Source organism: Lutra lutra, chromosome 1 (assembly GCF_902655055.1).
Source record: "Lutra lutra chromosome 1, mLutLut1.2, whole genome shotgun sequence".
NCBI lineage: Eukaryota > Metazoa > Chordata > Mammalia > Carnivora > Mustelidae > Lutra > Lutra lutra.
Genome location: NC_062278.1, coordinates 83,426,055 through 83,492,388, shown reverse-complemented (window position 1 = coordinate 83,492,388; position 66,334 = coordinate 83,426,055). Strand labels below are relative to the sequence as shown.

The window sequence follows — 66,334 nt, the reverse complement described above, 5'->3', positions numbered from 1 at the left end:
AGATGGTGCTGACAGTGAAGGGAGGGGAGGAAAGGCTGAGCCTGGTGATGCCAGTGATGCGGTGAAGTCCTTAGTCATAATAAGGTGACTAAAATGGCAATCCATGGAGGAAGAAGAGGATGTCATAGACTTAAGGCGTATCTGGAGCAGACATTCCATTTTGGAACTGTGCTATTGCTGGAGATATCAGAGAAGTATCCATAGCTTTACTGAGTATGGTATACAAAGTGAGTGTCAGGGAGCAAGAATTCCGGACCCCTCAAAAGTCCTTCTAGCTGGACTAAGAAACAAATTGACACAAGACAGATTACCAGGAGAAAATAGAATCCAATAGCATACATATGGGAATCCACATAGACATGGAAATTCCAAAGACCAGCACAATGGAGTATATATGTCTTTCAGAACTGAGGAGAAGGGGGCAGGAGTCCGGGATTTCAGAGGAAAGAAACGCACTTCACAGGGCAATATGAAGTGTGGGTGTTCGGTCATTAGATGTTCGCCCTTCCATGCAGATGGGGAACTCAGATAAAATTTGCTTCTGTTACTAACCCTTATTCTAGGAAAAAGCACCAATTTAGATTCTTCTGGGTGGTTAAGGGAAGGACAAAAGTTTCTCTTGAGCCCACATGATCTCAAGTGCCTTCAGAACAAAATAAGAGGTTTATGCCAAAGTGGTACCTTCTGGGGTGACTGTCCTGAACAATAGGCAAAAGAGGATCTCCAGCAGGCAGCGTGCTACACTGGCCTCTTTAGTATTTATAGCGTTAGAGATGCATAGCAGAGTCATGATTGCAAAATGTAGTGTCCTACAAATTTGTAATTCTTTTTTGTTGTTCTTGCCATCTAAGGAAATCTATTGTCATCTTGGTCATTATTGACCATCTTCATGCAAGCATAATCACTCATCATTATATTATGCTAAATATTTCTAGTTTGATAAAATATAGAATGGTGTTCTACATGGCTGAACTTTTGCAGAGGCATATTATGGTCTTTATTTTGCTGTAATATGCCTTTTCCTTTGGTCACTGAGTAGGTGTCATTATGGCAGGTGGTATGTTTTTATGTTTTTCAGTTAATACTTCTAATTGAGATTCTGGAGTGCTGTTAATGCTAATTCCTATCTCGTCGGTGCCTGAAATATTAATTCACTGGAAGTTTTTCCACCCATTCTAGATCTGTGCCTCTTAGATTGTTTTAGTCTAAGCTTTCCTATTCTGGATTGTAAGTAATTTAAGCTCTTGCTTAAGGAAGCCATGACACCTCTCAATTGATCCAGAGGTGGTTGGGTTATAGGGTAAGGGGAAGTTCCATATTATGTCTTGTTTCTTAGCCCATTCTTGTATTAGCTTTCTTGTGAAGTAGGTGCCCTGATCTGATTTTACGATGGTTGGAAAACCAGAGCAAGCAATCCAGATTTCTAAGGCTTGGATTGTGAATTTTTGATCATTTCTCCTGCAAAGATAGGGTAATCGTCTTCCTATGTGCCTACCGTGGCCATGCAAATAGTTTATTCTCTGATTTAGGCCATGTAATTACTTTGTGTCATTTTTTTTCATACTTTGTATCATTTGGAAAGATTATCTTTGATCTCACACAGATGACTCATTAATGTAATAAGGAATGAATAAATAAGCTTCAAAATGTTGATATTTCTCACATTTCCTAATTTCAAACTGAGGCTATTCAGTAGTTATATACATGTTTCTCTTCTCCAACAGCATTCTTGTGCCATGTATGCCAACATGACTATTTGGTGATGTCCCCATGCAGTGATCCTCTCAGTTGGTATATCTGTGAGTCTGTGTTTTATGTTTCATTGTCCTTTTTTTTTTTTTTTTTAAAGATTTTATTTATTTGACAGAGAGAGATCACAAGCAGGCAGAGAGGCAGGCAGAGAGAGAGGAGGAAGCAGGCTCCCTGCTGAGCGGAGAGCCCAATGAGGGGCTCGATCCCAGGACCCTGAGATCATGACCTGAGCCGAAGGCAGCGGCTTAACCCACTGAGCCACCCAGGCGCTCCTCATTGTCCTTCTTGTTTAGATATGCTACCTGGTTATTAATATTTGTTACTTCAGAGTTGTCCTTCTGATGCGCGGAGACCTCTATAGAGATGTCATCCAGGGCTATTTTCTGCCATATACACATACACACACACACACACACACTTATATCATTATGATTTTCCTTAACAGACTGCTCAGTTACCAATTTTATGGCAACAAATTCAGTCTATTGTCCTGATTACCTTCAGCCTGATTTTGATAGACCATTCTTAGTTCTCAAGGCCACAACTGCCAGCATACTCTGAAGGATGGCAGGGAGCCTGATGCATCTGAAACCAGACATCATTGACTGCTGTGGACCAGGGTGGTCCCTATTGTCCAACTGCTCCAGCTGATGCCTTGAAATCCAGCATGTCCACTATTGGCATTGTTGACGTTCTTTTCAGTTAATACAGAGGTCAACCTTTCATCTGCATGCTCCACTCCAATATGTACTATCTTAGGATCTCATGCTCATGACTACTTGTCATTTGTCAGGGGTCTACTTTACCTACCCCAGAAAGTGGTTGGAGTTTAAGTATAATTGGTTTATTTTCTGTCAGTGGTTCTGTATTTCATAGGGCCTCACAGAATGTTTAGATGAGACTTTCAATTGGTTGGTATATATTCCCAGACGGTGGGAACTCCATAGGGTAAAGCCCAGTCAGGTGAAACTTGGGGTTCGGTGGTGGTTCAGTCCACAGCGCTGCTGCTGCAAACTCTCCCGGGTATAGGCACTCTGGTTTATATTCAAAGTCATTAGCTGGTCCCAATGTGTAGACATTCTGACAGCATTTTTCAAAGAAATAAAGGCTGTGTCTTGAGTCTCTATCCATCTAAACTCCCTGCTTTTCCTCTTTATTTCATAAATGTGTTTCAGTATTATCCCCATAGGTGGTATGGCATGTAGCCAATATCCAAATAGTTCCTATCAGTTTGAGCTGCTGCTTTTGTGGTAGGAGTTGATACACAATCTATATTGTTCATGACTGGGTGTGGTATTTTTATGCCTTCAGAGGACCACATTTTGCCTAAAACTTTTACTGTAGCCTGGGGTCTTTGGACCTTACCTGGGTCAGTTTTCCATTTTCTGAGTGGAAGGGATTCAGTTCACTCTATTTTGGCCCTGGTTATCGCCATAAATAAGGATGCCCTCAATCTACAGGAGATACTGGGTTTTGTGTGTGTTTTCATCAAAGGTCTGGATGTCTCGTGTTGGAAGGTTGTGGGCCATTCCTGGACTGCTAAGGTATCCTTGTGGCAGCCCAGCAAACTGATCTCCTCTGTCTTCCCATGGAAATGCAGTCATGGGTTGGCTGTCCTCATCCATTGGGATAGCCAAGAACATGCCACCTAAGTCTCTCACCATGTCATAGTGTCTGGATTCAGTGTGCTATTGGTTATGATAATGCCTATATGCCAGAGTGCTCCCTGAGTTTGTGGAGAGTGTTTCAGGCCCCATCATCTACTGTGAAACGATATGGCCTGTCTGGCTTTTTAGCAGTCCAGATTGGGTTAGTATGTAGTAGGCACATGAATTTGTTCCCCTCAGAGTTCTGAAGGTTTTCCTGATTTTGAGTATGTTCTGTTACATAGAGTATAATCTATTACATCCATGCCAAGAATGTCTTCTGTATTGGGAAACTAAGTCATTTAACCTCCATGGGTAGTCTGTTATCTCATGTTAGGAATCTGCATATCCATGTAGCTGGGTTTTATTTTCCTCCTAATGCTTCCATTGGTCCCTTTAAGTTTTTTTTTTTTTTGTAGATTAGTGGACTAGCCTTGTATCATTGTTATGAACCCTCTATCTAACAACATCATAGTCTATGTAGTATTTTTATTTACAAAGGGGTTTCTAGTGATAGGGCCAACATAACCTATGCACCACTGCCTCCATAGGCTAGGAGGGCTTGGGGGTGTGTTCTACTATAGTTATCAGTGACTCCTCTGGTAAGGGGATTAGATTTTATAAAGGGGTTGGTATTGACAGTTACTGGGTTAATGGGTCTATTGTGTTCCATGTGGCCTGCCTTACCAGAGCTAAACTGAGTGAACTGGCTGAAGGACCTGTCAGTAAGAGACATCTGGGAGCCTTAGCAGGTACAGAAGCCTAGGAACCCTACAAACAGGCCTGTGGTTCAAGTAATCAAGTATTAAATACATCATTTCCATAGAGAGAAAAGGAAAATACTGGTTAATAATCAGAGCAAATCACAAATCAGTTTCTCAGTTCTGAGGGTAGCCACTTGAGAAGATTTCTAAAAGTTCATTTCAAAGCACCCTTAGATAGAGTGAAGCCACAGAGTCACAATCAGATTTTTCTGGTTTGCAGATTACGTGCTTCTGGTGATCTTTGTACTGGCTGCTATGTGGTTACTTGTAGGTTATCCATACATAAACTGTTGTGATTTCTCTGGTCCCATGAAGTCATTCATATTCAGTTTTCAGCGCTTCAAAAAAAGGGGCAATTTTATTTTTCAGTGATTTCAAGTCAAAGGAATGGGAGAGATTATCAGAAATGTTACTTTGGAAAGATGTAACCTCAAAACAGATGTTTGAGGAAACTAGAAGGAATCAGGATCTAGTTTACAGGAAGAAAACAAAACCTCAAAGACAAGTAACAGAACCAGAATCTAATATCTACAAGTTCACATAGTTTCAGTTAAGACAATTTTTCTCTCTATAATTACTCCCATTTCTATCAATTATAACCAGAGTAAGACAGTTTGTTTCGGTAAGCTTGATTACATGCATAAGTGCAAGGAGAATAGTGATTGATCATGTAGGCTCTTTTAAATCTGCTTTGCTGGAACTTTTCATAAGGTAGCAGAGACTGAATTTTTAATAGCCTCTAGAGCCTAAGAAATAAGGCCATCATGCTTTGCCTGCAATACCTACTGACTTGAGTTACTTCCTTTCTTATCAGGGTCCCCAAAATATCCTGAGGTTCTTGCACCTGCCTGAAAGTGGCCTTCTTTACTTAACCTGGCAAGGATGTTGAAAACCCTGTCATCAAGGTATCGCACTGACATTTTCAAAGCATGTTGTTGGCTCCATAAAGCTAACCTTAGTTCCTTAAAGCTGTCTGATCTGAGCCTCTCCAGCTCTCTCTTAAATAGGACATTCCAGTCAAAACCTTAGTAATAAAACCAGTGTTCCCAACTATGTCCTAAGGAAGACAGATTATAGTTGAACATAAATAAATATATTTCCATGAGTATGTAAGACTACTCACTGAGAGTTTCCAATTCCTGGGGGAATCAGATAGGCAGAAGATAAATGTTTCAGTTTTGCTTACAAAGGTATAATTTACCAAATTGCTGAGGAAAGGTTTTCCTACATCTGGAAAAAAAAAAAAAAAAGTTAAAAAAAATTTAAAAAGCAAAAAGTATTTGAAATACTTTTCAAACAAAAAGTCAGAAAAATTGTAATTCTCCATTTATTCAGTCCCATTTGTAATTAACTTCTGTTGATCTCGATCTTCTGTTTTACGAAGCTATAAATTTCTCTCCATTAGAGTTCTCTAAATTCTTACACTCAGTTCAGTGGTATGGTCTTAACTTATTAGAGGCATGTAGTCTAGAGATTCATCAGTCTTTTCCTGAATCTCCTTGAACATGAAGCACTTTTGCAAAAGCATCAAGGTAAAACAATATCTGTAAGTGACAAAAATGACAAAAAGACTTAGAAATGGTAATCAGAAAAGATCTGATTACAACTGGGTTATTTCTGTGATGCTCAGCACATCAGGATAACTCAGATTGTAGAACATAGAATTATCTATTATATAATATACCCAGACATATTAGATTTCTAGGACTTTAATACAATTTCTAGAACACTTATTCTAATTATATTTATGGATATATAATCTAAGAAGGTTTAGCATCACTTATTTGACAGTGATTCCCATGTAATTTAACATACCAAATAAACATAATTAACATCTTTCTTTTATGAGGAGAACAAAGCTTTGAAATCTTCCAGGGCGGGGTGCCTGGGTGGCTCAGTCGGTTAAGCATCTGCCTTCAGCTCAGATCATAATCACAGGGTCCTGGGATCAAGACCGGTGCAGGCTCCCTGCTCAGTAGAAACCTGCTTCTCACTCTATCAAATAAATAAAATCTTCCAGAGACCCTCTGGGAAATTTCAAACTCGGAAAGACTTCATTTTAGAATTAAGACTTTTTATTAAACAGGATCACAGATCATTATAAAACAATACTTAGTTATCCATTTAACTAAAGTGGCAAAGACTTCACAGGCAAATACAGATACTTAGTTTTTCTTTTTTTTTTTTTTTTTTTTTTTTTAAAGATTTATTTATTTATTTATTTGACAGAGAGAAATCACAAGTAAGCAGAGAGGCAGGCAGAGAGAGAGGAGGAAGCAGGCTCCCCGCTGAGCAGAAAGCCCAATGTGGGGCTCGAACCCAGGACCTGGGATCATGACCTGAGCCGAAGGCAGCGGCCCAACCCACTGAGCCACCCAGGCGCCCCAATACTTAGTTTTTCTAAGTAATCAAAGACTTGAAGATAAAACAGACTTTTTCTAGATTGATTACATTCAAGTGAAACCTTTGTTTATAATTAAAAGCAGAATAATCATCTAAGAAAATGTTGGTCTTTTAATAGAAAAAAATGAATTTTTAAAATTTTGTACTAGCTTTTTACATTAAAATTCAAATAAATCATTTTAATCTTATCCAGCATGACCATACGTTAAAATTCATTTCAAAGATTTGTTGTTCACAAATGTTTTAAGACTTTTTCACATATAGATTTTTTGTTTTTTCCTCTTTATATGGTCTCAGTTCAAGATATCTTTATCAAAAACACATGTCCTGGGGCACCTGGGTGGCTTAGTGGGTTAAGCCTCTGCCTTCAGCTCAGGTCATGATCTCAGGGTCCTGGGATTGAGCCCCGCATCGGGCTCTCTGCTCGGCAGGGAGCCTGCTTCCTCCTCTCTCTGCCTGCCTCTCTGCCTACTTGTGATCTCTGTCTGTCAAATAAATAAATAAAATCTTAAAAAAAAAACCAACAACAACATAAGAGACAAAGAAGTACATTATATAATTGTAACCATTTCAACAAGAAGGTATAACAATTTTAGGAGTGCCTGGATGGCTCAGTCAGTTAGGTGGCTGACTCTTGAGATTTTGGCTCTAGTCATGATCTCAGGGTCCTGGGATCAAGCCCCACAGCAGGCTCTGTGTTCGGTGGGGAGTCTGCTTGAGGATTCTCTCTTTGCCTCCCCCGCATCCTCTCTAAAACAAATAAAATCTTCCCCAAAGGGGGAGTGGGGTAATAACCATTGTAAATATTTATGTATGCAACATGGAAGCACCCAAATACATAGAGCAGCTAATAACAAACACCAAGGAAGAAATCAATAGTAATGTAAAAATACTGTGGGTTTTAACACACACTTACATCAATGGACAGATCACCTAGACAGAAAATCAACAAGGGAACAGTTGCTTTGAATGACACATTTCCCGATGGATTAAACAAATATATGCAGAACATTCCACAACAACAGAGCAAAATCCACATGCTTTCTAAGTGAACACGGAAAATTCTCCAGAATAGATCACAGTAAGTCACAAAACAAATCTCAAGAAATTTGAAAAGATTGAAATCACAACATTCATCTTTTCTAACCACAATGCTATGAAACTAGAAAGCAGCCATGAGAAAAAATCTAGAAAAAGCACAAATACATGGAGATTAAATAACATGCTACTAAACAATAGATGGGTCAATAAAGAAATCAAATAAATAAAAAACATAGGTGCCTGGGTGACTCAGTCAGTTAACTGTCTGCCTTCGGCTCAGGTCATGATCCCAGGGTCCTGTGATCAAGCCCGGATTTGGGCTACCTCCTCAGCGGGGAGTCTGCTTTTCCCTCTGCCCCTCCCTACCACTCATGTTCTCTCTCCCTTGCAAAAATAAATAAAATCTTTTTAAAAATCTTAAAAAAAAAAGAAAAGAAAAGAAAAGAAAGAAAAAGACGTGAAAACAAATGAACATGAAGACACAATGGTCCAAAATTTTTGGGATGCATTAAAAGGTATTCTAAGAGGGGAGTTCATAGCAATAAAGGCCTACCTCAAGAAAAAAGAAAAACTCAAACAACCCAACTGTATACCTAAAGAAGCTAGAAAAAGAGGAAAAAACAAAGCCTAAAACTAGCAGAAGGAAGGAAATAATAGGGATTGAAATAGAAATAAATGAAATAGAGATTTAAGAAACAATACAACAGATCGATGAATCCAAAAGCTAGTTCTTTGAAAAGATCAACAAAATTGATAAACCTTTACCAACACTCATAAAAAAGAGAGAGAGAGGACTCAAAATGAAAAAGGGAAAAAAAAAAACACCTCAGAAATACAAAAGTATATAAGAGAATGTTATGGAAAATAATATGCTAATAAATTGGACATCCTAGAAGAAACAAATTCCTAGAAACACATAACCTCCCTAAACTGAATGAGGAAGAAATAGAGCATTTGAACAGACTGATTACTAGCAATGAAATCAAATCAGTAATCCAAAAATTCCCAATAAACAAAATTCCAGGATGAGGTAGCTTCGCAGGTGAATCCTACCAAACACCAAATTCTACCAAACATTTAAAGAAGATAATCAAACTCTTCCAGAATATAGAAGAGGAAGGGAAAGCTCCCAAATTCAAAACCAGATAAAGACACTACAAAAAAAGAAAACTACAGGCTAATATCTCTGATGAACATATATGGAAAATCCTCAACAAAATATTAGCAAACCAAATCCAACAATACATTTAAAAAATAAAATCATTCACCTGATCAAGTGAAATTTATTCCTGGGCTGCAAGGTAGTTCAGTATTTGCAAATTGAACAATGTGGTACATCATGTTAAGAAGAGGAAGGATAAATGATATTGATCATTTTAATAAATGCAGAGAATGCATTTGACAAGGCACAACATCCATCCATTAAAAAAAAAAAAACTCTTAACAAAGGTTTTGAGTGAAAATACCTCAAAATAATAAGGCCTATTTATGAAAAACTCACAGCAAACATCATTCTCAATGGTGAAACACTGAGAGCTTTTCCTCTAAGATCAGGATCAAGAAAAGAATGTCCACTTTCATCATTTTTATTTAACATAGTCCTGCAAATCCTAACCACAGCAATCAGACAAGAGGAAGGTATAAAAGGCATCAAATTAGTAAGGAAGAAGTAAAACTTTCATATTTGCAAATGACATGGTATTATATATAGAAAACCCTAAAGACTCCAAAAAACTACTAGAACTGATAAATCAATAAGTTTGCAGGGTGCAAAATCAATGTGCAGAAATCTGTTGCATTTCTACATGCCAATCATAAATGAGCAGAAGAAATTAAGAAAATAATTCCGTTTACAATTGCACCAGTACACACACACACACATTCATACACACACATACATACATACCTACCTAGGAATAAACTTAAACAAAAGGGTAAAAGACCTGTACTGTAAAAACTGTAAGACACTGATGAAAGAAATTAAAGATAACACAAACAAATGGAAAGATCTTCCATGCTCATGTTCTGAAAGAATATTACTAATATGTCCATACTACCCAAAACAATCTACAGATTTGATCTAATCCTTATGAAAATGCCAACTGCATTTTTCATAGAACTAGAACAAATAATCCTAAAATTTGTATGGAACCACAAAAGACCCCAAGTAGCTAAAACTGTCTTAAAAAAGAAAAAACTGGAAATTCAGAATTCTAGAATTCAAGTTATATTACAAAGCTGTAGTGATTAAAACACTCTGGTACTGGCATAAAAATAGACACATAGACCAATAGAACAGAATAGAAAACCCAGAAATAAAGCCAAAATTATATGGTCAATTAATCTTTGATAAAAGAGGCAAGAATATGCAAGGGGAAAAAGACAGCCTCTTCAACAAATGATGCTGGGAAAACTGGACAGCTATATGCAAAAGAATGAAATTGGACCACTTTCTTACAGCATACACAAAAATAAACTCACGATGGATTAAGGACCTACATGTGAGACCTGAAATCATAAAAATCCTAGAAGAGAGCACAGGCAGTAATATCTCTGTCATCAGCCATAACAGTGTCTTTCTAGAGAGGTCTCATGAGGTGAGGGAAACAAAAGCAAAAATAAACTACTGGGACTACCTCAAAATAAAAAGTTTCTGCACAGCAAAAGAAACGATCAACAAATCTAGAAGACAGCCTACTGAATGGGAGAAGATTTTTGCAAATGACATATCTGATAAAGGCTTAGTATCCAAAATATATAAAGAACTATACAACTCAACACCAAAAAAACAAACAATGCAATGAAAAAATGGGCAGAAGCCATAAACAGACACTTCTCTAAAGAAAACCTACAGATGGCAAACCAATACATAAACAGATGCTCAATATCACTCACCACTAGGGAAATGCAAATCAGAACTACAGTGAGATCTCACCTCACACCTGTCAGAATGGCTAAAATAAACAATAGGTTTTGGCAAGGATGTGGAGAAAAAGGATTGGAATATTAGTCATAAAAAAGAATGAAATCTGGCCATTTACAACAACATAGAGGGAGCTAGAGTATAATGCCAAGGGAAATAAGTCAAATGCCATATAATTTCACTCATATGTGGAATTTAAGAAATAAAACAAGCAAAGTGAAAAAAGGAGAGACAAATCAAGAAACAGACTTAACTATAGAGAACAAAGAGATGGTACTGGAAGGGAGGTGAGGGGGCCTGGGTTAAGCAGGTGATGGGGATTAAGGAGGGCACTTGTAGATGAGCACTGGGTGATATAAGGAAGTGCTGAATCAGTATACCATACTCCTGAAACTCACACTGTATGTTAGCTGGAATTAAAATAAAATCTTAAAGAATTAAAAGAATTTTAAGTTTTAAAAGCATTTAAAATTTTAAGAATTTAAAAAAACAAAAACTTAAGAGAAAGAAATTTGTAATTTTTGTCCCAAGAGTTTTGGGTATTTGTTATGTATTTTTTTTCCCCCAAAGTACAGGTTAGTTTTAGTCCTATATCATGGTCTTCTATAATATCTAGAAACATTTGAAAGGAATAGGCAAGCTTTGGGGATTGATAAAGACAGGTAGGCTTTGAATGGTTTCTAGAGTAACATTTCTGGTTTGTAAGGCTTTGAAAGACAAAGTCATTCTTTCTGTTTTCTCCAAAGAACTGGATTACATCCTGAAAATCAATGGACTGACCCACTTTTCTAATTTAGTTTGCTACTTTATGTCTGGGAAATTTTTAACTAAAATTGGAATCAAAAGATTTATGCGTTTGTAAAGTCTACATAAAGCATTTAAACAAAAGCCGTCTTTCTGAGTATAAAATTCAGTCTCAGCTTGGATCAGCCCCTGAATATTGGCCTTTAGCTGATTAATGTAGGAGGGCCAAGGAGAAATTTTGGTCATCCATTTCCTTTGTGAGGGAGGGGTTGTGAATGCTTAGTAATCTAATTTCTCTCTAAATTTGGTAGGATATTCTTAAAGTGGAGGTAAGGGGCCTTATAATTTTAAAGATCTGTTGCTGTTCAGGGGACAGGTTTTTTGTTTTGTTTTGTTTTTTGTTTTGTTTTTTTTTTCAGTGAGGGGTATAGGATACATCTGCAAAAAACATTGCATAAAAAATGTCTGAAGCTGACAGAGCCTGATTACAGAGCCCTGAAATATAGGAAAAAGTGTAAAGAACAGCCTCTCCTAAATTTTCTTCCTGGCTTTTAAGGATTTACAGGAGTAACCTGTGTATTGGAGGCCTATAGATTAGGCCAGATTGCTCTGTGTAGGATACGAACACAAGTTAAAACAGTCGGTTGGGAGCCAGATTTTGAGAAGAATTTATTTTGGATATGGATGTTAATTTTTGTCTTAAGTCTAATTTCTGTTTTTCCATCTTGTCAAGAAAGTCCCCAAGGCTAGCCATTATACTACTAATAAAACTGGTAAGCAAGGAGTTAACCAGGCAAAGATCTGCTTGTTCTTGGAATGCCGTCTGCCCCCATGTTCCTATAAGACAATATGCTTGCCTGATGCCATGACAACTATTAATTTAGTTGTTTCTGCAGGAACTCAAGTTTTCATCACAAAGCCAGCCAGAGCCAGTCAGGACTACTGACCTCCTCTTTGAGCACAACAAAATGGAATTAAACCTCCCTGACTTGGTTACTTCTTTTATCTGATTTTGAGTAGCATAGCTCCTCTCCTGTTTACCAGACTCTTTTCTGCCTGCCTTTAAAAAAAAAAAAAAAAAAAAAAAAAATCCCCAAGTCTCCCTCTCAGAGAGATGGATTTGAAGCTTTTCTCCCATCTCCTCATTTGGCAACCTTTCAAATGAATTGTTGCCACATGCTCAATGCCTCAGGGATCAACTTTGATGGAGTAGGCTCATGAACTTAAGTTCATTTGTAACCAAACTTAACTTTGGTTACAAATTTGGTTACAAACTTAAGTTTGGTTACAATAAAACAAATAACTCTCCATAAAGAAGGGTGCCTGGGTGGCTCAGTCAGTTAAGTGTCTGCCTTCAGCTCAGGTCATGATCCCAGTCCTAGGATCAAGTCCTACACTGGGGCTCCCTGCTCAGCAGGGAGCCTGATTCTCCCTCTCCCTTGCTCCTCCCCCATGCATAGGTGTGCACATATGCCTGTGTGCTTTCTCTCTCTCACTCTTTCAAATAAATAAATAAAATCTTAAAAAAAAAAAAAGAACTCTCCATAAAGAATTTTTTTCCTTCAAATATAGCTAATTTATTTTTTTAAGATTTTTATTTATTTGACAGAGAGATCATAAGTAGGTAGGGAGGCAGGCAGAGAGAGAGAGGAAGCAGGCTCTCCACTGAGCAGAGAGCCCAATGCGGGGCTCAATCCCAGGACCCTGAGATCATGACCTGAGCTGAAGGCAGAGGTTTAACCCACTGAGCCACCCAGGCATCCCAAATATAGCTAATTTAAAGGATCCATCATTTGGCCATTCATGAGTAGAATCTTAAATCTCAATAGCAACTCAAATAAGCTTTCTTTCTTTCTTATTGTTATTAACATATAATATGTTATTTGTTTCAGGGGTACAGGTCTGTGATCCCTCAGTCTTATATAATACACAGCGCCCACCACAAAACATACCTTCCCCAAATAAGACTTTTTACAGCAAGACCCAGTGGAAACTTTCCAGGCTTAGATCATGAACACAAGAGGTGTTTCTGGAGAGGACAAAGATGATCAGCCCTAATGATCCAAAAGCTTTCTCCCCAAAAATAAGACAGCAAAAGCCCTCAATGCATGGGTTGTAAGGCTAGGCTAGTGTAAGTCTAGTCTCCCATAAATATGTGAGATGCCTCCAGTCACAGACTCACTGATCTGTGACACCAGGCAGGCACCACTGGAGCAATGTAGTTGGGACCACAAAGTTCCCTTATGTGCTGGGACCTCTTATGAGAAACTCCCCTGAGCACAGCTGGACCAGGAGAGTGCTGCTTGTAACTTCGTGCCTCAGAAACCATCCATTTGACCACCACGATACACCACGGTGAGAGAACCCTCCAGATGGCAGTGACCAGAGAGAATGTTTCTCACTCATCACAAAGCCAAGTTCTCAGGACATTAAAAATTCGAATGAAAAACCCTTTTCTTTTGTCTTAATATAGAGGACTCAAAGCAAAGTTCATCTAAACAGATGTCAGTCGGATGAGAGCCAGTAACTCATCAGTCTGTTCGGCTGTCTTCAACAATAGGCTTATAAAGGCCTACCCCTGCATTCTTTCCCTATGGTAGTTCCTTTTTAGATCAATATAAAAGATGGAGACAAAGAAAAAGTGACCTTATCTGGCATGAAATAGATCAGTTAAATTAGGAGTACTCCACCAAATTTACCAGAATCGTGATGCCTAAAGAAAGACCTAATATAAATTTAGAAAATTTATAAATATAAATTTAGAAAAGGGCTCTCACTCCATTGGACTCTGCAGAGACCCAGAAAGCTTATCAATGAGCAATGTCCAGCCAGGGAAGTTGATCTTGCTCACTACAGAAACTTCTGGAAAAGAAAAAGAGCTCTCGGATGCCTGGATGGCTCAGAGGGTTGAGCGTCTGCCTTCAGCTCACATCATGATCCCAAGGTCCTGAAACTGAGTCTCACATCAGGCTCCCTGCTCAGTGGGGAGCCTGCTTCTGCCTCTGTCTGCTGTCCTCCCTGCTTGTGCTCACTCTCTTGTTCTCTCTCTTTGACAAATAAATAAATAAAATCTTTAAAAAAAAAAGTTCTCTACCTCCTAGTGCAGGAATGGTACCTTTCACACAGGGGATTTATTTCACACGGGAGACTACTTACTACCCCATTTCTTAAGTAACTTTAATTCAAAATAACTAATATGCTATTGTGGAAAATTGGGGGTGCAGCATTCCCTGGGGCCCCTATGCTGGTAAACCTGGGACTCTTATCAGGCAGCTAGACCAAATGGGGATTGACTATCACCAGGTTAAAGCTTCTGCCTCAGAAAGGTTTTCAAGGGGTTGGCGTCCCATCCTGAAGGCTATGCAGGCTCATGTGGATGGCCTAAGCTCCCTAGCCCTGGAGGGTGCAGGTGCCCAAGGCCAGCTGACAGGCACATACCATGTGCATTGGCCACGCAGCTCAAGGAGACCAGGGACCGACTGTATACAGAGCAAGTGTTGGGACAGCCCAGGTCACAGGAGTGGGCCTGTGGGCCTGTTAACTCCTCTAATTCCAAGTCCTAACCTACACAAATGGGCATGACCTTCCTGAAGGTAAAGCTTCCTGAAGGACTATGGACTGCCGTGATATGCCGTGATATGGTGTGCTGGCCTAGATACTCTCCACTGACAGACACCTCAGAGCCTTCAGTACTGGTAATCCTGGAACCCCAACAGGCAGCCTCTCCAAATGGGGACTGTCACCAGTTTAAAAACGTTGCTTCAGAAAGATACGTTCCGGGCCCAGGGGTGGGGTTGAGTTCTTGTGGCCCTGGAGTCTATGCAGGTGGTTTCAAACAACCTGAGCTTATAAGCCTGGAGGTCCTCAGCTGCCCCGGGGTGTCTGAAAGGGTGGATATGCTGGGTGCAAAGCTCAGGATAGCCAGAGACCTGTTAAAGCACAAGTGTCAAGAGAGGCTGGGGCACAGGAACAGGCCCTTAGGGGTACACGGAGTCTACTTCAATCCAAGATTTAACATACAAAAATGTGTATGTCCGAAGACACTGGACTGCCTTACCAGGGTGGGGCCTTGGGACACTGATGAGGCATCCTCTAATAAGAAACACCTGGGAGCCTTGATGACTGGCTCTGTTCCAGAAGGCAGTCCAGTTTTCTTCAGTGATTGCCTTTAAGGTTATTATGCTCATTTGTTTAAGGAAGGGCTTGGAATTAGACAAATGCTATGGACCCCTGAGAGCCCACTCTTAAGACCTGTATTCTGCCGACATCGTCCAGTTCCAGGCCCTGGCTTCCTGGACATGCATGACTAGTACATGCCCAGTATACACCTGCTCAGCCAGGTTAGGGGAGCCGAGGCCCTCCAGGACTATAGAGCTACGCTAGTCCCCAACCCCTAGCATAGCCTCCAGAGCAAAGGAAACCTACTCCTGAAAATCTTTCTGTGGCAGCAACTTTAAGCTGGTGGCAGTCCTGTTTGAACTGGGTGCCAGTGGGGTCCTCGGCTCCCCAGCAATCAAAACTCTTGGATATGTCTTAGTGGAGGACATCCTGGCCAGCCAGACTAGACCCATTCTGGTAAGACAGCCCGGATCCCTCCACGTTTGCCTGTGTTGTTCATTAGTCTGATCTAATTTTAAGTGTACTTGTTCATGAAAAAGAAAAAAAAATGTTTTTCAAAGTAGAGTTATTTTCATATAAGAATGAAGTTAAGTTGGTCAGGAATTATCTTGTCCATTCTGACAACACTAGTAGCTCAGCTGCTGAGGGGCCCCCTTCATAGCTGAAGAAGCAATTATGGCAAGGAGACACGCAGACTGTAACTACTGAGAGTGTGTGAGAGCTAACCTAGAGTGTTCAGTCTGGGCACGGCTTCACTTTGCCAATCTTAAATAGCTCTCTGAAGACCTTGGAACAATCAGCTCTTGCAAAAGTAAGGGCAACCCTTTCGCCACCAATGTTGACAACCATGCAGAGCTCACCCATCACCATCAGCGCTGGTATTCCCTAGCACTGTGCACTAGCTACAGGGGACATTTTCTTGTCCCCTGGCCACTGGACATAGCTTTCAATTGGCTAAGCCACCTCTCCCAAGTACCATTTCCTGTAAAGGTACATCTCAATTAAATTGGACTTTATTCCTTTCATCTCGCCTTGCCTAGAATGGTAGTCTGATTCATCTATCGTTGGCTTGGAGTCTGTAATTTCCTCATTGGCTTATTGAAAGACATTATCTTACTTGCTTTTAGCTTGCGAAATTCCAGAGTGAACCTGTGTTAAATAAATTGTTGGGAAAGACAAACTCAGTCTCTGAGCATCAGTTAGCCTACCAAAACAAAACAACAGAATTGGCAACCCACTCCCCAAGATAATAATTAACAATGGTTGGTACTCTAGGCCAGATCCTACTCTGTGCCAAATTTGAAATACAGGTTGACAAATTACACTACATGTATAGTTGATCGAACTACGGTATGGCCCAAACTGGACTGACGAACTTTTAATACCCTGTTTAGCACCTATGGCATTCTACTGAAATTACAAACAGCCTTTGAATAGACAAAATTTATGGAACTGTTACAGTTTGTATACTAATACTGGCCGCAACAACTAACATTGCTTTACCATATTATAAACCACTTGGAATGCTCTATGATGTCTCTGTATAATAAAATATGTCATTGAACACTAAACAGAAATATAGGAAGGCAGTAGCAAATGTGCCTCACTAACTCTACCAAAATTGCCCAAGAGGTGGTGTAGGAGTGCAATGGACTATACATTATCTTCTGAGGATCTGGGGAGACCTACTGAAGACTTAATTCAGACAAAACTTATAATTAAGGAAACTCCAGATGTTGGCCTGATCACCAATGAAGTGAGTTACAGCCTGTATTTTAAAAAAGCAATAAAAAAAATTTTTTTTTGGTGAACTTATTAGAAGCCCGAAGTAACATGCCAATAAACAAAAAAGTACTAGGACAAAAAATAATTTCCAGAGGAAGAAGAAACCCAGATCCTTTTGTTCCTAAGAGCACCAACCCACACCTTAAGGACAATGAATACTTTAACCCTTTTCACCCTGGTAACTAGCTTACTAGAGGCTAGGCCCAGGAAAATAGACAAAACTACAACAAATGGTACTTTCCATCACCAGAGTGATGGAAAGGAGAGAATGTGACAGGTAAGAAATGACAAAAACTAGAATGGAATTCCAACAAACAGATCTGGACCCAGAAATCCGGTGGTATGAAAGTTAGAGTCCAAAGGAAGACAAAACCTGATCCTTACAGAGATTGTGCAGCTTGGGCCCATTGCTGCTGATGCTAAATTTAATCAAAACCCTCAAGCATTTGAAGAATATATTACCAATTTACAAGGATATTTTTTTTTTTTTGGCCAGGTAGCAGCTACCTAAAGATTACAATGGGCCATATGAAATATATTTTTCTTTCAAACCTTTCTTTGGGAAACAGCATGGGAAGCTAAGACAATAATGAAATAGGGCTATTGACTATGATTTATAATAGAAGACAGACACCTTCACCACTCCATGCAGAAGCAGCAGAACAAATTTAGAAAGTCATCCTAAAAGTGGTACCCCCGCAGGCAAGAAAGCATTGTTTACAGTATTTGCAGGTGCCAGAAACACTGGGAACTGATTGACTTGATAAAAACCGCTGAGGAACTAAGTCAAGATAAAAGCTTTATCTTTCACACTCACTTATAGAAACAAAACAGGTCTACACCTAACAAAAATCACCAAAAAATCATCAAAGAAGACTCTGTAGACCTAAATCTCCAAGGCCCTTTTGGCCATATAAACCATTTAGACCATGCCACTTAAACAAAATTATAAAGATAGAAACCAACAGAGACCCCAGAAACCACAACAGTGTCAGAGAAATGGAAACAACCAGTTTTTTAGAGCATAGACCCATTAACCCATTTACTGTTAATACCAACCCCTTTTATAAAACCTAATCCCATTACTAGATGAGACACCCCTAACTACAGTAGAACACACGGCTGAGCCCTCCTAGCCCGGGGAGGCAGTGCTGCATAGGTTATGTTGGCCTTATCACTATAAACCCTTTGTAAATAAAAATACTACATAGACTACCATACTGTGACTATGACTTATAGTTTCCCAATACAGAAAACATTCCTGGCATGAATGTAATAGATCATACTCTATGTAACAGAACATACTCAAAATCAGGAAAACCTTCAGAACTCTGAGGGGAACAAATTCATGTGCCTACTACATACTAACCCAATCTGGACTGCTAAAAAGCCAGACAGGCCATATCGTTTCACAGTAGATGATGGGGCCTGAAACACTCTCCACAAACTCAGGGAGCACTCTGGCATATAGGCATTATCATAACCAATAGCACACTGAATCCAGACACTATGACATGGTGAGAGACTTAGGTGGCATGTTCTTGGCTATCCCAATGGATGAGGACAGCCAACCCATGACTGCATTTCCATGGGAAGACAGAGGAGATCAGTTTGCTGGGCTGCCACAAGGATACCTTAGCAGTCCAGGAATGGCCCACAACCTTCCAACACGAGACATCCAGACCTTTGATGAAAACACACACAAAACCCAGTATCTCCTGTAGATTGAGGGCATCCTTATTTATGGCGATAACCAGGGCCAAAATAGAGTGAACTGAATCCCTTCCACTCAGAAAATGGAAAACTGACCCAGGTAAGGTCCAAAGACCCCAGGCTACAGTAAAAGTTTTAGGCAAAATGTGGTCCTCTGAAGGCATAAAAATACCACACCCAGTCATGAACAATATAGATTGTGTATCAACTCCTACCACAAAAGCAGCAGCTCAAACTGATAGGAACTATTGGGTATTGACTACATGCCATACCACCTATGGGGATAATACTGAAACACATTTATGAAATAAAGAGGAAAAGCAGGGAGTTTAGATGGATAGAGACTCAAGACACAGCCTTTATTTCTTTGAAAAATGCTGTCAGAATGTCTACACATTGGGACCAGCTAATGACTTTGAATATAAACCAGAGTGCCTACACCCGGGAGAGTTTGCAGCAGCAGCGCTGTGGACTGAACCACCACCGAACCCCAAGTTTCACCTGACTGGGCTTTACCCTATGGAGTTCCCACTGTCTGGGAACATACACCAACCAATTGAAAGTCTTGAGTAAACATTCTGTGAGGCCCTAGAAAATAAACCTCTCCAAAGGCCACACCTGGCAGGTAGCTCTGGCTGGGATGAGGGCCCCTTCAAAGGGAATCTGCTCTGAGGCAGAAGAGATAACCCTGCATACCAGCACACTTGCAGTTCCAACAGCTGGGACTCTTTGTTGGCTATGCAGGGTTGAAGCCCTGCTCATTGATGTATCTGCAGCTGTTTTAGAGGCTAATTACAGACAGGCTTAGAACCAGCCCCACCCACCGGCAATCCCACAGGGACTGCAACTGGGCTTCTCATCAGCACAGGGAGCAAACCCTGCCCCAGCACCTGGAGTAAAGAAATTGGGTCATTACAGCAAACTGGGCTGCAGCCAAGCCCCACCCACTAGCAAGCCCACAGCAATCACAGCACAGCCACACAAAAGGGTGCAGGCAGTCCATGCAGGGAATACCCCTGGGGCACCTGATTCTGGTGACCAGGGGAACTGCACTACAGAGTACCACAGAACCTGTTCTACATGTCCTCATGACTCTCAAGACCAGGAGACATAGCTGATCTACCTAATACATATGAACAAACACAGAGAAAAGGAGAAAACAAAGATCTCCCAAAGAAAGAACAAAACAATACTGCAGAAAAAGAGCAAAAGAAAATGGAGATAATCAATAGGCCTGATAGATTAAGTCCTGTTCATAAAGTTATTCACTGGACTTGAGAAAATAGTGGATGGGGGCACCTGGGTGGCTCAGTGGGCTAAAGCCTCTGCCTTGGCTCAGGTCATGATCCCAGGGTCTCTGCTCAGTGGGGAGCCTGCTTCCTCCTCTCTCTCCCCACCTGCTTCTCTGCCTACTTGTGATCTCTGTCTGTCAAATAAAATAAATAAAATTTTTTAAAAAAAAGAGTGGATAAGCTCTGAGAACTTCAAAGAGATAAAAAATATTTTAAAATGACCAGTTAGAGCTAAAGAATAAATGAAATAAAATTTAACTAGAGAGAATCAACCACAGATTAGAAGATGCAGAAGAATGGATCATTAATCCGGAAGACGATTATGGAAACAACCGAGCTGAACAGCATAAAGAAAAATTATAGTAAATGAAACTAGGTTGAGGGACCTCTGTTAACATCATCAAGCATAACAGCACTCATGTTATAGAGATCCCAAAAGGAGAAGAGAGAAGTGGGCAGAAAATTTATTTGAAGAGATCAGAACTATAACACCTGGGTGGCTTAGTCACCTAAGCATCTGCCTTTGGCTCAGGTCATCCCAGGGTCCTGGGATCAAGCCCCGCATGGTGCTCCCTGCTCAGCGGGAAGCCTGCTTCTTCCTCTCTCACTCCCCCTGCTTGTGTTCCTTCTCTCACTGTGTCTCTGTCAAATAAATATATAAAATCTTAAGAAAGAAAGAGAAGAAAAGAAAAAGAAAATCTTAACTGAAAACTTTCCTAATCTGGTAAAGGAAACAGACATCCAGACCCAGGAAACAGAGAAAGCCCCAAACAAGATGAACCCAAGGAAGTCCACAGCAAGATGCATAATTAAAATGTCAAAAATCAATGACAATAAGAGAATCTTAAAAACAGCAAGAGAAAAGCAAACATTAACATACAGGCGATACAACTGAAAACCCATAACCTCTTTTCTGGCCTTTGTAGGTCAGAAAGGAGTGGCATAATATATTCAAAGTGCTGAAAGGAAAACAAAACAAAACAAACTACAAATAAGAATACTGTATCCCTGCAAGGTTATCATTCAGAATTGAAGGAAAGATGAGGTGTTTCACAGACAAACAAAAGTTAAAGGCATTCATCACCACTGAATAAGGCTTATAAGAAACGTTAAAGGAATTCTTAAAGTGGAAAGAAAGGGCCATAATAGAAGAATGAGAATTGAAAGAAAAAAAAAATCACTAGTGAAAACAAACATATAGTAAAGGTGGTAGATTAATTAGGTATAAAGCCAGTATGGAGGTTAAAACAAAAGTAGTAAAATCAATTAGATGTACTAAAATTAGACAAGGGGTACACAAAAGGATGTAAAATATGACCTCATTTACATGAAACATTGAGGGGTAGTAAAAATTGTGCTTTTTTTGTGTTTGAACTTAAGCAACATCAACTTAATATAGACTGCCATATACATGAAATGTTATTTATGGTAACTACAAATCAAAAGCCTAGAATAGATACAAAAAAAATAAAAAGAAAGGAATCAAAGCATAACACTAAAGCCATCAAACCACAAAAAGGAGAGCAAGAAAAGGAACAGAAAAGAACTACAAAACATTCAGAAAATAATTACCAAAATGGTAATAAGTACATACATATCCATAATTACATTAAAAATAAATGGACTAAATGGTCCAATCAAAAGAAATAAGGTAACTGAATGGATTAAAAAAAAAAAAAGACCCATCTATATGCTATCTACAAGGAAATCACTTCAAACCTGAAAACCCATACAGTCTGAAGGTGAAGGCACCAAAAACAATATTTCATGCAAATGGAAGGGAAAAAATCTAGGCTAACAATACTAGAATGGACAAAATATTTCATTGGACAAAATAGACATTAAAACAGACTGCAGCAAAAGACAGAGAAGGGCATTGCATAATGATAAAATGATCAATAAAATAAGAGAACATAAAAATTATAAATATATATGTAGCCAACATAGAAGCACCTGAAAACTTAAAGCAATATTAAAAGACATAATGAGAGAAACTGACAGTAATATAATAACAGTAGGGACTTTAACACTCAACAAAGGATAGATCATCCAGACAGAAAATCCAACAGAAAATTAAGCCAACAGTGGCTCAGAAAAACACATTATACTACAAAGAGTTAACAGGTATATTCAGAACATTCCATCCAAATTCAACAGATTACACAGTTTTTTCAAGTGCATATGATACATTCCCCAGCATAGATGACATATTAGGCCACAAACAAGCCTCAAAAATTTAAGAAGACTGAAATCCTATCAAGCATCTTTTTTGATGATAGCAGTATGACTACAAATGAATTACAAGAAAACTACATAAAATACTAACACATGTAGGTTAAACATGATACCAAAAAAAAAAAGGGGGGGTCAATGAAGAAATCAAAAGAAGAAATTAAAAATTACATGGAGACTAGTGAAAATGTAAACAAAATGATACAAATATTTTCAACAAAGCAAAATTTTTTTTATTTTTTTTTAATTTTTTTTTTTTTTTTGAGAGAGAGAGAGATCACAAGTAGGCAGAGAGGCAGGCAGAAAGAGAGAGAGGAGGAAGCAGGCTCCCTGCCGAGCAGAGAACCCAATTCAGGACTCGATCCCAGGACCCTGAGATCATGACCTGAGCTGAAGGCAGAGTCTTAACCCACTGAGCCACCCAGGTGTCCATTTTTATTTTTTAAAGATTGTATTTATTTATTTGACACAAGGAGTAAAAGAGTACAAGCAAGGAGCACAGCAGGCAGAGGGAGAGGGAGAAGCAGACTCCAATGCAGGACTCAATCCCAGGACCCTGAGATCATGACCTGAGCTGAAGGCAGAGTCTTAACAGACTGACTCTTCCAGCCAGGCACCCTTGCTTTTTCTTCTTTTATTTTCTTCCTTAAGATTTTATGTATTTCTTTGTCAGAGAGAGAGAGAGAGAGAGAGAGAGCGAGCACAAACAGGGGAAGCGGCAGACAAAGGGAGAAGCAGGCTTCATGCTGAGCAAGGAGCCCAATGCAGGACTTGATCCCAGGACCCCGGGATCATGACCTGAGCTGAAGGCAGACACCCAACCAACTGAGCCACCCAGGCATCCTCAAAAGTAGTTCTAAGGGGAAAGTTAATAGCAATACAAGCCTTCTTCAAGAAACAGAAAAATTTCAAAAGAATTGAACCATGCACCTAACAGAACTTGAAAAACAAAAGGTCCCCAATTAGTGGAAAAAAGAAAATAATAAAAACTAGAGCAGAAACAAAAAGATACTTAAAAAAACAAAAGTTTGATATAAAGGGGAGCTGTTTGAAAAGATAAAATTGATAAATCTTTAACAGGAATCACAAGGAAGGAAGGAAGGAAGGAACGACAGAGGGAAGGGACGGAGAGAAGGAAAGGGAGAAACATCATCAGACAACACAGAGAAAAAAGGATTTGTAAGAAAATATGAAAAATTAAATCTCAGCAATATTGACAACTTAGAAGAAATAGATAAATACCTAGAAACACACAAATCTTCCAAAATTAAACTGGGAAGAAATAGAAAATTTAACAAATTACAAAAAAGGAAATACAATCAGTAGAGAAAAAACAAAAACAAAAACCTCCCAGAAGCAAAAGTCCAGGACAGATGACTTCACAGGTGAATTTTCCCAACATCTGAAGAAGAGTTAATGCATACTTTCATCAAGTTAGTAAAAAAATTTAAAAAATTTAAAAAAAAGAGGAAGCAAAGTTATAAATTCATTCTGCAAGGTGAGCATTGCCCTAATACCTAAACAAGACAAATACACAGTAGAAAAAGAGAACTCAGGTTAATGCCTTTAATGACCACAGATGCAAATATATTACCAAATAATTACTCTTACCAAAGTGAATTCCAAATCATATTAAAGAAATGATTCCCAATGATCAAATGGCGTTTATTACTAGGACAGAAAAAAGATTCAATAATCTAAATTAATCAATCTAATACAACACATTAACACAAAAGCAAGGATAAAAACCATATGATCATCTCACAAAATGCACAAAAATATTTGACAAAATTCAACATTTGTTCAAGATAAAAATTCTCAAAATAGTGGGTATAGAGAAACATAATAAAGGCCATATAAGAAAAACACACAACTAAACATAATACCAAATGAAGAAAAGCTGAAAGTTTTTTCTCTATAATCGGAAACAAGACAAGTATATCCACACTTATCACTTTAATTCAGTAGAGTACTGGAACTCTTACAAACAGCAATCATACAATAAATTTTTTAAAAATTCAGCCTTATAAGAAAGAAGCTGTCATAGTTGCAGGAGACACAATTATATATATATACACACACTCACTAAAGACTCCACCAAAAAACTATGAGAATGAACAAATGCATAAGTAAAGTTGTAGGATACAAAATTAATAGGCATAAGTCTGTTGTGTTTCAAAATACACTGAGAACAAAGTAGAGGAGACAGAAATTGCACACACACAAAAATTAACAGCTGCTCCAAAAAGACAAAAATACCTAGAGGGCTGCCTGGGTGGCTCAGTGGGTTAAGCCTCTGCCTTTGGCTCAGGTCATGATCTCAGGGTCCTGGGATCGAGTCCCACATCACGCTCTCTGCTAGGCAGGGAGCCTGCTTCCTCCTCTCTCTCTACTTATGATCTCTCTCTTTCAAATAAATAAAATCTTAAAAAAAAAAAAAAAACCTAGAAATGAACTTAACCACAAAGGTTTCTACTTTGAAAACTATAAAACACTGATGAAAGAAATTAAAGAGAGCACAACTAATGGAAATAGATATAACATACCCCTAGTTGACAAGTACTAATAATTTTAAAATTCCGCACTACAAAAAACAAACTATGGATTCAATGTACTCTCCATTAAAATTATAATAGTATTTTTCAAAGAACTGGAATAAATGAATTACAAATGTGTATGGAAATTGCCAAACACGCTAAAGAGCCAAAACAAAGCTGGAAGTAACACAATCACTGTTTTCAAAATCTATGACAAATGTATAGCCATCAGAAGAGTGCAGTACAGGAACACAGACACATGAAACAATAGAACAGGAGAGGAATCGCCTAAATAAACCCACAACTCTAAGATCAATTAACCTACAACAAAGGAGGCATGAATAGTCAATGGGAAAGACAGTCTCCTCAATAAACTGCACAAGGAAGACTGGATACTAATATGCAAACAAATCAAATGGAACCATTTTTTATATCATAAACAAATATAAGCACAAAATGGATTAAAGGCCTAAATATGAGACCTGGAGTCATTAAACTCCTAAAAGAAAACATGGATAGTAATCCATGGCCATTAGCCTTAGCTGCATTTTTCTACATATGCCTCTTTAGGCAGAAGAAATAAGAAAAAAACAAACAAACACTACTGGGAGTATGCTCAAAAAAAAACAAAACAAAACAAAACAAAAAACCCCTTACACAGCAAATGATACCATCAACAATCCAGAAGGCAACCTACTGAATGGCAAAATATATTTGCAAATGATTTCTCAGAGAAGCTTATATTCAAAATCTGTAAAGAAAGTATAGAACTCAACACAAAAAACCAAACACGTCAATTAAAAAATGGGCTGAAGACCTGAATAGGCATTATTCCAAAGAATTCATCCAACTGGCCAACAAAAATATGCAAATGCAAAGATGTTCAACATCATTAATCATTAAGGGAATACAAAGTGAAACCAGAATCAGGTATAATCCCATACCAGTCACACTAGCTAGGATCAAGAAGCAATAACAAGTGCTGGCCAGGATGTGTAAAAAGGGAAGCCTCATGCACACTTGATAGGAGTGTACATTATAAAACTCTGTGAAAAATGTATGGTGGTTCCCCCAAAACATTAAAAAGAGAAATAGCATATTTTAGCAACTCCACACCTAGGTATTTACACAAAGAAAATAAAAATACACATCCCAAAAGATTTAGGTATGTCTATATTTATTGCCACATTATTTACAATAGATAACATATGGAAGCGATGTAAGTGTCCATCCATAAATAAATGGATAAGGAAGATGTTTTATGTGTGTGTGTATATACACACACACACATACACATACATAAATACACACACATACACACACACAGGAACGTAACTCAGCCATAAAAGAGAATGAGAATGTCCCATTTGCGACACGGATGGAACTATAGGGTATTATGTTAAGTGAAATAAATCAGACAAAGACTAATACCATGTGGTTTTACTTATACATGGAATCTCAACATCAAAAAAAATGAACAAGAAAGCAAACAAACAGAAGGAAATTCGTAAACATAAAAAACTGGTGATGGACGGAGATGAGAAGAGTGAGAAGGGAAAAATGGGTGAAGAAAATGTGAGGTTAAAACTTTCATTATGATATAAAAAGTCATGAAAACTAAAGTATAGCATAGGCAATATTGTCAATGGTACTGAAATAGCATTCTGTGATAACAGATGAGAGATGCACTTGTGAACACTGTGTAATGTCAAGAGCTGTTACATCAGTATGTTCCTCACTTGAAGTTAATTTAACATTAATGCTAACCAAATGCAAATAAAACCACTGGGTGTTATACACAACTAATGAATCATTGACCATTATGTCAAAAACTAAGGGTGTAAAAAAAATTTTTTAAATAAAATTACTATAAAGCAAGCAAAACATTAAGTTAAATTTTAAAATACCTAAATTTTAATACCTAACTTTCATTTCAGATTTTATTTATTTATTTGGTAGAGAGTGAGAGAGAGAGAGCGTGGGTGGGGGGAGGGTCAAAGAGAGAAGCAGACTCCCCACTGAGCAAGGAGCCCAATGTGGGACTACAATACTGGAACACCAGCATCATGACCTGAGCTGAAGGGAGTCACTTAACTGACTGAGCCACCCAGAGCACAATGCCTAACTTTTAAATCAGTATATAACATAGAAGCCAAAGGATAAATTCTGGAATCACTCTAGAGATCAAAATCACCTTGACCAAAATTTGACCAAGATTTTGTCTACAAAGACCAAGAACCCCCCCAAAAAAACAAAACGTACACACACACACACACACACACACACAGTTTTCTATTTCTATTTCTATTTCTATTTCTATACAGAAACAGAAAACTTCAGACCAATATCCCTGATGAACATAGATGGAAAAATCCACACCAAAACAAACTCGAAAATACACTGAAAGAACCATTAAAAAGAACAAAGGGAATTTATTAAAGGGATGCAAAGAGAGTACAATATTGCAAAGCATTCAGTGTGATACAAAACATAAAAGGGGAAGGATAAAATATACAGGATCACTACAACTGATGCAAAAAAAAATTTAACAAAATTCAATACTTGTTTGTGATAAAAACTTTAAACAGAGTAAGTTTAGAAGAAACATACTTCACCATACTGAAGGAAACATATGCAAAACCACACATGATATTGCCCTCAGTAGAAAAGAACTAAAATAATCAGAAATGGACAATGATGTTCACACTGATCTATTTTCTTCTCAGCAGATTGCTGGAAGTTCTTTTGGAAGTTCTGGCAGTGGCAATCAGACAAGAAAAAGAAAAGCCATAGGAATTAAAAGTGAGTAGAATTATATTTAAAAAGACATGATATCAAATACAGAAAATCTAAAGACTACCAAAGAACTCTTTAAACTGATAAATGAATTCAGTAAAAATGCAGAATATAAAATTAATACCCACAAATTCACTGAGTTTCTACCTAAGAATAAGGAAGTAAGAAAGAGAGAAAGAAAACAATCCCATTTCATTAGAACCCAAAAAACCAAAAACACCAAAAAAGGCAGAAATGTAACCAAGAAAGGGAAAGAACTCTACTCTGAAAACCATAAAACACAGATGAAAGAAATTGAAGATAGCACAAATCAACAGAGAGAGAACACCCATAGTGGAAGAATCCATAGTGTCAAAATGTCTGCTCCACCCAAAGCAATCGACAGACTTAATGTGATCCCTATTAAAAAAGCAATCATGTTTTCCACAGAACTACAATAAGTAATTCTAAAATGAGTATAAAATCACCAAAGACCCCAAAGAGCCAAAGCAATCTTGAGGAAGACGAACAGAGTGGGAGCTCTCACCGTCCCTGATTTTCTGATATGCTCAAAATCTGTACATAACCAGAAGAGTATGGTCCTGGCACAAACAAGGGGACACATGGATACATGGAACCACCTAGGGAACCCAGAAATAAACCCACCATTATATTGTCCATTAGTCTAGGACAAAATTGACAAGAATAGACAAGGGGGAAAAGACAGCATGTTCATTATGTGGCAACTAGACAGCTGCGTGCAAAAGGACAGTGGACAATATTCTTACACCATGTGCAAGAACAAACCCAAAGTGGAAAGGAGACCCCAAGGTGACCCCTGAAACCATCAAACTTGCTCAAGTAGAGGTAGGCAGTAATCTCTTGTACACAGCCAGAGCAGTTTTCTAGATAGGTCTCCCCAAGCAAGAGAAAACAAAGCAAACATAAACGGGTAAGAGCACACTGGCATGAAAAGCTTTTGCCCAACAAAGGGAAACATCAATGAAATGAAAGGTACCCTGCTGAACGGCAGAAGTGCTTTGCAACTGATACACACCATAGGAGATTAATATCCAAACTGTAGGACATGCTAGTACAACCCAACACCAAAAAACCCCCAAATACTTTGTGAATAATTGGACCTAGAGATCTTTTTTTTTCTCCCCAAGGGAGAGAGTCAGCTAGCCAAAGACCTAGGAAGAGATGTTCAACATCAGATATCATGAAGACCCACTAGGAAACCCCATGAAATACCACCTCACACCAAGCACACAGGACAGGATCAAACATACAACAAATAGAAAGTGTTTGCAATGATATCCACAAGGGAACCCCTGTTCTCTCCCGGCAGGTATGTAAATCGGTGCAAGGGCAGTGGAAAAGACTATGGTGACTCTGCACAAAGTGAGAAAATACATACCCCAGGATCCAGGGATTCCACTTCTGGGTATTTACTCTTAGGGATGGAAAAGACAACTTCAAGAAGATATACACACTCCTAAGTTTATTGCCACTTCATTTTCTTTTGCAATATCCAAGATGTGGAAGCAATTTAAGAAGCCATCGATAGAGGAATAGATAGGAAGATGTGGTATATACTTAGATATAGATAGGGAGATGTGGTATATACTTACAATGGCATATTACTCTGCCACAAAAGAGAATAAGATCTTGCCACTAATGATGACATGATTGGTCAAGAGGCTCTTCTGCTAAGTGAAGTAAATCTCACAGTGGAAGACTAACACCATATGATTTCACTTACATGTGGCTCTACATAAGCAAAAAAAATTAATAAAAATAAAATTACAGAGCCCTTTAAAGTAGGAGCAAAGCCAGTCATGGTTGCTTTTGTTAAATTTATTCCTTGCTTTCCAGCATTTACATGAATAACCTATATACTTTGAACTTAGAGATTAGGTCAGAGTGCTCTCTGTACAACTTGTTAGGAAAGGGAAATTAAAATAGACAAATGGGGCCAGAGTCTGAGAAGGGGAATTTATATGAATATAAACATTAATTTTTATCATCAGTCTAATTTTTGTTTATTCATATCTTCAACAGAGTCCCAAAAGCTAACCATTATATGAATAAGACAACTGGAAGTTTCCTATACAGATTTTTTTTTCTTCCAAATATAGCCAATAGAACGCATCCAACATCTGGCAATGATTAGGATCTTATTAATCTCGACAGTAATTCAAACCAATAAGCACATTTATGGGCTCAGACCACTGACACATCCCTATGGAGGGAATAAATGATGCATCCCCCGTAACCCAGAATTTTACTCCCCAAAATCGTCTAACACAGCAAAGGCCTTCATTGCACAGGCAGTAAAGATGATGTGGAGAAAACAGTGTGTTCAGTCTCCTACAAAAATGTGAGACATCTCTAGTCATGGACCCACTAATCTGCAACATAGGGCAGACACTACTGTAATGAGATTTTTCCAGCACTAATGGAGGTTATGTTGACAAATGTCCTTTATGGGCTGGGACCTCTTAGAACACACTCCCCTGATTGCTGCCATGGCCAGACAATGAGTACTGCTTGTAACTGAGTCTCAGAACCCTACACGACTTGACAGACCACAAAGATGCACTCTGGTAATTACATCTTTTGGATGGTGGAGACCAGAGGTAATATTCTCACTAGTCACAAACCAAAGCTCTTAGGATGTAAAACAAGACAAAAGGAAAACCTCCTCCGGCTTTTACACAGAGCACCCACAACAAAGTTTGTCTAAACAGACACAGGTACGATGATAATTGTGGACTCACCAGTCTGTGAGGCCAATTCAAACAGCAGGCTGATTGGACTTCTGCCTGTGTTATTTTCTGTGGTAATTCTTTTTATGACAAATGACACAAAAGACAAGGACAATGAGAAACGATGGCCATCTCTCATTGGAAATGGATCTCTCAAGCCAAATGAACTCTACCAACGTCACCAGAGTCCTTAAAGCCAAGGAACTAGGTCCACAAATATTTTCTCCTGCTCATCTAAATTTAGCCCGTGCAGGCAGAGATCCAGGAGGTGACGTGGTGGTGGGAATTCTTACCTTCCACCAGCTTTTGTCAGATGCCCCATCATCTCTCAGCCACAGCAGTGTCCAGCCAGTTAGCGTGTATCCTGCCAACTCTGCCAGCTGTTGAGGAGGAAAAGTATGCTCTACCCTGGAAGATTCTTCCGGGTGATCTAAGATTTAAATTGACAAGACACAATTAACAGGAGAAAAACAAAGTTTAATTCTGTGCACAGAAAGGCCTGATATTAACACTGAGATCCAAGGAAACTACCAAGGTGGGCAGCTACGAGACTTTTCTTAGACCTAGAAATAACACATCAGTGATGAGTTGATAGTACAAAGAAAACTTAGAATTTCTTTAAAACTGAAGCCTGCAAATATAACAGAATTTGAGCTGGGGTAGTAAAATTGGTAAAAGAAACAAGGGGTTTACCCAGACTTAACTCTGAATTCCAGATCTCTGCTGATCCTGATGTCTCTTTACCACCTGGTAAATGGAAGATACATTTTACATGAGACTTTTTTTTTGCTTTGTGGAGACAAAGTGAAGTCTGGGTATTATACTTGCACTGGGTATTTTAAGCTCAATTTAACTTTAACTCAAAATTATCAATATACTGAGGTGGCGTGTTTGTGGTAGCCTGGCCTTGACCCCACATGTGCATTTGTAGACATTAGGACTTGGATTTAGGCAGATGCCTTGAACCTCCAGTAGCCCACTCCTATAACCCAGCCTCTCCTGACTCTCACACCAAGTTCCAGATTCCCAACTCCCCTGAACTGAGCTGTCAAGGCACCTGAAGTTGGAAGTCCTTTAGCCAGCCTCCAGAATCCAGGGTCCAGCAGGCCAGGGTAGCTGGATCTTGACCCCAAATACCTGAGTAGGTTCAGTGTGGAAGTTACCACCCGCAAACATCACCCTGGGGCAGTAACTGCAAATCGGAGACAGTCCCTTGCCATTTGGACTTGCTGCCTGTGGGGTCCAAAGCTTTCCCAGAAAACCGGTCTCCCAGGAGTCTCTTATTAGAGGATACCCTGGCCAGCCCTCCCAGCCCTGCCTTGCCAAGGCTGTCCAGTCACCTATGTCTGCCTTCAAAGGGGTTATTGCCCATTGGGTAGGCTAGGGCTTGTGGGTCCTCATATACCTTTTCCCTGTGAAAATGAATAAAGGAAACCTCATTTAAAATGGAGTCAGGGAGTGCCTGGATGGATCAGGCTGTTAAGCGTCTGTCTTTGGCCCAGGTTGTGATCCCAGAGTCCTGGGATCGAGTCCTACATCAGGCTCCCTGCTCAGCAGAGAGTCTGTTTCTCATTCTCCCCCTGTCCTCCCCTGCTCCTCCTATATGTTCTCTCACTCATGCACTCACTCTCTCTCCCTCTCTCTGAAGGAAGGAAGGAAGGAAGGAAGCCAGCAAGCCCTGGAAAGGGGAGCGCTCATGCTCTTACCACTCCTTGCAGCCCACATAACCAGCAGAAAGAAGAGTATTCTTACCTTGACAATGTAAGACATCTTCACAGGAATTTTATCACCTACTTTTAAGAAAAAGAAGATCCCATTCAGCCCCAGCAACAAGAACCATTGCTTACAGCCAGTGAGAAATTGTCACAACCTCAAGTTCTTATTCTTCTTCAATGAACTTTTGTTCAAAACAACCCTCCCCACATTTCTCCTAAAACTTAATAAAAGCTGACCTTCCTTTTGTCTCTTTGGACTCACCATTGGTTTGCCATAGTTTGCTTGTCCCAAATTGCAATTCCTCTGCTATTCTTGAAGAAACTCATTTTGCTGTTAAAACAACTGGCTATTTTAAGGTTGACATTAAATGGTGTCAAAGAAGAGGTCTCCAGAGAAGACCCCCCACAACTCAGAGGTTGGTGACAAACAGGTGCCAGTATCCACAAAACCCATTGAGCTAATTGCTTTCTTGCTGACCCTGGAGTTTGAGGGTGTATCTTTCCGGGATATTGAAATCCACTTTTTATTGTGAGCTCTCTGGGCTTATTTAGGATCTCTTTTTGTTTTTATGAAGGCATCACCCTTCCCAGTGAGTACTTCTTTTGTTTTTGGTCTTTGAAGCTTCCTGGTAAGTCACCCATCCTGTTCAAAAGGTTGGAAAACACATGATTCCTAGTATTTTAGAATAGCTGTTGGAAAACAGGGACCCGTAAGGACATCTTAAGGAATCCAAAGGCAAGATAGGCTCTACCTGGTCCCTTCGAACCAACACCTTGTGTGTTTCTTGAAAAACAGGCGAAGGGTACCTGGGTAGCTCAGTTGGTTAAGCATTGGACTCGATTTGGGCTCAGGTCATAATCTCAGATCTTGTGTCCTGAGATCCAGCCCCGCCAAGCTCCGAGCTCAAGGGAGAGTCTGCTTTTCTCCCTCTCCCTCTGCCACTCCCTCACTCATGGGTACACACTCTCTCAAATAAATAAATAAATATTAAGGAAAAAAAAGAGAAAAGAAAAGAAACATAGGTGAGCTTTTGTATAATTTGAATTGTAATGGCCATTCTGGCAAAATGTTGTTTTAGATAAGTCCACCTTAAGGGGCACCCTTAAAAGAGAGGATTACAAATCTCTGGGAGATGAAGGCATGCATTTGTTGATTGATATGCAGAATCTTCTAAAGACAAAAGGACTTGAAAAAGAATTCTGAAAGGATCCTTAGAGCAGGCAAATAAAAACGGTCTTTAGTAAACATCTGTGCAGTTTGGATCCCATTACAGTTGAGCCTTGAACAGGGCAGGGGTTAGGGATGCCACCCCTGCCATGCAGTCAAAAATCCAGATATAAACTTTGACTTCCCCAAAACATAATACCCTACTGTTGACCTTACGGATAACGCTAAGTAGTTGACACATATTTTGTATGTTATATATACTAAATATTGTATTCTTACAAAAAAAAAAACCTAAAAAATATCAATTCCTTCAAAAAAAATACATTTGCAGTGCTGTACTGTATTTATCCATAAAAAGAAAAAAATGCATATACGTGAACTTGTAGTTCCAACCTGCATTGTTCAAGGGCAACTATATTTTCTCTTGAGTTTTTTCCCTGAAGTATGGCTAAAATTTCTAAACAAACGCTATAAAATCTCTGTATATCTAAGTGGAATGTATGTCTATGTTACATGTGTTATAGATATGTGATATCTTTCTACCTCCAGAAGGTATTGTTAAAAATAATTTGAAAAGAGCTCTATTTAATTGGCTTATGGAAAATTAAGCATTTATATAAGTCAAATAAGCTCTCAGAAATTTGGAAACATATTTTTCAAGTTCATATGATGTGAGATGAACTAAATGCTAGTTTAAGTTTTTTGGTTTAATGATAAGGCAGATCTTCAGAGTCATAGCATAAAATACAATGTTCTATGTGGGTTTACCAGTCAAATAGCTCATCTCATCTTATCAACAAGAGAAATAACCTATGATTATGGTTAGCTGTTTACACTTGATCTTAGCCAAAAGGCTGAGAAGCGATGATGGTTAGCTGTTTAAGGTCTAACACAAGAATAAGTGTTAATGGGCACCTGGATGGCTCAGTTGTTTAGGCCACTGCTTTTGGCTCCAGTCATGGTCCCGGAGTCCCCAGATCAAGTCCCACATCCGGCTCCCAGCTTTGTGGGGAGCCTACTTCTCCCTCTGACCTTCTGCTCTCTCTCAAATAAAGTCTTTTAAAAAAAAAGTGTTCAAAGCAAATATTTATATTTACAAATATAAATAAGATCAAAATTTATATTAAATTAAATTGAAAAATGGGTATTAGTTAAATATCTAAATCATTTCCAAATAAGATAAACATTAAATGCTAAACAGAAGTTTATCTACTTTGACTTTTAGGTTTTTACAGAGAAATAGAAAATATTTGGCTCTACTAATAAACATGTTTTATGCCACATTGAAAAATAATTTCAAATGTATTTGTAAGTTTGTTAAACTACTTACTACAGGATGCTAATATAGATAGTTCACAATTGCCTGTATCCTAGTTTTCACTGCAAAGATTACAAATTTTTTTTTAATGGAAGAAGAGCTAAGAATACGGTATGAAACTCCCCAAAAATGCCAGAACACTTAGAGTGATATGTGTAAATTAATTCTGCACAAACTGTGTGCATTAATGCTCAAAGGATGGAGGCAATTACGTAGGCCATTCTTTGGAAGATGAGAAATACTGAAATTCCCATGGAAGCTCCTACTATGGGAGGATTTACTATTTTTTTTTCCCCAAACTATGGTCACAGACCACAGATGAATTGTGATTAACATTTAAATAGAAAATATATGTATTATCTTTATCTGTATAAGTGGATAATACAGATCTTCAATTTCATCTATGACTTACAAATGGATTTATTACGGATTATTTATATATAAATGAAACAATTTCATAAAATGCATAAGAGTAATGCATGGCATATAATAAACGGACATGTCTTTCCCATTTCTAGTAAAGTTTTATTTCAACGGCTTATATGGTTAAATAGAGAGGTATGTTCTGGCCCATAAAATACCCTCTTACTATAGAATGACCCAGCATGTTTGACAGCCACTGCTCTTATATCACAGTAAATTGTGCACCAAAAAGGTCTGTGCAGCCAACTGAAAAGGCCAGTGGAAGAACAACCACTTTTTCTGTTTTGTACACACACAGTTAGAACTCCTTAAGATCAAGCTGTGATCACTGTTCGGTAGGCTCATGCTTCATTGCAGGCAGCAATCTATTTGAAAGAACTTCCTCCATTTCTTATAATTACTTACAAAGCTGTTAATTCTGGTGGGGGCTTCCCAGGTATTGATAATTCTGCCTTCAGTTTAGAAGTTGTTTTTCAAATCTTTATTCTCCCTACTTAGCGTAACCCTCTTCTTCAGTAATGAGGGGATACTGTGGCCCCTGCCTATTCTGTCTGCCCCAGTGTAGCAGAGATAAGTCAGAGGGGCCCACAGACCTGAGTAAACCTTGTACTGTCACGTCCAAAAAAGTCTGGTTTGGTTTAGCGATATTGTAGAGGAGTTTATATTCATTAAATGTACTGCATAAGCAATTGCACTATCTTCTAAGAGTGAATCTGAAATTATTTTGTGACAACTGCCTTACATTTTTTAGAAAAGCTTTAGAAGTTTTTGAAAATGAGAAAATAACATTTAAACTAATAAAGATAAAATTGTCAGCAAAAGGGTTTTTTCCCCACAAAAATTCTGTAAGGATGAAAGAAAATGACTCTATGAAAAATAAGTAAGGAAAAGAGAGTGTGGGTTTGTTTTGTTTTGAACAGAAAAGATATAAAAGACATTGGGTGTTGGGAGGGGCAGATTTTGTCCTCAAGTAAAATGATTATTCCAGAATAAGAAAAATACAGGATGAAACCTAAATAGATACAGAAAATTGTTGAAGGCTTATGGAAAAGGAATCTCGAGAAAGAAATTTTATATATGGCCAAGTTGGCAAAAAATTGAATTGTTCTTAAAAGGGTTTTAAAATTAAGCCTTAGGACCAAAAATGTAATAACACTTACCTCTAATGTGTTAAAAGGACAAAGTTATCTTGGACTATTGGTCTGTTGTTGAAAAGATATTGTGAATGATTTTCTTTACCTTTTAAAATAATCTACATGGAAAGCAAAGGTTCTGTGCTTTATCAAAATAATTTCCTATACTTCATGTTATTTTTATCAATAGGTCTTTGCTTACTCACATAAACAGAGTCTTCTGGATTATTAAGAGAGCTAAGTTTTGCTTACAACCATGTGACCCTTTGTTTTGCCTTTGACATTTTTTATTTACACTTTGCTCAAGTAGACAATTAACTACTGTTTCATAATGATCTGTGGTCCTATTTGGTCAGGGATCCAAAACCTTCTGAGATTTTTTTTTTTTTTTTTTTTTTTTTTTTTTTACAAACTCCCTAAAATCAAATTCTAAATATCAAAGTTACATTTAGGTCAAAAAGACTAATTTCCAGAGGATCCCTGGAATTTTTCAAGACTTGTTTCCTCTCCTTATAAAAAGGGAGATATTTCCTTAATTAGGATTAGTTGATATGTGCAGGAGTGTTGACAATACTGACCCCATCTTTGGCCCTCCATCTTGTTCAAGTCTGCTTGATGACCTCCTTTGAGGTTATGTGTTCCAAGACTCTTGGAGATTAATGTATGAACGTTAGAAATGCCCATCTAGGCTGGGACAGGGGAGGCTTGCTTTGGTCTCCCATGAATCTGTTAGAGCTAACAGTCTTTTCCCTTTCCAACAGACAGTTGGCACCACAAGAGCTAATTAAATGTTAGCTGTCAGGTGCACTTGAACCCTTTGATCTTCCTACACTGCCCTTCTGTGCATCCATTCACTCTATAAAATCTGTAGACTAAAGTCTGGACTTGGAGAATAGCTATACAGCTCCAGTTCATTCTCTGTCCCATCCTTTCTATCAGTAACTTCCCCTGAATAAACCAGAGGGGGAGACAAACCGTAAGAAATTCTTAATCTCAGGAAACAAACTGAGGGTTGCTGGAGGGAAGGGGGTGGAGGGATGGGTGGCTGGGTTATGGACATTGGGGAGGGTATCTGCTATGGTGAGTGCTGTGAATTGTGTAAGACTGATGATTCACAGACCTGTACCCCCAAAACAAATAATACATTATATGTTAAAAAACAAAACAAAACAAAACAAAATCTAGTGGCTTAAAATAGTTAGCTATACCAGACTTTTCAAGAGCACATCCATGGTGTTAAAAGGAAAATACACCCAGAACCTTACTGTACTTCTGCTCAAATAAATACCTGTAATCTTTCTACTTAAGATATTGCTGAAGCTAAGAACCAGAATAGAATACATGAGACTACCTTGGATGTACATGAAGTTTCTTAAGGTATTCTCAGTTATTTTGCCTTTCATGTGACCTATACCATCCCTTTTCTACAAAAAACAAACAAAAACCAACCAAACAAACAAAACTCTATGTAAACTATATGGAGTCACATGCTTCATTTTTCTGTATCAAAATGCCTTATTAGTTTGGAGAATATTTTACAGCCCCTCCTTCACCTTCTAATAATGTTAAATTACATGGGAAGTGCTGTCAAATGAGAAGTACTACCAAGCCTTGTTTATATTTTATTTATATAAGTGTTCTAGAAGTTGTAAAAAAAAAAAATCTCTAAAATTCTGATATTTTCTTATAATGTAATCAGTCCTGATTCTGATTATCTTGAAACATTGTATGTCACAGAAATAACCAAATTTCCTTCTCAGTCTCTTCATAATGAACTCTCATCAGCCCTCTAACCATTGCTGTTTCTAAGTCCTTCGTCATTTATGCACGTTTTTCATCTTAAGTGTTTCATCTTCAAAGACATTCATGAGAAAGACATTGACAAATACTCAAGGGCACAGGTTTTGATAAATTTAAGATCATGACACTGAAAAGAATAAGAGTTCCTAAAACTTTAATGAAAACTGCTTTGTTTCATTTTTCCAGACTCCAAAACCCTTTCTTCTCTCCTTCAAGCTATCTATAATTTACAGCAATTTGGTAAACTAGGGCTTTACCACAAAAGTTGAAGCATGTATCTTTTTCTCCCTTCCTGATCCGTCCAGAATTCCAATACTCTTATTTTTCATGATAATGTATATATTTGCATAAGATCAATAAGAATCTGTTCTCCTTGTAACAGAACTTTCAATGTACCTAGCCCCTGCCTCTTTGACCCAGAGCTGATAAAAGGAGATAACTTCAATACTAAAAAGGCCTAATTACTTCTGTTAAAATATCCGTGCTTAAAGAGCATTCTTTTCAGAGTACTCCTTGGAGATGAACACTGTAAACATCACACCTCGCAACCTGGGGACTTCATCTACCAAAAAGGCATCTCTAGAAAGACTCTCTACCACCCCTTTGGAAAGATCCCATCAGGTGCTGTTAACTGACTCTTGTGCAGCCAAACGCCGCAGACATTTGGATTCATGTGTTACATCTGAAGAAAGTACCCAACCTATTCTGGACCCACACCCCAACTTGGTCACCTGAAAGTAAAGATTTCCAAGATTTGAAGCAAATGACAGCTGAAAGAGATAGCTTTCCTAGGATGTCAAGACCAGGCCTTTTCTTGTTGCTGCTTCTTACTTTGTTTTTCCCTCCCCTCTTTTTCTTGGAGAGGTAATGGTCTTGTCCACATTTCTTAGTGTATTGCAAAAGTGGTAAACCTCTCTGACTGCTGAATCTGTGAACAGAGACCCTAATCTGTTCACAATGTCAGAGATCACTTGTCTTACTTGTAATTAATTTCTCTTTAGTCCCAAATACCACTGCTGATTTTACCTACAAGCCTATGAATATCACTTATGTGGCTAGGCAGTTACAACTAGGTGCTTCAATTCCTTGTTTCAACCTTTCCCCCCATCATAACCCTAGTAGCTCAACCAAACTTTTCCATCTTTGTCAACTGTACAGCACTTGCTCCCCCACATGATTTGCCTTACCTAAATACAATCTGTTCCCCAGCAACCTAGGGAAATACAAAGAGGTCTACACCTTTATGAGAGGTTTTTAGAGAAGACCCCTTTAGGAAGGGATCACCTCTCACAGAATGTCATCCCAAATCTTCTGACCCATGGCTTCAAAAGTCCAGTCAGGATACTCCAGCTAATAAATCTGTCAATTGCAAGACATTTGCTGCATCCTTTATGCTCCACTTGGGTTTATTTTTGTTTGCAGTGGACAGCATTTCCCAGGGAAACATGAATGCTTAGATAGCTGGTAAATTGGAAATCAATGTGTATTGGAACATTTAACTATCCCTGTTAACATCTATCACAAATCAGAAGCCTCCCATTTGTCCACCCTATTGAGCCTCCCTGTCTGCCGTAAATGGGAAGGTCAAGGAAGCATACATAGACTCAAGGTTTGTCTCCCTAAGGAGAGCCTTTCTCCCATGGATCACAGTGCCAATGGATGCATAATCAGAAATCTCTTCCTAAATTTAGGAGAGCTAGCTGACTCCACAGCTAAAGCAATAAAAGCCCAATGAGGATCACTTGATTCATTGGCTAAAATAATTTTGTATGATGACATAGTCTTTGATTATCTACTTGCTCTGTTAACAAGGAAGTATTTGTGCAATAGCAAGTACCTTTTGCACATGGATAAATTCTCCTGAAAAGTAGAAATCCAAATTGTACAAAATTAGGCAATGAGTACATTGATTACAACAAATCCCACCTAACGATCCATCGTCCTTTCATCTATTTGGTGAGTTGCCTACAGGCTTGGGTTCCTGATTTTGGACTATGACACAAACTAGAGTCATTATTCTCTTCTCCTCTTATCCTGTATAATCAATTTTAAACTTTGTCCCTATTGCCTGTCAGATCTCTGCAGAAGTGATGCACCAAATAGGGTGAAGCTGGCTCAGTGCTTTGAGATGACCTCCAATGCTTATATCCTGGAAAAGATACAGACTTCAGGTGGAAGATGCCTGAAAGTTCTCCCCCATCTCCTTAGGGAGGCCTTGATAGTTACCCAGTGTGGCCTTCATGGTTTCCAGTCAGTGCACTTCTCTTCCAACAGGGGACGTGACAACCAGAGAAGGTAGTTCTGGCACAGAGACAAAACCAATACATGCAGAGAAACTGACTTGATCAGCAATGCTTTTGAGGAATGGTCTGAATCACAAAAGGAAAATGTGAAAATGAGCAAAAGAAATTTCATTTAAAATAGGGTCAGGAAGCCCTGAAAGAAGAACTCTCATGCACATATCCCTTATTGCAGCCTGTATCACCAACAGGAAGTAAGAAGATAATTCTCTCTTGACAAGGGAGGACACTTCACAGAAGAATTTATCTTCTGTTTTTAAGAAAAAGAAGAAAGATCTCTCCCTGCCCCAGGAAAAATGTACTAACTACAGACTTGCAACCAATAAGAAACCACCATAATCTCAAACTCTTGAGGTGTCCCATGAACATTCTTTCAAGACAACTCTCCCCCATTTTCTCCTAAAACCCAATAAAGGCTGAACTTCATTCTAGCTCTTTGGTCTTTCCTGTGGTTTGCCATAGTTTGCTTTTCCTGAATAGCAATTACTCTGCTATTCCTGAATAAATTCATTTTGCTAGTAAAATAATTGGCTATGTTATTTTAAGTTTAACATCCATAAGAGCCATTCCTCTGACCTCACCTCTCAATACCAATGCCCTTGTCCAGATGTCTGGTTACCATGAATTATGCTAAGCACACACACACTGCCTGAAATAGCCCAGGCAGTCCAAAGGGATGGAGTCAGAGCCAGGCTCCAATACCTGCCTGGGCTCCAGTGTGGAGGGGCACAGCCCTAAAAATCACCCTGAAGCAGAAACTGCCAACTGGCTACCATCAGTTCTGATTTGGACATTTTTCCTGAAGGGGTCCTGGGTTTCTCCAGCAACCAAGACTCCTAGGTGTCTCTTATTAGATGATAGATGTCCCAGACAGCTTGCAGAGCCCCACCATGAGGTCAGGTGACTAGTACCCTCCAACACATTCCTTCAGAGGGAATGTGTATATTTCTGTTTGTTAGATTTAGAACAAGGCAGATGCTTTGTGTCGCTAAGATTCTCCTCCCATAACATAGCTTCTCCTTATACTTGCCCTGTTCCAGATCCCTGGATTCCCTGACCTGTGGGACTTGTACAAGTATGGTATGTACCACATCAGCTGGCCTTGGGCAGCCTGGCCCTCCAGGCCCTGTGGAGCTCCTGCTGGTCCCCACTACCTACATCACCTCCTGCATAGTGAGAATCTACCCCCTGAAAACCGTTCTGAGGAGTCAGGTTTTGGACTGGCTACCTGAGCATTCCCTGGCTTCTCCAAAATCCAGGCTCAAAAGTGACGCTCATTGGAAGATATCCAGAAGAACTGACCTGGCCCCACCCTCAAAGAATAGTACAGCTCTGCCTTCAGGGCAATACATGCATTCGTGTAGGTTAGGGCTTGGAATTAGGTAGATACCTTGTACCCCCAAAAGCTGATTCCCATGGCCAGGCTTCTTCTGACACTTGCCTTGTAATAGGTCCCTTGCTACTCTGACCAGGACAGCTTACACATGCACTGTGTACATCCCATCATGAAGACTCTATAATGAAATGTGAAAAATGTATAAAGGCAGGAGGACAATAGCAAATGTGCCTGACTCACTAATCCTACCAAAATTACTCAAGAGGTAGTTTAGGGATAAAATGGATTATATATAAACTTCCTGAGGATCCCTAGAGACCTACTGAAGACTTAGTCTGGACAAAACTTAACATTAAGGAAACTCCAGATGTTGGCCTAATTACCAAATCCAGAAAGTTATATTCTGTATTAAAAAGAGCAACTGGGGGCACCTGGGTGGCTCAGTTGTTAAGCGTCTGCCTTCAGCTCAGGTCATGGTCCCGGCATCCTGGGATCGAGCTCCACATCAGGCTGCTTGCTCTGCGGGAAGCCTGCTTTTCCCTCTTTCACTACCACTGCTTGTGTTCCCTCTCTCGTTGTGCCTGTCTCTCTGACAAATAAATAACTTTAAAAAAAAAAAAAAAAGCAACTGGGGAGGTTAGGAAGAGGGCAGAGTAAGATAACCCTGAGCTTGCCTCATCCCATGGATTCAACAAGGTAACACTCACATCAGTGTAAATAACCCAGAAAACAACCAAAAGACTAGCAGAGCAAACCCTACAACTAAAGATAGAGAAGAGGCCACATCTAAGAAGGTAGGAAGGGCAAAAACACAGTTTGGGAGCGAAATGGACTATGGCCATCTGCGGTCCAGAGGGAGCTCAGAGAAGGGCAAGAAATAGACTGTCACACCAGGAAGCCCACATGAGGGAAGATAAATCCCCATAAGACTTGGCTCTGAAAGTGAAAGGGGCAGAATTTCATAAGTTCTTACAACCAGCAGGTCTTAAAGAAAGCCTGGAATTTTAAAAATCCAAGCAGTTGGCTCTGGGAGAGCCCAGAGCACTTTAGGAAGCTGAGTCCCAATCCTTAAAAAGAGAGCATGACAGCCAGCCAGCTGAGATATAGTGTAGAACCAGTAGTTTGAAAAACATCTTAGACATATAGGAAAGGGAATTATTTATTCATCTCAGAGTGTATCCTAGAGAGGGAAGAATAGTAGGGAGACTCCTCCAGGAACAAAGGAACTGGCAAGCACTATCCCCCCCTTCTACCCCCCAGCATAAACACAGGGCCCCCTGTTGGGAATCTGTACAGTGTCCCACACTCACTACCTAACTTGCTTACACCCAGCTCCACTCCTTGGCTCCTTGCACTTCCTCAGAGCCACTCTTCCCAGTCACACTTGCCACAATCTCCATGCTATAAGTCCCTCATCTAGAAGACTCATGCAAATCCCACCAACACCTCATAGATTTTACAGGGCCTTGGTTCTGGTGGCAGCAGGTCTCATCTTGCAAGCAGACCAGCACACACCTTTTTAAAATGTACTCTACCCACTCCAGCTGGGGCCAAATTCTGCCCACAACAAAGAACCTCTGCAGATGATTAAAAGGACACAACATCAAGGCATAGACAGCACACATAGGAGATACTCCCTAAAGCATCAGATCCTAGGGAATAGGAGGCACTTCACTGCAGGACATTATAAGATCTCTTATTCACAAGGCAATTACCTTCAAGAGCAGGAGACATAGCTGACTTTGCTAACACACAAAATCAGACACAAAGACACAAAATGAGGAGATAGAGGAATATGTCCTGAATGAAAGAATAGGACAAAACCATAGCAAGAGACCTAAATGAAATGGATAGAAGTAATATGCCAAATAAAGAATTTAAAGTACTGCTCATAAAGATACTCACTGGACTTAAGAAAAGAGTGGAGTACATCAGTGAGACCCTTAACAGAAAGAAAAAAAGAACCAATCAAAGATAAAGAACACAATAAATGAAGTTAAAAATACACTTGATGGAATAAACAGTAGGCTAAAGGATATAGAGAAATGAATTAATGACTTGGAAGACAGAGTGATGGAAATCAATCAAGCTGAGCAAGGGAGAAAAAAAAATACACAAGTTGAGAATAGTCTTAGAGAACTCAGTGACTCTATCAAGCATAATAATATAGGCATGATAGGGATCCCAGAAGAAGAGAAAGGAAGGGGGTCAGAAAATTTATTTGAAGAAATAATAATGGAAACTTCCCAAATCTGGGAAAGGAAACAGATATCCATACCCAAAAAGTATAGAAATCCTCCAACAAAATCAACCAAATGAGGTCCATATCAAGACACAAAGTAATTAAAATGGCAAGAAGTAGTGAAAAATAAAAAATTTTAATAGCAGCAAGAGAAAACAAGACAGTTATATCCAAGCAAAAGCCCATAAGGCTATCGAGGGATTTTTCAGCAGAAACTTTGCAGGCCAGAAGAAAGTGGAAGGATATATCAAAGTGCTAAAAGAGAAAAAGCTGCACCCAAACAATACTCTATCCAGCAAGGCTATCATTCAGAATAGAAGGAGAGATAAAGAGTTTCTTAGACAAACAAAAACTAAAGGCATTCATGACCACTAAATTAACCCTACAAGACATATTAAAGGAGATTCTTCAAGGGGAAAGGAAAGGCCATAAGTGAGAGTATGAAAACTAGGAATAACAAAAGCAATATTAATTTTTATCTGTAAAAATCTAACTGTAAAAATCAGTCAAGAGATTTACAATATGAAAGGATATAAAATATGACACCATATATCAAAAATATGGGGAGGGGAGTAAAGAAAGTGTTCAAACATAAACAGCCATCAACTTAATATACACTGCTATATGCAGAAAATGTGTATACAAATGTAACTGTACCCACAAATCAAAAACCAGCAATAGATATGTAAATAATAAAGAGGGACCAAGTATATGACTAAAGAAAACCAGCAAACCATGAAAGAAAGCAAGAGAAGGAACAGAGAAAAACTATAAAACAACCACAAAATAAGAAACGAAATGGCAGTGAATATATATCTATTAATAATTACTTTGATGTAAATGGACTAAACATTCCAATGAGAAGACAGAGGTTGACAGATGTATTAAAAAAAAAAAAAAGACCCATCTATATCTGCCTACAAGAGATTCATTTCAGACCTAAGATATATGCTGATTGAAACTGATGGGATGAGGAAACACTTATCCTGCAAATGGATGCCAAAAACAAGCTGGAGTAGCAATAGTTAATCAGACAAAAAAACAAAAAACAAAAACTTTTTTTTTTTTAAGATTTTATTTATTTGTCAGAGAGACAGAGAGCACACAAGCAGGGAGAACAGCAGGCAGAGGGAGGAGACTCCCCACCGGGTGAGGAGCCCAATGTGGGACAAACCCCAGGACCCTGGAATCAGGACCTGAGCAGAAGGCAGACACTTAACCAACTGAGCCACCCAGGTGCCCCCAAAAAAGACTTTAGAACAAAGGCTATAACAAAGGGACAGAGAAGGACACTCTATAATCATAAATGGTACAATTCAACAAGAAGATAGAACATTTGTAAATATTTATGGACCCAACATGGGAGCACCCAAATACATAAAGCAGCTAATAACAAATATAAAGGAAGTCATCAATAGTAATACAATAATAGTAGGGGACTTTAGTCCCCCACTTACATCAAGGAAGAGATCAACCTAACAGAGAAACAAGGAAACAGTGGCTTTGAAAGTAACACTGACCAGATGGATTTAACAGATATATTCAGAAATTCCATCCTAAAACAGCAGAACACACATTCTTCTCAAGTGCATATGGAACAATCTCCAGAATACATCACATATTAGGCCATAAAACAAGTCTCAACGAATTCAAAAAGATCAAAGTCAAACCATGCATCTTTTTTGACCACAGCAATATGAAACTAGAAATCAACCACAAGAAAAAATCCAGAAAAAAACCCACAAATTCATGGAGGTTAAACACTACTAAACAACAAATAGGTCAATAAAGGAAAAATGAATAAGTAAGTAAGTAAATAGAGACAAATGAACATGAAAACACAACGGTCCAAAATCTTTGGGATGCAGCAAAAGCTATTCTAAGAGGGAAGTCTTTAGCAATAAAGGCCTATCTCAATTAAAAAAAAAAAAATCTCAAACAACCTAACTTTAAACCTCAGAAACTAGAAAAAGAGGAACAAACAGAGCTTAAAAACTAGCAGAAGCAAGGAAATAATAAGGATTAGAACAGAAATAAATGAAATAGAGATTTAAAAAACAGTAAAACCGATTGATGAAGCCAAAAGCTAGTTCTTTGAAAATATTGATAGAATTTGAAAAAATTTTAGCCAGACTCATTTAAAAAAAAGAGAGAGGGAGAGGGGATTCAAATAAGTAAAATCAGAAATGAAAGAAGAAAAATAACACCTCAGAAATACAAAGGATTATAAGAGAACGTTATGGAAAATTATATGCTAACCAATTGGACAACCTAGAAGAAACAAACTCCTGGAAACCTATAACCTCCCTAAACTGAATGAGGAAGAAATAGAACATTTGAACAGACTGATTACTAGCAATGCAATCAAATCAGTAATCCAAAAACTCCCAATAAACAAAATTTCAGGATGAGATGGCTTCACAGGTGAATTCTACCAAACATTTAAAGAAGAGTTAATACCAATTCTTCTCAAACTATTCCAAAAATAGAAGAGGAAGGGAAAGCTTCCAAATTTGTTCTGTCGGCCAGCATCACCCTGATAACAAAACCAGATAAAGACACTAAAGACAAAGAAAACAATAGGCTAATATCTCTGATAAACATATATGGAAAATACTCAACAGAATATTAGAAAACCAAATCCAACAATATATTTTAAAAAATCATTCACCACGATCAAGTGAAATTTATTCGTGGGATGCGAGGTAGTTCAATATTTGCAAATTGATCAATGAGGTATATCATGTTAACAAGAGGAAGGATAAAAATCATATGATCACTTCTATATATTTAGAGAAAGCATTTGACAAAGTACAACATCTATTCATAATAAAAACTCTCAACATATATAAGTAAATAATAAAAGCCAAATAATAAATAATAAAGGCCAATCTATGAAATAATAAAGCCCATCTCAATAAGGCCATCTATGAAAATCTCATACTTCACAAAAACTTCACACAGTTGTGAAACACTGAGTGCTTTTCCTCTAAGATCAAGACCAAGATAAGGTTGTCCACTTTCATTGCTTTCATTCAAAATAATCTTGCAAGTCCTAGCCATAGCAATCAGACAAGAAAAAGGAATAAAAGGCATCCAAATCAGTAAGGAAGAAGTAAAACTTTCATTATTATTTGCAGATGACATGATGCTATATATAGAAAACCCCAAAGACTCCACCAAAAATTTACTAGAACTAAAAAATGAATTCAGTAAGGTTGCAGAATACAAAATCAATGTACAGAAATCTGTGTCATTTTTATATCCTAATAACAGAGCAATGGAAAGAAATTAAGAAAGTAACCCATTTATAATTGTACCAAAAATAATAGACTACCTAGGGATAAACTTAACCAAGGAAGCAAAGGACCTGTACTGAAAACCATGAAAGAGTGATGAAAGATATTGAAGACAGCACAAACAAGTGGAAAGATATTCCACACTCGTGGACTGGAAGACCAAATATTGTTAAAATGTCCATATTACCCAAAGCAATCTACAGATTTAATGCAATTCCTATCAAAATACCAACAGCACTTTTTCACAGAACTAGAATAATCCTAAAATATTTATAGAATCACAAAAGACCCCAAACAGCCAAAGCAATTAAAAAAAAAAAGGCAAAACTGGAGGTATCACAATTCCAGATTTCAAATTATACTACAAATCTATAGTAATCAAAACAGCATGTTATTAATACAAAAATAGATCAATGGAACAGAATAGAAAACCCCAAAATAAATCCGCTTTTATATTATCAATTCATCTTTGACCAAAAAGAGGGAAGGATATGCATTGGGAAAAAGCCTCTTCAAAAAATGGTGTTTGGAAAATTGGAGAGCTACCTGCAAAAGAATGAAACTAGACCACTTTCTTACACCATACACAAAAATAGCCTACATGTGAGACCTGAAACCATAAAAATCTCAGAAGAGAGCACAGGCAATAATTTCTTTGACATGGGCCATAGCAACATCTTTCTAGATATCTCCTTTGAGACAAGAGAGACAAAAGCAAATATAAACTACTGGGACTACATTAAAATAAAAAGCTTCTGCAGAGCAAAAGAAAATCAACAAAACTAAAAGACAACCTACTGAATGGGAGAAGATATTTGCAAATGACATATCTGATAAAGGGTTAGTATACAAAATATATAAAGAACTTCTACAATTCAACACCCTAAAAACAAATAATTCAATTAAAAAATGGGCAGAAGACATGAACAGACATTTCTCCAAAGAAGACAGCCAGATGGCCAACAGACACATGAAAAGATGCTCAACATCACTCATCATCTGGGAAATGCAAACCAAAACTACACTGAGATATAACTTTGTACCTGTCAGAATGAATAAAATAAAAACACAAGAAACAGCAAGTGTTGAAGAAAATTAAGAGAAATAGGAACCCATGTGCACTGTTGGTAGGAGTGCAAACTGGTGCAGCCACTGTGGAAAACAGTAAGAAGATTCCTCAAAAAGTTAAAAATGGAACTATCCTATGATCCAGTAATCACACTGAGTATGTACCTCCAAAATACAAAAACTAAATCAAAGGGATACATACACCCTTTTGTTTATCGCAGCAGTATTTACAATAGTCAAATTATAGAAGCAGCCCAAGTGTTCATCAAAAGATAAACTGATAAAAGAGAAGTGGTATATACACACACACACACACACAGGAATATTATCCAGTCATAAAAAAATGAAAGCTTTTCATTTGCAACAATAGGGGTGGACCTAAAGAGTATTATGCTAAGTGAAATAAATCAGAGAAAGACAAATACCATATGATTTCACTCATGTGTGGAATTTAAGAAACAAAACAAAGGTGCAAAAGAGAGAGACAAATGAAACAGACTCTTAACTATAGAGAACAAACTGATGGTTACCAGAGGGGAGGTAAGTCGGGGGAGGGGTGAAATATGTGATGAGGATCAAGAATACAGTTATCACAGTGAGCACTGAGTAATATATGAAAGTGCTGAATGGCTTTATTGTACACCTGCAACTAATATAACACTGTGTGTTAGCTGTAGTAGAATTAAAATTAAAAACTTAATTAAAAATCCACCAGCAGAGATTTAGAAATCTGGATTATTTGTGATGGTATCACAAACATCATAAAATCAGATGAGGGGACACATTTCACAGGAAAACCAATGCAAGAATGGGCTAAGAAACAAGGAGTAATGTGGAATTTCTGGTTGCCATACAATCCAACTGCCTCTGGATCAGTTGAAAAGTATAGCTTATTCAAGCAAAAGCTTAGGTTGCTTAGTAACAATCTAGGTATGAAAGCTTAGACTAAAATGATGTGGGAGGCAGCAAGATCTCCAAACCATAGCTATAGAAAAGTAGAAAAAGTTCCTATTGAATTAATATTGCAGACATCCACAGAGATCGGAATTAGCACTAACAACACCCCAGAATCAAAATTAATCTAATTAAAAAACAATCATATAGAGTACTGCAGAAATTACAGCATCTGCAACACACACACACACACACACACACACACACACACACACACACACACACAGAGTCTACTGGTTGACCGAAGAAAAAACACTGTTACATCAAATGAAGGAAAATAGCATAAAGCCTCTGAAAAAATTTCAGGCATGAAGAACACCATGTTTTACTATATCAACACTAGATGCCTAATATTTAGCCTAGCGTGATGCAGGATGATGATGTTTGGGGCAATATTGACAATAATTATGGCCCAATATTGGCATAAACTATAAATCTCCTTGAGTGGCAAGAAAAACAGCTATAAAAAACAGCTACAAATTTATAGGACACTGTCTTAATTTTGTAGGCATGAATCATCTGCTATGCATTATTAACCCTGTAAGTATTACTCTGTGGGTCAGTGCAGCAGGCTTACCTACCGGCCATACTACTTTGCTGATCGTTCACTATTGGACACCATCCTCACTGCGGCCTTGGATACTTCCCTGACATCTCCAGCCATGGTGATTGTGCCATCAGTACAAAATGGAATGCCACATTCTGTTCCAGATACAGCTCCAGAGTTTGTGACATCTCTTCCTCCTCCAGACTACTATCCCAGTCACTTCATTGCAAATGATACCAGCATTACCAAATCCAACCTTTCCACCCTTCCTCTTTTCTGTAAAGCACCATGTACTCACTGTGAAATTGTCATCAACTGATTAAAAAAAGTGGAAACTTCCACTTCACTCTCCACTAGAATCAATGAGGACACCCTGAACAACACCCCCTATTAGAAGCTGACTTGAAGGAGAAAGATTGGCCTGACCACTAACTGTCTCTTGGTATGATAAACCAGTGTAGACAGGGACCCCTGGGTGGCTCAGGTCATGATCCCAGGACTCTGGGATCAAGCCCCACATCTCCTCTCAGGCTTCCTGCTCAATGGGGAGTCTGCTTCTCTCTCTCCTTCTGCCCCTCTCCCTGTTTATGCTCTCTCGCTCTTTAAATAGATAAAAATTTTAAATATATATATATATACACATATACATACATATATACATACACATCAAGGCAACCAGGTCCTGACTTTTGTAATTTTTATCTTACTAAATTGAGCGTAGCAGTGGACACACGCCAGAGATTCTGAAAATACATCAATTTAACTCCTTGTTTACTTCGTGTAGGAGCACTTTATTCTATGTAAGACCAACTGCTGAATACCCAGAATGGGCAACTGCACTTGTAAATAGCCAAAAATAGCCAAAACATTGATCATTTACTACACTCTCAACTTATACCATTTAATCCATAGTCACCTATTGGAAAAATAAAGAATGCATTCATGTACACTATGTCTAGACTTTAAAAGAAGAGATGCCACCTTGTAAAGTCTACAGAGGACACACAGGAAACAGCATGTAACATATCATTATCCTTGGTGGTACACATCAGACTTCTCTCTCACACCAAAATTTGTACTTCAAGAAGATGGGAACTTATATTAAGGAAACCTCTCATGGTCATAATGGAAGCTACAATACTAGCCTACACTTTGCCATTGAATAAAGAGAACTTTCAACTGAGATACTGATCCCCAAATTGTGCTGTTTTATCCATCTTTGTTTATGCCCAATTTACAAACTATGCCATGAACAGATTTGCTAAGGAAGGAAACCCTTACAGGTCTTTGTTGGACCAGTAAGAGGCTTAAGTGAAAGAACAATGGCAGCTATTTTCTCAATTATTTGAGAGAGAGCTATTTTCTCAATTATTCCAAATTGGTCAAATCACATTAAGCTTTAATATTTTTGAAACCAAGCAGTCTCAATTTAACACATCAACAGCAGCTTTGTCATCTGTGGGTATATAGATGGATAAAATTAGCAATATATTATAAAACATATGCAAATTTCACACAGAAGGAAATAGAGCGATAAATATTTGACAGAAAGTTTGAGAAAATGCTAAAAAGTAAGAAAATATTAAAACTGACATAAAAGACATTTCTCTATATGTAGTTTGTCCATTTTTGGAGTTAAGATCGTTACGTAGAAGACTCTTAGAACGACTATAATCTTGAGGCAACAATGGTCATCTGAGGTAACAAAGAACCCAAGCAGAAGTAGATACCAGGCATCCCAACATCTGTGATTTCTTGGGCAACTATGATATTAGAATATTGGCACACAAGTGGGGAAAATAACGTTGGATTACCTCACTTTTGTGGTTGTCTGTTATCAAAAGGGAGAGTGGTGTCTCCAAGCCACAGAAGGCCTTTTCATGATGGAAGGAAAACACGTTTTGGGGGGTTTTTTGGTTTTAAAGATTTATTTATTTATTTATTTATTTATTTGAGAGAGAGAGAGAGAGAGAGCCGGGGTTGGGGCAGAGGGAGAGATAATCCTCCGGCAACTCCCCACTGAGCATGGAGCCCAACACAGGGCTCTATCTCAGGAACCCTGAGAACATGACCTGAGCCAAAATCAAGAGTCAGCTGCTTGATGGACTGAGCCATCCAGGTGCCCTGAAGGAAAACAGTTCGTAAGGAAGTGTTGGTGAAATGGAACACAAATACCTTTATTCCTGTTAGACATTTCAATAAACCTATAATACAAGTACCTGGGTCTATCGCCTTGATGCCTTCTCTACCAATTACACAGAAAAATTGGACCAAGATATTGTGCTCTAAGCCAAACCTCACCCTAACCTATTGGAGTGAAGGGAAAAATAAGGCATACAACACGATGGGATGTGTAGAAATAGAACAGGCAATAAATGTGGCAACAAAAGCAAAAAGATAATACTTGAGGTGAATAGAAGATAAACTATCCAAAGAACTAGAAATGTTTCACATCGAACCTCCTAAAATCAATCTAACAAATTACATTGTATGTTGTCGGCTTGTGAAGCTCACAGCAGTGAACCAATGTTAAATACCTTGTCGGCCAAAACAAAAATCAGTCTTGGGGCATTATTTATTTTGTACAACAAAACAGCTTTCAGGTGGAATGTGCACTTTGTGCAGGTTAGGTCTGGCATTAGGCAGGTGGCGGGTATCCCAACAGCTTGCTCCTAGAACAAGGCCTCCCTCAGCATTGACCTGTTTCAAATTCCCGGCTCCCTTGCCCTGCCGCGCACAAACAGTCCGCGCTTGGCCGCACCCACAACCATCAGCATTACCTCAAGAGGAGAGGGAGCCCACCCTTTTAAAATCACCTTGAGGTTGTCACTGAAATAGCCAGTCTCTGCACCTTGTCAGCCAGTCTTGTGCCACTGGGGCGCTCTGGTCCTGGGGAACTCCTGCCACAGCAAAACCTCTGAATGGCCTCAGGGTAGAGAACTCTCCCTCCAAAAATATTCTGAAGGTGGCAGCAGTAATTCCCCATTTGGCCTGGATGCCTGATGAGGTCCGGGACATCCTCAGCAATCCAGGCTCCCGAGGGTCTGGTACTGAAGGGTACCCTGCCAAGAGTCCTCCCAGCCCTGCCCTAGCAACACAGTCTGGATTCCTCCAGGTTGGCATTCTGGAGGATTCTGTACATTTGTGTACATAGTGTTTGGAATTAGGCACACTCCTTGTGTCTCCGACAGCTCCCTCACATCCCCCAGCTGTTACGGACACTTGCTCTGTTCCTGGTCCCTACCAAGTCAGTCAGCCTTGTGCATTCAAGACCCTTCAGGAGTGTGGAACTGGAGCCATCTGCAACCACACCCCAATGTCAGGCTTGAAGCATCTTCAAATATAGTGAGGGAAGATAGTAGCTGTCGGAGAGAGTCTCCTGGTTCAAAGTTTGAATGCCTCTGGTGATCTTTTTGAATGGCCCAGAGAACAACAGGCATAAAAATTACCTTGATGTAATCTATTGTGCTGATTTTTCTGACGGTTATATCAAGTTATTCATATGCAGTTTGCAGGGCTTTAGGGGAAAAAGTCTGTTTTAATTCTCAGCGATTCTAAGTCAAAAGGATAGGAGAAAATTGGAAACATTGTTTGGAGAGTTGTAGTCAGTCATTGGAAGAAATGAGAAGAATTCAGAATCTAGTCTAGTTTACAGGTAGAAAACAAAGCCTCGAGGACAATCAACTAAAGGAGAATCTAATATTCATAAAAGTGTTACTGAAACATTATTTTTCCCCCTGAAGTCACCCTTATTTTTGAGGTTGGCCAAATGGAGACTAACTTGTCTATAAAGTAAGTTTTTTTTTTAAGATTTTATTTATTTGACAGATCACAAGTAGGCAGAGAGAGAGAGGAGGAAGCAGGATCCCTGCTGAGCAGAGAGCCCGATGCAGGACTTGATCCCAAGACCCTGAGATCATGACCTGAGCTGCAGACAGAGGCTTTAACCCACTGAGCCACCCAGGCGCCCAATAAGTTTACTTCTAATAAACTTGGCCTGGTTCTTCACATAAAGGCAACTATAGTGCTTGATTGTATAGGGTCATCTAAATCTGCCTTGCTCAAACTTTTCTTTTCTTTTTAGGAAAGGAAAGGGGGAGGGCGAGAATCTTAAGCATGTTTGCTGCCCCGCACAGAGCTCAACAAATGGTTGGATCTCATGAGCCTGAGATCATGACCTGAGCCAAAATCAAGAGTGGGACACTTACCCGACTGAGCCACCCAGATGCCCCTGCTGGAACTTTTCAGAAGGAATCTCCATATCTTCTCAAGGCTAAGAAGCCTAACCAAACACTAACCAGCAGACTTTGCCTGTGATACCTGTAAGTTTCAGTTACTTCTTCTTTTCTTGAGGTCCCCACATACCCTGGGGTTCTTGTACCAGCAATAAAGTTGATCTTCCTTACTCACCTAGTAAGGCTGCTGGTTACCCCATAAGCAAGGTGTCAGGCTGGTATTTCCAAGGGACTTCATTAGCTCCATAAAGTCAACTTCAGTTCCTTAAATCTGTCCGGTCATATCTGAGTCTATGCATGTTTCCCGCAAATACGACATTCCAGCCAAAGCTTCCATAATAAAACCGGTGTCTCCAATTGTATCCTGTCACAAGAACAGATTCTTATTGAATTGATGTAAATAAATATACTGCCACGAAAATATAAAAATACTGAGAGTTTCTGCATTCTGAGGGGATCAGGCAGGGAAAAGAACACAAATATTTCAATTCTGCTTACAAAGGTGTAATCTACCAAAATGCTGTAAATCAGCTGAAAAGAAAAAAAAAAGTTTCCTTAAATCTGGAAATAAAACATTTTTAAAAGTCAGTCATGTTTCTAACCAAAAGTAATTTAACACATATTCTCTCTCTTCCTCAGTTTATTCACTCACATGGAATTATTCTTGTTTTGTTTGACTCCAGTTTTTCCACTAATTCTGGAGTTTTTACTTATAGATCTTAAAGTTTTCAGAAACCTATATTCTAGAGTCTTTTTCATGAATTTCCTTGAAAAGGAAGCATTTCTGTAGGAACACTTTTATGAAAGCATCTGAATAAAAGTATAAGGCTGTCTGTAAATGATAAAAGATTTAAAAATGTCAACGGTTAAAAATCTGATCAGAGTCCACACAATGCAATCAAGAAGGAAATTTGGTTATTTCTGAGACACACAGCAATTCAAGATATTAAGCAGAATTACAAGCGATAACACCACTACATATAAAATCTAAGCAACTTCATACCATTTCTAGTTTATTTATCACTTGAGAGTTGCAAAACAAAGACAGCTCTTTTTAATTTCCACTATGTAGTGGATTACAATCTGAATATCAAGGGACTGACCTGCCTTTGTAAATCAAACTTGCTTCTTTATATCAGAGTTTTATAACTAAAATGCAATCAAGATATTTATGCCTTTGAAAAGTCTGTACAAAGCATTTTTTAAAAAAAGATTTTATTTATTTATTTGACAGAGAGAGAGATCACAAGTAGGCAGAGAGGCAGGCAGAGAGAGGGGGAAGCAGGCTCACTGCCGAGCAGAGAGCCCAATGCGGGGCTCGATTCCCGGACCCTGAGACCATGACCTGAGCCGAAGGCAGAGGCTTAACCCACTGAGCCACCCAGGCGCCCTGTACAAAGCATTTTTTACAAAGCTTCTGAGTATACAATTTAATCTTGGGTTTCTATTAGTCCCTGAACATTGACCTCCTGCTGATCACTTAAAGGAGGGCCTAGGAAATTGGTCATTGGTCATTTTTGGTCATTGGTCTTATCTGTGTGGGTGTGTGGGTGTGGGGCTGTTGTGGCTGGCCGCTAATCTTCCTAATTCTTCTCTAAATTTGGTAGGAATTTCTGACAGTGGAAGTAAAAGGGGTTTTATAATTTAAAGGCTCTGCTGCTGTCCAGAGGACATAAAATTGTATGGGGTGGGAGTGTCCAGGATACATACGCAAGGGACATTGCACAGTCATGCCCAGTTTCAGAGCCTGGAAAGTCAGAGCAAAGCAAGCCTGTCAGTCTTGGCTGCTTCAGTTAAACTGATTTCCTGGCTGTCGGCATTTACAGGAGTGACCTGCGTACTTTGAACCTAGGGATTAGACTGGGGTGCTCGGTCTAAATCTTGTGGGGGATAAAGGAAGCTAAAACAGGCAGAAGAGGCTGGATTTCAAGAAGGAGAGTTTACACTGGTCGTGGACAATGATTTTTATCTTAAGTCCAATACCTGTTCTTTCACCTTGCCAAGGGAGCTTCAAAGGCTAGCCATCATCCTAACAGAATAATTGAGAACTCTCTGTAAATAATATTTCTCTTTCAAACGCAGCCAATTTAAAGGATTCATTGTCTGGCAATGATGACTAGGATCTTAATCATCCCATAAGCCTTTTTATGGGAAGGCCCAATGGCAATTTTTCAGGCTTAGACCATGGACCCAAGAGGCATCCTTGGTGAAAGCATAGATGATGCATCCCCCATGGTCCAAAATTTTACTTAAAAAGTCCAAGATAGCAAGAGCCCTCATTGCACATGCAGTAAAGATGTATAGAGAGAACAGTACCTTTGGTCTCACACAAAAATGTGAGATATCTCCAGTTATAGACCCACAAATCTGTGACATGAGACAGGAACTACTGTAATGAGACTTTTTCAGAACTCACAAAGGTTAAGATGACAAATGTCCCTTATGGGCTGGGACCTCTTAGAACACACTCTCTTTTGAGCTGGCATGGACGGACAATGGGAGTACTGCTTGTGAGTCTCAGTACCCCAAGCTGCTTCAGGGGACACCAAGGTGCACACTGATAAGTGAACACTTGAGGTGTGGAGACCAGAGAGAAGATGCTCACTGATCACAAACCAAAGCTCTTAGGACGTAAAACAAGACAAAAGGAAAAATCCTCCTCTGGCTTTTACATAGAGGACCCACAGCAAAGTTTGTCTAAACAGATGCAGTTATGATGATAATTTCAAAATCACCAGTCTGTGAGACTCAAACAGCAGGCTGATTGGACCTATGCCTGTGTTCTTTTCTAGAGTAATTCTTTTTTTTTTTTTTTTTTTTTTTTTACAACAACTGACACAAAAGACAAGGACAAAGAGAAACCGTGGCCATCCCTCATTGGAAGTGGATCTCTCAAGCCAAGAGAACTCTATCAATGTCTCCAGAGTCCTTAAAGTCAAGAAACTAGATCCACAAATATTTCCTCCTGCTCATCTAAATTTAGCCCGTGCAGGCAGAGATCCAGGAGGTGACGTGGTGGTGGGAATTCTTACCTTCCACCAGCTTTTGTCAGATGCCCCATCATCTCTCAGCCGCAGCAGTGTCCAGCCAGTTAGCGTGTATCCTGCCAACTCTGCCAGCTGTTGAGGAGGAAGAATGATGCTCTACCCTGGAAGATTCTTCCAGGTGATCTAAGAATTAAATTGACAAGACACAGGGGGTGCCTGGGTGGCTCAGTCAGTTAAGCATCTTTCTTCAGCTCAGGTTATGATCCTGGGGTCCTGGGATTGAGCCCCACATCAGGCTCCCTGCTCAGCCAAGGGTTTGCCTCTGTCTCTCCCTCCCTCTCCCTTTGCTGCTCCCAATGCTTGCACTCTTTCCCTCTCTCTCCCTTTCTCTCAGTCAAATAAATAAAATCTAAAGAAAAAAAAAAAAAGAATTAAATTGGCAAGACACAGATTAACAGGGGAAAAACAGGAAGTTTAATTCTGTACCCAGAGAGGCCTGATATTAACATTGAGATCCAAGGAAAGATCCAAGGAAACCGCCAAGGTGGGCAGCTTCAAGACATTTTTAGATGTAAAAACAACACAACTGTGATGAATTGACAGTACAAAGAAAACATGTTTGTAAGCTTCAATTTTAAAGAAATTCTAACAGAATTTGACCTGGGGTAGTAAAATTAGTAACAAGGTGTCTACATAGCCTTCTCAGCTCTGAATTCCTTATCTGGCAATTAAAATTTATCTTTACATCCTGCTACAGGGACGGTACCTTCTACATGAGATTTATTTCCTACTTTCTAGAGACAAAGAGTTCAGAGCGTTATTCTTGCACTGGCTATTTAAGTGACTTTAGTCCAAAATAATATGAAATGGCGAATTTGGGGGCAGCCTGCCTTTTGTCCCCACACGCCTATTTGTGTTAGGTTAGGGCTTGGAATTAAACAGATGACTTGGACCTACAATGGCCCACACCAGTGACCTGGCCTCTCCCGACACTTGCCCCATTCCAGGTCCCTGGCTATGCAGAGCTGCCTGTCCCACCCAACCCCCACCCAGTCCCAGCAGGTGGCAGTCCAGCCACCTGTGTTTCAGAGGACCTCAACCACCTGAAAGGGTAGGAGGAACACGCTAAGGGAAAGTTTTTCTGAGGCCACAGATTTAAACTAGCAACAGTCGGTCCCCACTTGGATTAGCTGCCTGATGCTGCCTCAGGTTTCTCCAGCAATCAAGGCTCCCAGGTATCCATACTAGGAGAGTTCCTAGACCATCCAGCCTCACCTGCCCCAACAAGGCAGTCTGGATTCCCCCAGCTCTGCCCCCGGGGGATATATGCACATTTGTGTAGATTAGTGCTTAGAATTAAGGCAGATGCCTTGGACACCCAACAATGTACTCCCATGATCCAGCCTCTCTAGACACTTACCCTGTTCCAGGTTCCTGTCTCCCCCTGACCTGAACAGCTTGAGAATGTGCGGTACATTCCCCTCCAGGCCAGCAGAGCTAGGGTGAGTCGGAGCCTCCTGCATCACTATCAGGGCAGAGGATGCCATCTCCCCAAAATCTTTCTGGGACAGCAGTTTTGGACTGGCTACCTGATGTAGTCCTGAGCTTACCAGTCATTGAGGCTTCCAGGTGTCTCATATTGGAGGAGACCCTGACCAGCGGCTGCAGCCCCACCTTGGCAAGGAAGTCCACTTCCTTCAGCTGGCCATCAGCTGCTGCAGTCCGGGCCTCTGGAGCTCTGCAAAAACCCCAGGCACCTGCGTGGCCTCATGGTGGAGGGACTCCACGTCAGGAAAATCTTTCCGAGGCAGATTTAACCTGCGGACAGTCAGGGGCGCCTGGGTGGCTCAGTGGATTAAGCTGCTGCCTTAGGCTCAGGTCGTTGATCCTAGGGTCCTAGGATCGAGTCCCACATTGGGCTCTCTGCTTCGGCAGGGAACCTACTTCTCCCTCTCTCTCTCTGCCTGCCTCTCTGCCTACTATGCCTACTAGTGCTGTCTGTCAAATTAAAAAACAAAACAACAACAACAAAAAAACGTTAAACTGGGGACAGTCAGTCCCCATTTGGTCTGCCTGCCTGATGGGGTCCTAGGGTTCCCTAGCAATCAAGGCTCCCAGATAGCTCTTCCTCTTCCTGGAGGGTCCCCCAACCATCCCGGGTGGACCCACCCTGGCAAGGCAGTCCAGATTCCTCTAGCCCTGCCCTCAGGGAAAATATGCACGTTTGTGAAAATTAGCTCTTGGAATTAGCCTGCTGCTGCAACCTGGGCTCTCCCTACAGCTGCCCTGTTTCCAGTCTCTAGCTCCCTCGACCTGGGCCACCCACCTATCCACGCTCTGCGGTCTGTCAGCTGGACATTGACGGCTGAAGCCCTCTAGGCCTGTCTCCAAAACCTGCAAAGCCTCCAGGAGGAGAAGTGCCCACCTCCCCAAGCATCTGTTAGTAGATGGTACCCTGCCCATCCCTCTCTACCTAGGCCTAGAAAGGCAGCTCAGAGTCCTCCGGTTCTATCTTCAGGGGAAATATGCACCTTCATGTAGGTTAAGGCTTGGAATTCGGCAGATGCCAGGTGCTCCCAACAGCCCCCTCCTATGAACGAGCCTTGCCCTACCTTGTCAGCCTCCTAAGGCTGTAACATGCTCAAATCACATCCCACAGGTTGCCAGGGGCACCCAGGCCATGGGGCTTGGCAGAACCCCAAGCCCCAGAATGAACAGCCTCTGGGTGTAGAAAGCTCACAGTCTGATATTTCTAAAGCTCCCTTTTAAACTGGATGGGGTCAGTCCACATTTGGAGGGCTCCCTGATGTCAGCTTCTCCAGTAACCAAGGCTCCCCAGTGTCTCTTATTGGAGGGTACCCAGGCCATCCCGCACAGGCCCACCCTGGCAAGGAAGTCCAGCTTTCTCTATCCTCTCGCCCAAAGGAAGAATATGCACATTTGTGTAAACTAAGTTTAGAATGAAGTAAATACTTTGGAATGCCAACAGACCACTCCTGTGGCTCTCCAGAAACTTGCCTGTTCTAGCTCCCTGGCTCCCCAAATCTGTGCTGTTTGCACATGTCAACCTGCTGAGGGCATCCTGGGTCCTCCGGGCTAGCAGAGCTTGGGTTGGTCCCCAAACCTGTATAGTCTCCAAAGTGGAGGGAGCCCACCTCCCAGGAATCTTTGTGAGACAGCAGCTTTGAACTGTCAACAGTCAGGACCCATTTGGACTAGCTGCTTGAGGGGGTCGCAGGCTTACTAGTAATCAAGGCTGACAGGCATCTCTTACTGGAGGATGCCACAGCAGCACACCAGGCGCCATTGTGGCAAGGCAGTGCCGGACTCCTCCAGCTGTACTTTCATGTGCAACATTCTAGCACATTTGTGTAGCTTAGGTTTGGAATTAGGCTGATTCTTGCATCCCCAGCAGCTCAATCATATGACCTGGCCTCTCCAGACACTTGTCTTATTTTTGGTCCTTGGCTACCCTGACCTGCAAAGCTTGCACATGTGTGGTTGGCTTACCAAGGACATCAGCTTACCAAGGACAGCTGGTACTCTCCAGGCCCATGGAGCTTGTTGGTCCAAACCACCTGCATAGCCTCCTGGGCAGACAAAACCCGCCCCTGAAATTCTTTGAGGCAATAGCTTTCAGCTGGCTTTCAAATGTCAGTCCTCATTTGGACCAGCTCTTAGCCGGGGATCCTGGCTACTCCAACCAAGGCTCTCAGGTGCCTTTCATCGGAGAAGTTCCTGCCCAGTGAACCTGACCCCATCCTGGCAAGGCAGTCGACTTCCCTCTAGCTCTGTCTTCAGGGGGAATATACTCATTTGTTTGCAAGACTTGGAATTAGGCAGATTCCAGGTACCCCAAATAGCCTGCTGCTGTTCCCCAGCTTCTCCTGACAGTTGCCTGTTCCAAATCCTGGCTACCCAAACCTGGCTGGCTACACATGTAGAGTCTGTATCTCATCAGCTGGCCTTTGGCTGAAGGGGGCACTCCAGGCCTCTGGTGTTCCAGGGGGGACCCCAACCACCTGCATTGCCTTAGGGTGGAGGGAGCCCACACTAGGAAACTCTTTCTGAGGCAGATTTCAACTGCTGACAATCAGTCTCCCTATAGACTGGCTGCCTATTGGGGTCCTGGGGTTCCCAGCAATCAAGGCTCCCAGGTATCTCTTCTTGGGGGGTCCCCCAATCATCCTGTACTGACCCACCCTGGCAAGGCAGTCCAGATTCCTCCAGCCCCACCTTCAGAGGAAATATGCACATTGGTGAAAATTAGCACTTAGAATTAGAAGCAAGTACCCCCAGGAGCCTGCCCTTGTGACCCGGCCTCTCCCTACAGCGGCCCTCTTTTATGCCCCTCGCTCCCCTGACCCAGCTGTCTGTACATGCACAGTCTGCACTTTGCCCTCGCCCTTCCGGTCTGTTGGGCTCAGGCTATTCTCCGAAACCTTCATAGGCTTCAGGGTGGAGAGTGCCCACTCCTCATAAATCTTCTAAGGCTACAGCTTTAACTGGCAACAGACAGTCCCTATTTGGAATGGATTGCCTGATGCGATCCCAGCCTCTCCAGTGATCAAGGCTCCCAGGTGGCTCTTGTTGGGGGGTTACCCCAACCATCCTGTGCCGACCCACCTTGGCAGGTCAGTCCAGATTCCTCCAGTTCTGCTCTCGGGTGGAATATGAGCATTTGTGTAGGTGAATGCTTTGAATTAGGCAGATGGCAGCTACTCCCAGGGCTTCGCCCTGTGAACGGGCCTTGTGGGACAGTGGCCTGTCCCAGGACCCCAGCTAACCCCGACTGCACTGACCACGTGTGTACAATCTGCACACTGTTAGCATTTCTGGATTGCAGGGGCACTCCAGGTCCATGGGGCTCTCGTAGGACACCAACCACTTACATGGTCTCAGGGTGCAGACAGCCCACCAACTGAAAGCATTTCTCAGTCTCATTTGAAGTTGAAGGTGCTCAGTCCACATTCGGGTGGACTGCCCGATGATGTCCTGGGTACTTTAGAAAATAAGTCTCCAAGGCGTCTGGTATTAGAGGGTACCCTGACCATCTTGTGGGTCAGATTCCACCAGTTCTGCCCTCAGTTAAGCAGGCAGATTTGTGTATGTTAGGGCTTGGATTTAGGCAAAGCATTGTACTCCAATAGCCTGAATCTGTGATTTGGCTTCCTTGTACACGTGTCCCTGGCTACCTTTAACTGCACGGCCCATTGCTCACCCAAAAGTCCTCCTGAGGAAGAAGCTTTAAACTGTCTGTAGCCAGCTCACATGGCCTGGCTGCATGATGGGGACTGAAGCCTTTGTGGCTACCAAGACTCCCAAGTGTCTCTTATTGAAGGATATCTTGGGAGGTCAGAGCAGCCAGGAACCAGGAATAAGTCTATGTCAAGTGAGGCCCAGACACAGGTGGGGACTATTGGAGGTAATGATCTGCTTAATTCTAAGCCTCTGAGACACAAATGCACATAATCACTGGAAGGCAGAGCTGAGGGAATCTGGACTGCTTTGCAAAGTCTATATTGGTTTGGCTGACCAAGGTATCCTCCGAAAAGAGACATCTAGGAGCCTGATTGCAGCAGAAGCCTAGAACCCCACCTGGCCAGTAGTCCATAGGGTGCCTGGTAGTCTCCCACTTCAGCGGACATCTTAAAGCAACTTTGGGGGGCGCCTGGGTGGCTCAGTGGGTTGAGCCGCTGCCTTCGGCTCAGGTCATGATCCCGGGTCCTGGGTTCGAGCCCCACATCGGGCTTTCTGCTCAGCGGGGAGCCTGCTTCCTCCTCTCTCTCTGCCTGCCTCTCTGCTTACTTGTGATTTCTCTCTGTCAAATAAATAAATAAAAATCTTTAAAAAAAAAAAAGCAACTTTGGGGGAGTGGAGGGTGGGCCCCCTCCACTTTCTACAATGCAGGTGGTTAGGGCTAGGCTCTAGCTCCACAGGCCTGGAGGGCCCTTCTGCTCAAGGGAAGCTGACAGTGCACGTGCTGTGTGTACCAGACTCACAGATCCTGGCAGCCAGGGTCCTGGAAACGGGTAAGTGTTGGGAGAGGCTGGGTCACAGGAGTGGGTTTTTGGGGGTACAAAACATTATCCTAATTGTAATGCCTACCTACCATTGTGTAATATTCTCTTTGTCCAAGGCAGAACTGGAGGTTTTTCAACTTCTTTGCCAGGAAGGGGCCAGGCAGGCAGGACAGGGTATCCTCCAATAGGAAACATCTGGGAGTACTAGTCTCTAGTGGGATAAGGAAGCAAGTCTGTATAAACACTGTTAGTTATTTTCAGTTGCCAACTCAGAGCAATATTCAGGAGGTGGGCTCCTACCATGGCAGAGGGTATGCAGGTGGTTGGGGGCCTGGCCGGAGTTCCATGGGCTTCAGTGCCAGGTCACCCAATGCCTGCTTATGAGTGCAAAAAAGTGGCCGCTAAAGAAGTGTGCGTGCACACAGGGGGAGGGGGCGGCCACAGGCCAGGGTAGCCAAGGACCTAAACAGGGCAAACATCTGGAGAGACCAGGTCACTGGAGCAGGCTCTGGGGGTTCCAAGACATAATCCATAATATCTACACAAATGTGCATATTCCCACTAATGGCAGAGCCCCAATAACCTGGGTTGTCTTAGCAGAGATGGAATGTGTGGTCTGGCCAAGATCTCCTCTAAGGACACCTGGAAGCCTTGATTGCTGCAGAAACGCAGGACTCCAGCAGACAGTAAATCCACATGGAGTCCTAGCCGCCCACTTCAGCGGCTGTCTCAGAGTGGTTTTCAGGGGGACATCTCCATCCATTCTCAGGATATGCCAGTGGTTAAGGATGGGCCCTAGTTCCACAGGCCTGGAGGGTTCTGGCTGCCCAGGGTTGTTGATGGGATAGGTACTGCTCCTGTGCGTGTCATGTAAGTCAGGTGGCCAGGAGCTTGGGACAGGGTAAGGCCAGGTCACAGCAGCAGTCTTTTTCTGGTACCCGGCATCTGCCTAATTCCCAGCCTTAGTTTACACAAATGTGCACCTTCCTCCTGAGGGCAGAGCTGGAGGAAAGTGCACTAACTTGCCAGGGTGGGGCAGCCAGCAGGGCTGGGGACTCTCTAACACAGGCACCTGGGAGCATTGACAATTGAATAAGCCCAGGACCACACCAGGCAGCCAGTCCAAACGGGCACTTTTTGTCACTGGTTTGAAGTTTCCACCTCAGAAATGTTTTGAAGGGGTGGGCACCTTCCACCAGGGAGGCTATGCGGGTTTTGGAGAGCACAGGCCTGGACGATGCCAAGAACCAAAGGCCAGCTGACAGAGTACGGTCTGCACATGGTGGGCAGTGAAAGTGAGGGTAGCTTGGGGCCTGAAAAAGGTCTCTGGAGGAGTAGGGTTTTGGGGGTACAGGCATCTGCTTAATTCCAAGTGCTAACCTACACAAATACACATATAGACACCTCAGAGATATTGTGGATTCGGTTCTAGACCACCTGCAATAAAGCAAATATTGCAGTGAAGTGAATCAAATGAATTTTTGGTATCTCAGTGCACTTAAAAGTTATGTTTACATGACAGTCTGTTAAGTATGTTAAAGTAATTAAAAAATACTTTATTGAGGTGCCCAGGTGGCTCAGTCAGTTAAGCATCTGCCTTTGGCTCAGGTCATGATCCCTGAATCCTGGGATCAAGCCCTGTATCAGCCTCCCTGTTTAGTGGGGAGCCTGCTTCTCCCTCTCCCTCTGTTGTTCCCTGCTTGTGTTCTCTCTCTCTCTCAAATAAATAAATAAATAAAATATTTTTAAAAATACTTTATTGCTAAAAAATGCTAACCATCATCTGAGCTCTTGGCAATTAGTAACTGTTGATCTCAGATCCCCATGTCAAATATAATAACAATGAAAAAGTTGAATATATTGCAAAAATTACCAAAATATGACACGGAGACATGAAAAGAGCAAAACTTTTGGAAAAATGGCACCAATGGACTTGTTCAAGGCAGGGTTGCCACAAAGCTTCCAATTTGTAAAAAGTCTAATATCTGTGAACATAAGAAAGTAAAGCACAAAATGAGATATGCCTGTTTTCATTTTAAGAAAATATCTAAAGGAATTCCTTTAAATACAGAGTCAACTCCTTGGACCAATAGACTACAGAGGACACAATAGTGAGGCTGTGTCATAAAAAGCAATGCAGCACTGGCCTTATGCACTAGAACACTTGAGGCTGCAGCCCTGCTCTGCCACAGAAAAGTCTAATTACTCAGAGGACACTAGCTGTAAGGTAGCCAACCCACACAAAGTAGCCAAGGGTAGTTGCTCCCATTGGTGTCCTAATCTTTGAGCTAGACCAAAGGGCTTCAAAGAAAATAATCAATCCGTCTGTTCTTGTCTGAATTTCTGACCCACAAAAATTATGAACATAGTAAAATAGTTGTTTCAAGATGGCACATTTAGTTAAGTTTGTTATGTAGCAAAAGTAACTACACCAGAATGGGAGTGTCAAAGACATATCAGCATGGATGGATAGATTCATTATCCAAAAACATTCCAATCATCTGCAGAATGGAAGGTCACAATACTTTGGAATGAAGTTTTTCCAAATAATCTAAAGAAATTTTTTTACATATGTGTCGTCCCACTTGAGAGCTTCAGAGCGATGAAAGTTGTCCTTCGTTAATGCTTTCTGATCAGACTACTTATTAAGTAGTTAATTGTGAAAGTAGTTAATTGTGAGAGTTCTAAGACAGAAGAATAAAGTTAGTAAACCTTGTTCCTTGAGCCCACATTTCAAATTGTATCCCATGAGTGCAGATAGTAGTAAAAGGCATCCCAAGTTTTCCAATAACTGACTAGCATAACTTCTCAGATGATGATATTATTTCATGTCAATATGTTTTACAGTTTTTTTTTTTAAGATTTTATTTATTTATTTGACAGAGAGAGATCACAAGCAGGCAGAGAGGCAGGCAGAGAGACAGGAGGAAGCAGGCTTCCTGCTGAGCAGAGAGCCCGATGCGGGACTCAATCCCAGGACTCCGAGATCATGACCTGAGCCGAAGGCAGCGGCCCAACCCACTGAGCCACCCAGGTGCCCCTGTTTTACAGTTCTAATAGTAAAAATGTCAACACCATTGCTGACATTTTAAAGACTAATATAATCATTTTTATTTGTATTTTAAGTCACAAAAATAAAATTAACCCTCAAGAATCAATGTTCCTGCTTTGTTTTTAAATAGTGCATATGATAAGGATAATAATAAAGTCCTATCAATATATAAAAAGTTTTTTGGAATAAGCAAGCTTTGTATTTCTACCGTCCTGGGATCCAGGTTCCTAACTTTAT

General features: G+C 40.3%; 1 long non-coding RNA gene and 1 pseudogene across 1 annotated transcript; both read right to left on the bottom strand.

The window, feature by feature from the left end:
• Positions 1-13,409: 13,409 nt before the first annotated feature.
• LOC125099349 (uncharacterized) lies at positions 13,410-31,280 on the bottom strand. Its single transcript, XR_007127130.1, has 3 exons — positions 31,270-31,280; positions 15,316-15,321; positions 13,410-13,481 (listed from the first exon to the last, which is right to left on the bottom strand). It is a non-coding gene; the product is annotated as an uncharacterized LOC125099349 (long non-coding RNA).
• A 2,800-nt stretch (positions 31,281-34,080) lies between these two features.
• On the bottom strand, positions 34,081-34,246 carry LOC125089332 (uncharacterized; annotated as a pseudogene).
• Positions 34,247-66,334: the final 32,088 nt, after the last annotated feature.